At 42.3% G+C, this 60,948-nt stretch overlaps 1 protein-coding gene and 1 non-coding gene across 2 annotated transcripts; both read left to right on the top strand.

Annotated features, from left to right (window-relative positions):
- Positions 1 to 253: 253 nt before the first annotated feature.
- LOC121540448 (tyrosine-protein kinase JAK1) lies at positions 254 to 58,090 on the top strand. The gene is made up of 24 exons (XM_041849322.2): positions 254 to 473; positions 11,985 to 12,190; positions 20,484 to 20,607; positions 26,897 to 27,050; positions 27,286 to 27,449; positions 28,368 to 28,713; positions 28,882 to 29,064; positions 29,967 to 30,124; positions 30,334 to 30,448; positions 33,197 to 33,395; positions 45,337 to 45,446; positions 47,160 to 47,312; positions 47,509 to 47,596; positions 48,517 to 48,644; positions 49,124 to 49,259; positions 49,779 to 49,930; positions 50,242 to 50,392; positions 51,207 to 51,295; positions 51,496 to 51,688; positions 51,805 to 51,929; positions 53,137 to 53,309; positions 54,073 to 54,190; positions 55,897 to 56,007; positions 56,540 to 58,090. The coding sequence occupies exons 2-24, from the start codon at positions 11,992 to 11,994 to the stop codon at positions 56,645 to 56,647; spliced, it is 3,477 nt and encodes a 1,158-aa protein (XP_041705256.1). The 5' UTR covers positions 254 to 473; positions 11,985 to 11,991; the 3' UTR covers positions 56,648 to 58,090.
- On the top strand, positions 30,460 to 30,627 carry LOC121540963. The gene has a single exon (XR_005995611.1). It is a non-coding gene; the product is annotated as a U1 spliceosomal RNA (small nuclear RNA).
- Positions 58,091 to 60,948: the final 2,858 nt, after the last annotated feature.

Here is a 60,948-nt window from a genome sequence, read left to right as displayed (position 1 = left end):
CTTTCCTTGTCGGGACATTTGGGGATTTCAGGTCCCACGAGGATAGAATAACAAGACCACGCACACACACAGCTGCTGCTACATTACAGTGGATGTGATGCCCTTCAGTTTACTGTAATGCTCCCTCCAGTCTAGGGTTAACAACATAAAATAGTCAGTGGGCTACACAGTATCACTTGACTGAAGGAGCAATGCACCAATCAGAATGCGTGAAGCTGAGCTTGCAGTCGCATTATTTTCGGGAAGAGGGACGTTACTTGACAGGAAGTGTTAGAAAGATTATGAATGTGCTCTCGACCAGAAGGGAAATAAACTCGTCGGGCAAAACATTTTTCTTTTGGAATATTGACATACCTACAGATCTTGTCAAGATCAAGTCAGTCTTTACAGTTTCACAACGGGGAATTATATTCTGGATCTATGAACAAAACGATAGGGAAGTAAAGTTGCCAGCTATCTGGATAGCTCGCTAGGTGAGTAACGTTAAACATATCAAATATGTGATTATTGATATTGAGTAAAATGCCAGATATCCAGGCTAGCTATCGGATATCCTATTAGCTAGAATCATTATTAGTCCGGGTCGTTAGCGAAAAAAACGTTACGAAGCAGATACAAGCATAACATTTGGTACAAACAAGATGATATGAAAACATCCCAGAAGGGGTGCCCATTTCAAACTTAACCAGGAAGCGAGTTATCGCGAAAATTCAAAATGGCTGCCATAATAGCTGGTATTTGACCATAAAAACGGTTTTGCAATAAATAAAAGCATGACATTTGGTACAAACATTCCTCAGATGATATGAAAACATCGTAGAAGGGGTGCTCATTTCAAAATTAACCAGAGAGCAGAATTCAAAATGGCCACCAATGGTAATGAATCCATAATCATATTTAAAACAGCTTATTAAGTGAACATTTCAATAGAAAAAAAAAACATGAAATCAAGTAATAATAGATCAAATGTATTCCTTAAAATTTCATGTAACATTTTGGGTGACCCGACCAAATTCACATACATGTTAGTTATAGATATTTCATTCTTTTTTAAAGCAAGTCTAAGAAGCGGTAGATCTGTTCTATGTGGGCTATTTCTATGCTTCCAGTTTTTAAGTTTTGTTTTTGCGTCTTTTGGTTTTGTACACCAGCTTTAAACAGCGGAAAATAAAATATTTTTTGTTATGGAAAATATATTTCACGGCGGTTTAGATGGTACAATGATTGTCTACACCAGCGTTTCCCAAACTCGGTCCTCGGGACCCCAAGGGGTGCACATTTTGTTTTTTGCCCTAACACTACACAGCTGATTCAAATGATCAAAGCTTGATGATTAGTTGATTATTTGAATCAGCTGTGTAGTGCTAGGGTAAAAACCAAAAACGTGCACCCCTTGTGGTCCCGAGTATAGAGTTTGGGAAACCCTGATCTACACTATACTTTCTTGTTTTGTCACACAAACTGAAATCAGGCGAACTATTAGAATTTTTTTCAACCAGGAGATGGTGGAGCGATTTCTGCATAGTGAACCTTTTTAAGTTCTGATTAGTGAAGAAAATAAAAGACTTAGGGCTAGGGATGTTAACCGTTAGCCGGCATAAAAAAATATAATTTGACTGGTCATGCTTATCAGTCTGTAGGTTAATTTGCATAATTTTGTGGAAATAATTTTGTGTCACAATTTCACAAATCTCATCAGTCATAAAACAGGAACAGTGTCTTGGTCGACCGGAATTATTATTTTGCAGAAAATAGTAATGCACAGTGAGTTTATAGAGTTAGAAATTAGCTTTCTTAACTCAACTAATGGCTGTCTCTAGTTAGTGAGCCGCGAGCAAGCCAAAGCGGAGACTTGTTGCTAGACAACTCACAGATGCAGGCAGTGTGTAGAGAGAGGAGTAGCACGAATCAGCTAACAACAACAGCTAAGATAGTTTCACAGTATTTCTCTCCTGTTCTACAGGTTTTCATATGAACTTTCTTTCATTGTCTAGAAGTCAAAGGCACAATCCAAGTCATATTAACAACCCATCCTAGTTGTTGCATATCTACGTTTTCCCTCTTTTTAAGTTTCTAATGGAGATGTTAATCTCTGTCACATTAAACGGTTCGCATCATTTACATTTTAGTAATTTAGCAGACGCTCTTATCCAGAGTGCATACATTATTATTATTATATATATATTTTTATACTGTCCCCCCGTGGGAATCGAACCCACAACCCTGGCGTTGCAAACGCCATGCTCTACCAACTGCGCTACATTCCCTCCCCTACCCTGGACCAATTGTGCGCCTCCCCATGGGTCTCCCGGTCACGGCCGGCTACGACAGAGCCTGGATTCGAACCAGGATCTCTAGTGGCAAAGCTAGCACTGCAATGCAGTGCCTTAGACCACTGCGCCACTCGGGAGGCATCAGGTGTCTTTTTAGAACAGTGTTTTCCCACAAATCACAATTTGGCAAATGTTTGAAAATTATGTATTAAATTCTCTGCTTCATTACAGTAGTTGCATGTGTTAAGTTGCGTCAATTCAAATCTGGTATTAGGAACAAAAGAGGTCAACACGACTTCTAAGATATACTAGTATTTTAATTAATGCAAACCACTTCAATGGTAAATATGATGTTCGTATATACGGGTCCACTGCAATACCACACAGGGCACTCAGAGAACTGATCCATTGTTCTAAGTTATTCTTCAAATACTCTGACAGAGATAGTTCCCGCTCCCTGCTGGCCAATCAGAGTAGAGACTGAGCGTGGTTAAGACTTACTCAGCCAATCGTTGGCGCACAGGCTGGTCCCAACCCCTTGGCGCTTTACCATTGCACACTGTTGCCAGGCATAAGTTGTTATCATCACACCCTGTCTCGAGTCAGCACCCATAGACACTGTTCCCCTGTACTCCTTGTACCTACATCCTTGGACGGTTCACAGATCACAAAGAGGCAGTGTTCGTGTATGTGAGACATACGTTCTTATCTCCCCCTACTCCCTAAAACAGCTCCTCACATTAATCACAGCTTGTTAGGTTAAACAATTTATATCAGTACAGTACAAACCTTTTATGTTTAATCATTAATGCATTCTTTCTAAGCTAGGCATCACATCCAGTTACAAGAAAAAAGATCCCCACACATGTTCAATAATTTGAGAGAATAGGCTTGCTATTGTCGCATGTTTTTTAAGCTCTTAATGGGAAAATGTCAGTTCCTTCCATGCATAGTATTTTCTGTTGGTCATTGTCATTTTACTGTTTGGAACTAATTTAAATGTTTGTTAACTGGTTAATGGGGGTTGGTTAGTTGGCATCCCTACTTAGGGCCCTGGTTCACATGTGCCAGCACAATGGCATAATGCAGTACATGATAATCCAGCATCCTGGCATCAACACTTCCAAGAACAGAGGGGCTCACTTTGGCAGCCACACCTCAGGAGTCCTCTGCAAGCTTTGTCAGCCTCTGATAAGTGTCCAGAAAGGTGTCCAGAAATCAACTGGTTTAGCCCATCCAAATCTTTCTGGTGAAGGTGCTGATTGGATGTTTTTCAGACTTGTTGACCAAATGCTTGTTTGGTACACTGTTCAGTTTGAATGTTGCATCAGTGCAGCCTGTGTTAGGGGGATGTTCTCCATTGAGAATTACCCCTTGGAGAAGAGATCCTTCCTCAGATCATTGACAAAATCGCAGCTGGTTGTCTTGTCATAGAGAACACTGGTGTATCTCTCAGGAAATGTGAATGTGAAAAAATCCAGATCATGGGGTTGAAATGGTTCAGCTGCAATCGAAATGAAGGCATCAGTCAACTCTGAAAATGGCTTTCATGCACTCCAAGCTGTCTACTTTTAGGTTTGCATGCGTGAAAGCATGACAAAGCCAAACTCTTATGCATTCCAGCTTCTCAAGAGATGGTGTTGGTGCAAATCTCCTGGTAGTTTTCACCCATACCAAAAGCAACCCACAGCTTTATGGTTGGATAATCCTTGGTAAGATGGAAGAACAGCCCAGCAACGCGGACAGTGATGTCTGTATTAGGCTTGGGCAGTATACTGTATATACCGTATAGCGAGGTATGTGGAAATAGCCAAGGGATGGTTTTTCAATAACATCAAAACCGTTAACTCTTTCTTTTGAAGTTTTTTAAATACATTTGAATATTTGTAGCTAGTTTTTAAGTAAATACCTGTAGTCAACTTGTGCAATATGTTAGGAGATAAAGAAGATAGCATTCTTGATTTCACCTGTCACATAATTTGTCATTATTAAGCTTACCGGTAGTACCCAGTCACATGGTGTTTGTTTACAAACACCCAACGACGAGAGACCGGAGCCTTGTGAGTCACTCACTGTTGTGCAGCACGCACCAGGTAATCTAGCTGTTTGCCAGCTAGATATTGTAAAACTATTAAGTTAACTGTTTAAAATGTGCTAAATGCCCTACAGTTGTGCATTTGGTTTGCTAATTTCGTAGCTAGTTAGCTTTCTAGCTAACTGATTAGCTTCTTCCAAAATCAAGCATTCGCTTGGTAACAGCAGAGAGTTCCCTCCTGGATCTAGAGCCTTGCTGGCTAATATTTGTTTTGTGCGTGCAGCAAACTGTGAGTAGTATTTTTGAGTTACTTATATACTTGTATAGTTTAGGTCAGACACTGTATAATATGTGCTCATTAGAATTTAGTTAGCATTCTCTATGGGATTTTACATGTAATTGTTAGCTTTGCTAACCTTCTGATCAGTGGGGTTTGCAAACAGCGCCCCCTTTGTTCAGTGCTGGTATTACCGAATATCTGGGTGCGGCACAAGGTCGGTATGACAATCTGGATACCTCCCAAGCCTAATCAAGAGCCTTGTTAATATTTGTTTTGTGCGTGTAGCAAACTGTGAGTAGCATTTTTGAGTTAGTTGTATAACTTTATGAGCTGGGATGTCTGTCCTGAAAATAGTTTAGGTCAGAGACTGCATAAAATGTTAGCATTTTGGTAGCATTCTCTATGGGATTTTACATATACTTGTTAGCATTGCTAACCTACATACATTTGCTACATAATGTAACTCCTAGAGTTTGTTGGCAATTTTTAAGCTTATGTTTTGTAAGGTGATTGATGTAGTAGTTTAACAACATTTTGAAATATTATGGAAAATTGTTGATGACAGGACCACTACTCACAAATACAGAACATGTTTTATTATATATGGAAACAAGAATTCAACAGTAATATCACCTTTACAAAATCTGCTACAGTATTGGTGGCCATGCACCACTTTTTAGGAACCCCTTCTAATATCAATGAATACGTCCCAAAGAGCATCTCTACCAAATTTGATGCTTTATCCGCTGCGTAACGGTTTCATATCAAGGTGATATTACATAAATTGTAGCATAATGTAAAAACTTATGTTAGAACGACCATCTCCAGTTTAAGGTCATATTCAGAGTAAATTACCCATGTTCTCAATAAATGAGCTACATAATGTAACTCCTAGGGTGTGTTGGCAATTTTTAAACTTGATAACATGGTTTTAACCTTTTTTAAAGACATTTGTTGAGGTGATTCATGTAGTAGTTCAACACAATTCAAGTGGTTTACAGGTTGATGGTGTTTCCAGTCCATTTCTGCCACTTTAGGCTTATAAAATATAATGGCATATTTTCGAAGACTGGTCCACTACTCACCAATACACAAGATTTTTGATTTGACTGTATATGGCAAAAACCTTTCTACAGTGATATTACCTTTCCAAAATCTGATTCCGTATTGACGGTAGGGATGTGACAAATTGACATTTTTTCTTACCGTTTAAATGGACTTTTCTGGGGAGGTTTTCCGTTAAAATGATCAAAATTCATTCAAATCCACGTGAATTCACAATGCAGCTGTGCTGCCGCCAGAAACGGTTTGGGTCTCATGGAGTGTCCCTTTCAGATGGTTGAGCATTGCGCCTGTACTACCGTTAAAGTACCTCAATTCCACCCTGCAAAGTTAGCATTTCCTTCTCATTTAACGTATTAAGTATTGCCATACAGGAATTCGCTGCTGTCGCTTGGCTTTCTCTGCCATTTTTTCAACTGTTAACACAAACACTTGCAGCTTTCATAGCGAGCTAGCGAGGGACTAAGAGAGGGGGTAGGGGCACAGTATAGGCATGTCTGCCACTAGGCAGACGGTCAGAACCGTGCACTAGGCCTATCTATCAGCAAACAAAGCTGTATCTCGCAATGGAATGCTGCATCTCGCAACTTCTTGGCTTATAATTTCTCACAACTTCAGGAAAGCAAGGCATATCATCAATGAATAGGCTAGGACATTGAGATGAGCGAGATGCAACACTTCGCTCTCACACAGTCACACACGGTATCTGCGAATGCGCTCGGGCTCGCTTCCCCTGTAGCCAGGGCTCCAAAACAATGGAGAAGTTGAGCCTTGCGGTTCAACGCTCTTAGTTGTTGCAGGAATTGACCCACGATGCTCTTTACTTTCTGTATCTACCTTTAAATTCCACCATTTTCTCCAGGCCTTTATAGCCTATTGTCTAGTTAGGCTATAACACAGAAAATAATATTTTGTGATAACTGCACTGTGAATTAATTTTGTGAGGGATTTTTCTTAACATTAAGGATTCCAATTTAGTTTTAACGTTTAAATGTTGGCCATATTGGATTATATTAAAAATAATAGGGGTGCCATGCTGCAATTCTTGGGCACTCCTAATATCAATTCATACTTGTAATCGTATCCGTTTTTATCACACTTGATGCCGGATTTACTCGTGATCGGAAAACCCGGAAGTGCGCTTTAAATGCAGGTAAAGCCTATATCTCAAGTGCGCATTACTGCACTATCACTCAGAGCACATTGTTATGTTCCTTCACTCATTCACACACATCGTTCAAAGGTAAACGACCCCGACAGATGACAATGCATATGATTTGCTTACTTAGTCCTGTTCAATTATCAACAAAATTGGCTAATTAATAGCATAATGCATGACTGGCAACTACTGCCTGTATTTATTCCAGACACAGATTTAGATAAAGGTAGTCTAATTCGCTTGCCCCATATATTGTTACACTTTCGAGAGGAGCAAAAAGTTTCTGTCCTGGCATTTATGCCACAACAGTTGTACAATCAAAATAATTATCTACATTTGTCATTTCATTTTCTAATGATCTGTTGCTCGGTAAACATGCCTGGTCGAGAATAAATAATAAGAGCAAGCAAGCATGGTCTTGGATCATGACCTAACGACTGACGCAATGGAATAATTATATGGACAGACAAAGCAGCAGTTAGCCCAAAGGCCTGCAGATGGCGATATTTAGTTGTTTCATCTTACTGTCCCAAAGGGAATGTATGCAGTCGGCTGTACACTCGTATCCCCCGTGGGACGGTTCATATATAAAACATCCTCCATTCAGGCTTCAAAGGTGTCAATTTCCTCCTTAACTCAATTTAATGGCAGAAGGTGGAGAAAAAAAACAGGGAAAATATGTGTGCTTTCTTTATGAAACACAATTTTCCACCACTACGCTACAGTGGCTAATACTAGTCCCGGATGTTGCGTATCGCGTTCAGCCAATCAGACCTGGAGTGAATAAACAGACAGCTGAAACCTGATTGGCTGAATGCCAATTAAATAATGATCAATTTGCCTAAATGGATAATGGAAACACTTTAACCACTTCATTTTTCTTCAACACGGTATGTTTTAGCGCAAAGTTTTTTTATATTTTTTATAGATGTGACGACATTACGTCCAGCTGTTTTTATCGACAAGCAGAGGAAGAGGCAAAGTGAGAGGGTTTACTTCACCCAAAATCTGTCCATGAAAATAAGACCACAGAGTGAGGCATTTTTGTATGGTCAATGAGAGCGTGTTAAATTTGGTAAACAAAAAATGTAATTGCTAATTTGCTACGTGAGGCTTATTTGATCTAATAGAAGTTTCGTAATGGTTAAGTTGTTACGAATGCACTCACATACTGTAAGTGGACGCACGTGGCATTTCAGCAACTTTGAAAAAAACAACTTTATATCGGAGTTGTGTCTGTTGTTCACACGGTATCTGTCCTCTCATTGGCACATATATTTCCATTGTTAGAGCAGTCACTTGACTATCTCTAATAGATCATCTTTGACACAAGACAGTTAATTGGAAATGCACCGTAGCAGGCGATTGTGGCATCCTATTTTCTATGAAAACTTTCTAAATGTCGACAAAAAATCACTGGACAAGTCAATGGAAACATAGCTAGGGACTCTCTCCACTTGATTGAGTGGCAACATTTCGGACAAGGATTATGCAAATTGTCTGGGAAACTATTTTTCGAAAACTCTTCATTGTGCTTGAAGAATTACTCAATTGTAGCTACTGCCTACTTAACCTAACATAGCAGGTGTAGAATAGGCGCCTGAGCGGGATCTCGCATTTCCCAACATCTTTGCAAGAACAAGGCATTTCTAAGTGCCGCGGGCGCAGCCACATGTAGAAGACTTCAGACACAAGATTTAGCTCTACCACTGATGTTCGAGTTTACACGGCTAACCTTTACCATGATTGCAGAAATGTTTAATCGTGCATATCACAGCATACACCATAAATACCAGAGTACAGTACACATTAGACCTACGTTTGGATAGCAGATGTGTGGATTGATTTGCTTAACTTTTTGGACATTGGGTAAGGCGCAAGCTTATAGGGCATAGCCTACCTGTCCAGGCATTTGTAATGTTATGCAGCTGTTCAAATAAAATTGTATTTGTCACATGCTTCATAAACAACAGGTGTAGACTAATGGTGAAATGCTTACCTCCCAACAATGGAGAGAGAAAAATATAAAAAATATTAGGCGGCAGGTAGCTTAGTGGTTAAGAGCGTTGTGCTAGTAACCGAAAGGTCGCTGGTTCTAATCCCCGAGCCAACTAGGTGAAAAATCTGTCGATGTGCCCTTGAGCAAGGCACTTAACCCTAATTGCTCCTGTAAGTCGCTCTGGATAAGAGCGTCTGCTAAATGACTAAAATATAAAAATATATAAAATAAAATAAAAAATATAAATATAATATATAAAATATTAACACGAGGAATAAATGCACAATGAGTAACAATAACTTTGCTATATACACAGGGTACCAGTACCAAGTCAATGAGCAGGGGTATGAGGTTATTTAGGTAGATATGTACATAGACAGTGCCTTCAGAAAGTATTCATACCCCTTGACTTACCGAATTTTAAATGGAATAAATAAAAAATGTCTCCCCCATCTACACACAATACCCCATAATGACAAAGTGAAAACATGTTTTTAGGTGTTTTTGCACATTTATTGTCAATAAAATACAGATATCTAATTTACATAAGTATTCACACCCCTGAGTCAATACTTTGTAAAAGCACCTTTGGCGGCGATTACAGCTTTGACTCATCTTGGGTATGTCTGTATAAGCGTTGCACATCTGGATTTGGGGATTTCCTTGCAGATTTTCTCAAGCTCTGTTAAGTTAGATGAGGAGCGGCGGTGAACAGCAATCTGGGCTTTGGCTGGGCCAAGTCTGGCTGGGCCACTCAAGGACTTTCACATTCTTGTTCTGGAGCAATACCAGCGTTGGTTTGGCTGTATGCTTGGGGTCATTGTCCTGCTCTGTCTTTCACATGCCTTTTTTGCAAACTCCAGGCGTGCTGCCATGTGCCTTTTTTTTCAGGAGTGGCTTCAATCTGGTCACTCTCCCATAAAGCCCAGATTGTTGCTGTAGAGACTGTTGTCCTTCTGGCAGGTTCTCCCATCACAGCCATGGAACCCTGTAGTTCTGTCAGAGTGGTCATTGGGTTCTTGGTCACCTCTTTGACCAAAGTCCTTCTTGCACGGTTGCTCAGTTTGGTCGGACTGCCATCTCTAAGCAGTCTGGGTAGTTTCATATTTTTTTCCATTTCCCAATGATGGAGACCACTGTGCTCTTGGAAACTTTCAACACTCTAGAAATTGTTTTATACCCTTCCCCAGATACAGTATATGCCTCATCACAATTATATTTAAGAGATCTATGGACAGTTCCTTGGACATCATGGTTATAGTTTCTGCTCTGACATGCACTGTCAACTGTGGGACCTTTATATAGACCGGTGTGATTCTTTCTAGATCATGTAGAAATAATTTGAATTAGCCGCAGGTGGACTCCAATCAAGGATGATCAAAGGAAATTGGATGCACCTGAGCTCAATTTGGAGTATCATAGCAATGGGGTGTGAATACCTATGTTAATGAGATATTTCTGTATTTCATTTTCAAAATCAAAATTTGCTAAAATGTCTAAAAACATGTTTTCACCTCGTCATTATGGGGTATTCTGTGTAGATGGGGGAGAAAAAAAATATTAATTTAATCCATTTTTAATTCCGGCTGTAACACAGCAAAATGTGGAATAATTTGAGGGGTATGAATACTTTATGAAGTCACTACGTACGGTCACTGTGGGGACGACGTCGTCATTGCGCTTGACTTTTTCAACATTTTGTTGTGTTGTAGCATGAGATTTTGTGTCACTGGCCTACACACAATACCCCATAATGTCAAAGTGGAATTATATTTTTAGAAATGTTTACAGATGAATTACAAATTAAAAGCTGAAATGTCTTGAGTCAAAATGTATTCAACCCCTTTGTTATGGCAAGCTTAAATAAGTCCAGGAGTAAAATTCTGCTTAACAAGTCACATAATAAATTGTATGGACTCATAAGCCATGGCAAAATATATCTCAGCCTCATGGCAAAATGTGTAGAATTGCAGGAAGGTAGCATTAAAACAGCAAACTGCTGTCTCTGTGGCCAAGAGGAGGGCCTCTAAAAGCTTTGGCGCCGTTGGCCACGCCCGCTAACTTTGCCACCACTGCTGAAAAGAATGCTAGGGAAAACAGTGTCATATGACTCATCCAAACTTTCATCATGTGTTGAAGGATAGTACTGTAATAGAATGTAGCCTTACTCTGTCTTTTTTGGCAGTACAGTAGTTCAGTTATAGCTGATGCGGAATGTCAGCCTAGGTCTACATTGTTTGGATGTGAAGGATGAACTCATGACAAGCATTTGAAGGATATAGGCCTTTAAAATACGGTACAGAATGTGTATTGTCTAACGTAGCATTTGGCATTATCACTTTGCCCAGCAACTACTGTGCCATCTACAGCTATCCTTCAGTGTGTCTTGGTGAACTGCAGTCCATATTTTCTGCTGCTGCTCCACTGTTAACCATTTCTCAGCACTGTAGACTAATGAATAGAGTGTGTGTGTGTGTGTGTGGAGGGGGGTTCTTACAGGCTGATTAGACTTCAGCAGGAACTGAGGACACTTTGGCCCTGACAGTGTGTGTGTGTGTGTGTGTGTGTGTATGATTCATGTAGGCCTATTTGTGTGTGTGAGACCCAGCTGATCCCAGCAGCAGTCAGTAGATCAGAGCTCCGTCGCTATGGGCGATAGGCTGATTAGGGGTGTAATGAAACAAACTGTGTCCTAGCCGTTGGGGGTGCCACCTGCGCCGCTGTAGAGGACGGGGAAACGCTGCTGGGAGAACTAATGGGATGATCTTCATGCAGAGGAGAACTACCTCTCCTCCCTCTCTTCCACAGTAGGTGTGTGTTCGCTGTGTTCGCTTTGGTGAGATCATCTCAGTAGGTGTGCGTGTTGTGAATGACATTGCTTGAGTAGGTGTGTGTGTGTGTGTTGTGGGTATTCTATGTTAGGCCATGAGTCATCAGGGCTCCCTCCACAGACTTTCTATGGGATTAAGATCTGGAGACTGGAGACTGGCTAGGCCACTCCAGGACCTTAATGTGCTTCTTCTTGAGCCACTCCTTTGTTGCCTTGGCCGTGTGTTTTTTTTACAGTGAGCTCACTTCTGGATCAATACATTACCCACCCCCGAAACACATACGCACTCCCTCCGTTTTGCCTTTGATGTATTGACATATCCATCCCTCTCTCTCTCTACCTTCAGAGTCTGGATGCCAAGTCTGGGGGTGATGGAGCTGGGTAGGCAACTGTGTGGGAAGATGAGGAGGTCGAGGAGGGCCGAGGGCCCTGTCACTGTGCCCATGAGGGGTCTGGAGATCCATTTTTACCTGCCAGATACTCACCAGCTGGAGTTCCTCAAAGACAGCTTCACTGCCGAGGAACTGTGTGTCGAGGCCGCCAAAAGATGCTGTAAGTACTTTCTCACCTCCTGCCAAGTGTGTGTGTATTGTATGGCATGACTGCAAGTGGGTGTGTGTTGCATGCCTAACTGCGTCCATCCGTGTATGTGTGGGTGTGTGTGCCTGCGTCCTTCCGTGTGTGCATGCATGCCAGGGCATTAAGTAGTGTGTGTTTGTACGATTGGATTGGGGGAAGTTTTCAGGAACATTCGGAAGTTATACATCTTCAATGTGGTCATTTAGAATTAATTGGGGATAAATGTGGTGACCTATCCTGATAGAGCCGGTCTGCCAACAGAGAGGTCTACTGTGCCACTGTGAATAGGCCCTGTCACATATGATTACTGTTAGCTAGGAGACCAGAAGGAGAGATAATAAGTAACTAAGGAAGAAATTGATTTTTAATAGATGTTTCATTTCATTGTGTGTGCTGCTCATTTACGTCATACAGTAGGGCCTGGCCTATACGACATGGGATTTGAAAATATTACTTATGAAGCTTTGTTATATTTCCTACATGTGTTTGTTAGTGGATTTTCTTTTTCTCAATGCTTAAGATGTACTGTACATACAGTATATATTAGATAAGAAACGCTAAATCCTAATATGAGGAACTCTAGAGTCGTTCAATGTCATTTAAGCAAGCCATGACAACCACCATCTCAGATTATTCTGAAATTGTTTCTGTAGTTAGAAGTAGATAAGATTAATGCAAGCAACTTCAATGGCTAATTTCTCTGAACAGGGGAAACAAATCACAAGATTCACAGGGAATACATTACATAGGATGAAGAAGCAATACTCCAAGCCGCAGCTCCATAATAGCCTACTTCTCCGACATAGAAAAGTGATACTCTATACTGGTTTTTGGGGTGGGATTGGCATGGGGGGTCCGTGGGTGGCATTTGATCATTTTATTGGATTCCTCATGTCTTACTCATTGTTAGGAAGAATTATGGTCTAAATTGGATGTTAGGTACTATATAGGGTTGGACGATGTCAACCTTTGTCCTATCGTGATTATGTACAGTGAGGGAAAAAAGTATTTGATCCCTTGCTGATTTTGTTCGTTTGCCCACTGACAAAGACATTATCAGTCTATAATTTGAAGGGTAGGTTTATTTGAACAGTGAGAGACAGAATAACAACAAAAAAATCCAGAAAAACACATGTCAAAAATGTTATAAATTGATTTGCATTTTAATGAGGGAAATAAGTATTTGACCCCTCTGCAAAACATGACTTAGTACTTGGTGGCAAAACCCTTGTTGGCAATCACAGAGGTCAGACGTTTCTTGTAGTTGGCCACCAGGTTTGCACACATCTCAGGAGGGATTTTGTCCCACTCCTCTTTGCAGATCTTCTCTAAGTCATTAAGGTTTCGAGGCTGACGTTTGGCAACTCGAACCTTCAGCTCCCTCCACAGACTTTCTATGGGATTAAGGTCTGGAGACTGGCTAGGCCACTCCAAGACCTTAATGTGCTTCTTCTTGAGCCACTCCTTTGTTGCCTTGGCCGTGTGTTTTGGGTCATTGTCATGCTGGAATACCCATCCACGACCCATTTTCAATGCCCTGGCTGAGGGAAGGAGGTTCTCACCCAATATTTGATGGTACATGGCCCCGTCCATCGTCCCTTTGATGCGGTGAAGTTGTCCTGTCCCCTTTGCAGAAAAACACCCCCAAAGCATAATGTTTCCACCTCCATGTTTGATGGTGGGGATGGTGTTCTTGGGGTCATAGGCAGCATTCCTCCTCCTCCAAACACGGCGAGTTGAGTTGATGCCAAAGAGCTCAATTTTGGTCTCATCTGACCACAACACTTTCACCCAGTTCTCCTCTGAATCATTCAGATGTTCATTGGCAAACTTCAGACGGGCCTGTATATGTGCTTTCTTGAGCAGGGGGACCTTGCGGGCACTGCAGGATTTCAGTCCTTCACGGCGTAGTGTGTTACCAATTGTTTTCTTGGTGACTATGGTCCCAGCTGCCTTGAGATCATTGACAAGATCCTCCCGTGTAGTTCTGGGTGGATTCCTCACCGTTTTCATGATCATTGCAACTCCACGAGGTGAGATCTTGCATGGAGCCCCAGGCCGAGGGAGATTGACAGTTATTTTGTGTTTCTTCCATTTGCGAATAATCGCATCAACTGTTGTCACCTTCTCACCAAGCTGCTTGGCGATGGTCTTGTAGCCTATTCCAGCCTTGTGTAGGTCTACAATCTTGTCCCTGACATCCTAGGAGAGCTCTTTGGTCTTGGCCATGGTGGAGTGTTTGGAATCTGATTGATTGCTTCTGTGGACAGGTGTCTTTAATACAAGCAACAAGCTGAGATTAGGAGCACTCCCTTTAAGAGTGTGCTCCTAATCTCAGCTCGTTACCTGTATAAAAGACACCTGGGAGCAAGAAATCTTTCTGATTGAGAGGGGGTCAAATAAACCTACCATTAAAATTATAGACTGATCATTTCTTTGTCAGTGGGCAAATGTACAAAATCAGCAGGGGATCAAATTCTTTTTTTCCCTCACTGTACCCATAAAATATTGTGAAATACGATGCTATCACCCCAATTGGCCACTCCGCCAAAACATTTCTTTCTTAATAAGCTTAAACGTGATTAAACTTATCATTCAATTTTTCTATAGGATATTGATATTATTTGTTCTCTCTCATTATTAGTCCTCTGGCTACCTTACATTTTTAGGCTATTCAAATACGTTTTTGAGATGGCGAAAACATGTATAAAACGATGACGCGTAGCTTTCAGTCATATTCATAGTCTATCGAATGGAGCTAGAAGGGTATATAGGCTACTTTTTTAAACAGCTAGACACAAGATAGTTAAGGAGTGTTGTTATAAAAAATGTTTAGGCTATAGCCTAATGCCCATGCGTCCGACAGAGAGAGAGACTGGACATTTTGGACTGCTTTGGTGGAATTCTCCGCTTTGTCTGGCCTATATTCCTCTTGTTTTATGTAGGCTATATAACATATTTATTGAAATGGGCTATAGCAAATAGGAATAGGCTATTTACTCGGAATGCCACTTGTGTCACCTTGCTGCTGCTCTGCTGTTTTACTGTGTGGCGCCAGTCAAGTTCAAAGAGGCTAAACCATCATCTGTCACATCGCGATGTCGTCACCATCGACGATGGCTGTCAATCATTGTCGATAGACGATGTTATCGCAATATCGCCCACCCTAGTACTATATTTATTGAAAATTGGGCTATATGAATCCTATTAATGTAAGTGGCCAATGTGGGTGCAATCAATTCGCATAAATTATCAGAGATGAAATTATATTTCAACAAAATAATGTTTCAGGAATGCTCATTTTATTTGTTTCTAATTACAGAAACAATTTCATGATTTTGTGTGGTAATCCTCGTTTTTTGGAGTGGGTGGAACAACACTCTACTGATGCCAAATGGCTTTGTTTTGACCGTATTAACAGACTACTACAGTAACTGAATTTATGCTTCCCCCACTGACTTCCACATGTACTCTACCTGATTTGATAAACATTACATAATACTTACAGTAAATACTGTATACTCCTCCCATGCCAGATAGCAGGCACACAATACAGACAAAGCAGATGTAGCCTAGCTACTAGGCTATCCCGCATGAGAAAAGCCACTAACATCCAGCATCTGTTTTCTTACAGCTGCTAAAAATGCTGGTTTGGTAGTCTTCATCTTTGGCAGACATTGTAGGCCTGTATTTATACTTTTGATCTGATACTGGCTCTAAAAGTCCACAACATCTATCAGTGTGACCGGGGAAAGAAAGGGAAAGTAAAAGAGGGTCAGTCAGTCTGGCTGTTCCTTTCAGCCACACACTGACTCCAATACAAGATGGTGGCTGGTTAGAGTCGGTTCAGGGCGGGATGGATGGAATTTCGTCCTTGTGTGAAGCCAAAACGTTTATTCCCAGTACTGCAGATCGAGCAGAGAAACTATTCTCCAGGCGGTACCGGTGCATCAAGGCTTAGACAACAAACTCCTAAACAGCTTCTATTCCCTGGCCATAAGACTGTTAAATGGCTAACAACTACTGCTCTCCCTCCCCCACAGACTATCCACACTGACTCTATGACAATCCACAGGTCTCTACCCACTCTTACTCACACACACAATACTCACATACACCCTCACTCGCATTACTGACGCCGCACACTTACACCCACCCACACACCCCCTCACACATACGCTGCTGCTGTAATGATTATTGATTGGATGTATTACTTCACTCTTAGAAAAAAGGGTTCTTCGGCTGTCCCCATAGGAAAACCCTTTTTGGTTCCAGGTAGAACCCTTTTTGGTTCCATGTAGAACCCTCTATAGAAAGGGTTCTACATGGAACCCAAAAGGGTTCTACTTGGATCCAAAGGTGTTTTACCTGCAACCAAAAAGGGTTCTTCAAAGGGTTTTCCCATGAGGAGAGCCGAACAACCCTTTAAAGTTCTAGATAGCACCTTTTTTTCTAAAAGTGTACCATGACACTGCAGTTAATTGATTATTGATTCCCATTCGTATTTATCTATTTATCCAGCTACTGGTCACTATTACTGCTCTTTATACAGTTGAAGTCAGAAGTTTACATACACTTAGGTTGGAGTCATTAAAACTCGTTTTTCAACCACTCCACATATTTCTTGTTAACGAACTATAGATTTGGCAAGTCGGTTAGGACTTACTTTGTGCATGACACAAGTCATTTTTTCAACAATTGTTTACAGACAGATTATTTCACATATAATTCACTGTATCACAATTCCAGTGGGTCAGAAGTTTACATACACTAAGTTGACTGTGCCTTTAAACAGCTTGGAAAATTCCAGAACATGATGTCATGGCTTTAGAAGCTTCTGATAGGCTAATTGACATCATTTGAGTCAATTGGAGGTGTACCTGTGGATGTATTTCAAGGCCTACCATCAAACTCAGTGCCTCTTTGCTTGACATCATGGGAAAATCAAAAGAAATCAGCCAAGACCTCAGAAAAAACACTGTAGACCTCCACAAGTCTGGTTCATCCTTGGGAGCAATTTCCAAACGCCTGAAGGTACCACGTTCATCTGTACAAACAATAGTATAAACACCATGGGACCACGCAGCCGTCATACTGCTCAGGAAGGAGACGTGTTCTGTCTCCTAGAAATTAACGTACTTTGGTGTGAAAAGTGCAAATCAATCCCAGAACAACAGCAAAGGACCTTGTAAAGATGCTGGAGGAAACATGTACAAAAGTATCTATTTCCACAGTAAAAGTCCTATATCGACATAACCTGAAAGGCCGCTCAGCAAGGAAGAAGCCACTGCTCCAAAACCACCATAAAAAAGCCAAACTACGGTTCGTAACTGCACATGGTGACAAAGATTGTACTTTTTGGAGAAATGTCCTCTGCTCTGATAAAACAAAAATAGAACTGTTTGGCGATAATGACCATTGTTATGTTTGGAGGAAAAAGGGGGTTGTCGCAAGCTGAAGAACACCATCCCAACCGTGAAGAACGGGGGTGGCAGCATCATGCTGTGGGGGAGGACTGCTTTGCTGCAGGAGGGACTGGTGCACTTCACAAAATAGATGGCATCATGAGGAAGGAAAATGATGTGGATATATTGAAGCAACATCTCAAGACATCAGTCAGGAAGTTAAAGCTTGGTCGCAAAGGGGTATTCCAAATGGACAATGAACCCAAGCATACTTCCAAAGTTGTGAAAAGCGTGTGCGAGCAAGGAGGCCTACAAACCTGACTCAGTTACACCAGCTCTGTCAGGAGGAATGGGCCAAAATTCACCCAACTTATTGTGGGAAGCTTGTGGAAGGCTATCCGAAACGTTTGACCCAAGTTAAACCATTTAAAGGCAATGGTACCAAATACTAATTGAGTGTATGTAAACTTCTGACCCACTGGGAAAGTGATGAAAGAAATTAAAGCTGAAATAAATCATTATCTCTTCTACTGTTCTGACATCTCACTTTCTTAAAATAAAGTGGTGATCCTAACTGACCTTAGACAGGGAATCTTTACTAGGATTAAATGTCAGGAATTGTGAAACTGAGTTTAAATGTATTTGGCTAAGGTGTATGTACATTTCCGACTTCAACTGTATGTATACAGTACCAGTCAAAAGTTTGAACACTTACTCATTCCAGGGTTTTTCTTTATTTGTACTATTTTCTACATTGTAGAATAATAGTGAAGACATCAAAACTATGAACTAGCACATGTAGTATCCAAAAAAGTTCAACAAATCAAAATATATTTGAGATTCTTCAAAGTAGCCACCCTTTGCCTTGATGACAGCTATGCACACTCTGTTTGCAAATGTATTGGACATTTAAATACAGGAATATCTCAAGTATTCACACCCCTTTTCTATGACACTCCAAATTGAGCTCAGGTGCATCCAATTTCCTTTGAAATTTGATTGGAGTCCACCTGTGGCTAATTCAATTGTTTGGACATGATTTAGAAAGAAACACACCTATCTAAATAAGGTCCTACAGTTGTCAGAGCAGAAACTATACCATGAAGTCCAAGGAACTGTCCGTAGGTTTCCAATATAGAATTGTGATGAGGCATATATCTGGGGAAGGGTATAAAAACATTTCTAGCGTGTTGAAAGTTTCCAAGAGCACAGTGGTCTCCATCATTGGGAAATGGAAAATGTATGGAACTACCCTGACTCTGCTTAGAGCTGGCCTTCCGACTAAACTGAGCAACCGTGCAAGAAGGACCTTGGTCAGAGAGGTGACCAAGAACCCAATGACCACTCTGACAGAACTACAGGGTTCCATGGCTGAGATGGGAGAACCCGCCAGAAGGACAACAGTCTCTATAGCTCTTCACCAATCTGGGTTTTTTGGGAGAGTGGCCCGACGGAAGCCACTTCTGACAAAAAGGCACATGACCGCACGCCTGGAGTTTGCAAAAAGGCACATGTAAGACTCTGAGAGCAATAGCCAAAATATTTTGTGGTCTGATGAGAAAAACATTGAACTCTTTGGCCTGAATGCAAAGCGCTATGTCTGGAGAAAACCAGGCACAGCTCATCACCCGTCTAACACCATCCCTACCGTGAAGCATGGTGGAGGCAGCATCATGCTATGGGGATGCTTTTTAGTGGCAGGGAGACTGGTAAGGATAGAAGGAACAATAAATGGAGCCAAATACAGGCAAATCTTTGACGAGAACCTGCAGAGTGCAAATTACCTTAGACTGGGGCAAAGATTTTAAGTTCCAAATGAATAATGACCCCAAGCATACAGCCAAAGCAATGCTGGAAGAACAAGAATGTGAAAATCCTTGAGAGGCCCAGCCAAAACCCAGACTTGAATCCCAATGAAAATCTGTGGAAAGACTTGAAGATTGCTGTTCACCGCCGCTCCCCATCTAATTTAACAGAGTTTGAGAAAATCTGCAAGGAGGAATGAGAGAGAATCCACAAATCCAGATATGCAAAGCTGATATACCCAAGACGACTCAAAGCTATAATCGCCGCCAAAGGTGCTTCTACAAAGTATTGAGTCAGGGGTGTGAATACTTATGTAAATGAGAGATTTCTGTATTTCATCATCAATAAATTAGCAAACATTTCTAAAAACATGTTTTTGCTTTGTCATTATGGGATATTGTGTGGAGATGGGTGAGGGAAAAAAAATCTAATCCATTTTGAATTCATGTCTAACACAACAAAATGTATAGTAAGTTAAGAAGGCACTGTATATCCTACCAGTCACTTTTTATGTAGAAACCTACCTCAACCACTCCAGAACCCCTGCACATTGAATAAGGTACTGGCATTGACCTGTATATACTCGCATTGTCATGTTTCTTCAACCTATATCATACTTCTTGTGTGTATTTATTTGTGTATTTTATTTTTTTATTCCATTTTCTATTGTTGTTGTTATTGTTATTATTATTATTATTATTATTATTATTATTATTATTATTATTATTATTATTATTATTATTATTATTACTACTGTCACTGCAATGTTGGGATAGAGCTTTCAATGTAAGAATTTCACTGTACTGTTTTACACCTGTTGTATCCTGTGCACATGGCAAATAAACCTTGAAACGTGTACTCTGTACTTTCTGTTATACAATGTCACATGTATGAACTCTGCTACTGATCATTCAGTGTCTGTTATGCTTCTTTACTAGCCTGATTGTTCAAACCTTTACCTACATGTAAGTTGCTCTCTGGGTAAAAGTGAATGACTGGATGAATAATGTTGTAATGTAATATATCCCCCCTTTCTTCCTTCCTCTCTCTCCCAGATATCTCCCCCCTGTGCCATAATCTGTTTGGTCTGTATGATGAGAGCAGGACTCTGTGGTACGCTCCCAACCACATCTTCAAGATCACGGACGAGACCTGCATCAAGCTGCATTACCGCATGAGGTACATAGACAGGCCTACTGCTGTGTGTGTGTGAGTTTGAGAGTGTGTGTGTGTGTGTACGTTTGCTTGCGTCCGTGTGTGTAACTGTGAGTGTGTGTGTGTGTGTTATCAGATTATCATAATCATTTTAATAGATAAGGAATATCTCATTGACGTCATTCATTAGATTCTCAATACACCTCCCATTTGCGTGTTAGTAACTCATTTACTCCACCACTCTGTTACCAACCTGCTGTTGTTGCCACTCTGCACTCTCAGCATCACCTGTGACAGCAGTATAAACTGTTCAACAGTACTGTTATTCAACCATCATTCACTAACCATGATTCAGTGTAACAAGAAGGTTGTCATGAAGGTAGGTTGTATGGCACATTGAAACCATGCTGTGCAGTTTAGTACAGAGTAGAATGGCACTTGCTGAGCTGGTAAAGTAGTCCACATCAGATAAAATTAGAATACAGAGTAGTATGTAATTAAGTAAGATTTACTTGTGAACTTCTTTTACAATTCACATGAAACATTGATTCAAGGCAGGACCAAATCCAATACTTCAAGTATCAAGTAAATGTGTTTGTTTACTGCACTTGAGCATAATGTAATGGGAGATATTCAGTTGCCATGGCAGTTCATTTGGATATGATCCAAGGTAAACGTTTAACTCCGAGAGGAAGGAGAGCAAACGTGGTGTCACGCACACTTCCTCTTTCTGCTCTCTCTTTCACTAGACAACAGAGCAGGGGTGTCAAACTCATTTTGCCCCGGGGGCCGCATTGTCTTCAACGAGGTCCAGGGGCCGCACTGAAAATGTGTCAAAATTGGTCAGAATTTGCTAAAAGTAGTGCTCCATCCATCGTTTTTGAAATGTTCGATGCTCCCTGACTGTCTAGTGATTTATTAGGGAGCTGGACTGTCAAGACCCCCGGGGCGTATGTTTGACACCCCTGCAATAGAGCGAGAGGAGGAGGGTGAATGTGGTGAGAGCCTAATAGAGTTGGCCCAGTGTTGAGTTGAATTTGCATCATACAGCCAGGGTACACATTGTCGACGAACAGATAACCAAACGCACGTCAGCCCATTTTAAATGAAAAAGGGAGAATCAGGTGCTCGACTGAGGGACTGGAAAATAGCAAAAACATTCCTTACCCCAGGATACTTCAACTGGTGACTATCCGGGAGAATAAAGAAAAAGGAGCATTCTGTTTCTGCATAAATCTGAGAGATTTATTGACGGGACAAACAAACAATAGTCTTACGTTTCGGCACGAATCGCCTTCATCAGAGCCTTGAGTAGGAAAAATGTGTGAGGCACCTATATACCCTCGAAGGGGAGTGTCCCGCTCATCATGTTAATCAAACATGTCAATAATGTAAACTAGACAGGTTATTCAAAGAGTATGATCATCATTCAAGATTCCTACACATACATTGCATTTGAATAACAAAAGATAGAGAAATAAACAAAGAAAAACATATTTTCAAAAAAGATGAGAAAAAGAGCTGTTCATTCAGACCCTTTGGCTCGACACGATCTAAGCAGTCGATCCGAAGTGCCTTTCTCTAACAATTTCCTCGTAATATTGCCCCCTCTGGAGGAAAGAGAAACGTTCTCAATTCCGCAGGATTTCTAGGTTGAGGCTGAGCCATGATTGGCATTCATGTAGTGCTGCGCGATTGCATATTCCATATTTTTGGTGAGGATAGCTGTTTTGTGTTCCGCTATTCTTAATTTGAGCGCCTGTTTCGTCTGACTGACGTCAACAAGCTCACATGGGCATTTGAGCATTATACAACATTTGTTGTACTACAATTTATGAAGTATTTGATCCTGTATTCTTTACCAGAGCGTGGGTGCTAGAGTACTTTTGTGTCACTTGAATTGGAATAATGAGTACAATGACTGCAGCGGTAGAAACCATTGGGGGGACCTGGGAGCCAGGTAGAGGGTGCAGGATTCGGGAGCACACTGTGCACGACGGTTGGAAATCCCGTTCATCACTCATGGAGCGGTGCTTGCGCACCATGTCCTTTCCTACCGCTCCCCTAAAAACCGCTCCATGCTTACAGGGGGGGAAAAAAAACTCCCGCTCCAAATTCGCTCCGTTCATTAGAAGCACAATTGAACCAACACCCATCTATTTCTGTGACTACCTGGACCTACCAATTTGGTTTTTAATTATTGAAACCGAACCATATGGATTTTAATGAAAATTATTTGAATAAACATGAACAGGCGAATGTCAGAAGCGAACATCAATTCAAATAGGCTACATGTCATATTAAACAGTATATAAACATTCTAAATAGGTCAGGAGCCAGACAGGGAGCCTAAGAAGGAACGAAAATGAATGATTTAGGCTATATTATTTCAACTATTTCAAGGCTATAGCCTACAAAGAAATACATTGTGAAGCATTTGCGAGTGTGACACAATAGTCTGGTAGGGACATAAAGAGTTCAGTATTTTAAACAACATTAAATAGTTATAGTCTATAAATTGCGCATACAGGCTATGACTGACTTAGAATTAAATACATGGTATATATAACTTAAAAACAACAACTTCAGATTGTTTTCTTTGTTTTAATACGATCAACATACAACATAAAGCTGGAGCCTGAGGACAGTGTGTCCAAAATAGTACAAGCACAACATCCCTATTAATCATAAAACATGTCAAGTTTATTTGAAAATTCTAAAGAAAAAGAACACACAAACACACAATGCCTCAGTGATTAACATAACTGTTTCACAGATCACAGAACTATATCAGGGTGTCATTTCTCAGGCAGAAATGTAGATAAAAAAAATTAAATCCTGTTCCCCAAACACGTGCAAGAACCACAGAGTCAAGAATAGGTTAAATATACAAATAAAATAAAAACAATTAAAAACAATAGCACATCAACGTAAAAACATATAAACATAAAGCTGGAGCCTGAGGACAGTGTCCAAAAGCACAACATCACTATTAATCACAAAACACCTCAAGTTATTTGAAAGTTCTGAGGACAAAGAACACACAAACACACAATGCCTCAGTGATTCACAGAAGTATATCACATATCACAGAACTATATCAGGGTGTCATTTCTCAGGCAGAAATGTAGATAAAAAAAATGAAATCCTGTTCCCCAAACACGTGCAAGAACCACAGAGTCAAGAATAGGTTAAATATACAAATAAAATCAATTAAAAACAATAGCACATCAACGTAAAAACATATAAACATAAAGCTGGAGCCTGAGGACAGTGTCCAAAAGCACAACATCACTATTAATCATAAAAGACCTCAAGTTATTTGAAAGTTCTGAGGACAAAGAACACACAAACACACAATGCCTCAGTGATTCACAGAAGTATATCACATATCACAGAACTATATCAGGGTGTCATTTCTCAGGCAGAAATGTAGATAAAAATAATGAAATCCTGTTCCCCAAACAAGTGCAAGAACCACAGAGTCAAGAATAGGTTAAATATACAAATAAAATAAAAACAATTAAAAACAATAGCACATCAACATAAAAACATATAAACATAAATCTGAAAGCGTTGCTCAAACTCCCGTAACAGTCCCGTTATTTTATCTTTGAACCGCTTCATGTCTGCCACATGTTGGGTCGCCACATTTTTCAGACAGGGAAGTGAGCTGCATCACCACCGGCAAGTTGCGTCTCCCACAATGACAGCTTCAACTTGAAAGAACGTATGCTGTCATAATACTGCGTGACAACTTTGTTGCGCCCTTGCAGCTGTTTGTTCAAGTTATTCAGGTGCTCTGTAACATCCACCATAAATGCAAGGTCCTGCATCCATTCTGCGGAATGAAATTCTAACACTGGTTTGCCCTTTTCTTCCATGAACTGTTCAATTTCTTCTCGTAAATCAAAGAAACGCCTCAGCACAGTACCTCGGCTTAACCATCTTACCTCAGTGTGGTATGGCAGGCCATAGATGTGGTCTTTCTCTCTGAGAAGGCTGTCAAACTGACGGTGATTCAGGCTTCTGGATCGGATGAAATTAACAGTTTGGATGACCACCTTCATGACGTTATCCATCTTTAATGACTTGCAACACAAAGCCTCCTGGTGCAAAATACAGTGAAAAGTCAAAAAATCACGTCCTCCATTTGCAGATTGCACTTTCTCTCTGAACTTTGTCACAACGCCTGCTTTTTTTCCCGATCTTTGAGGGCGCACCATCTGTAGCCAGGCTGACAGCGCGGGACCAGTCCACTCCGACCCTGTCCAGCGCGCCGACGAGTGCGGTAAAAATATCAGCTGCTGTCGTTGTATCTGTCATCGGCACCAACTCCACGAACTCCTCGGTGACGGTCAATGTGTCATCAACTCCGCGGATGAAAATGGCCAGTTGTGCAACATCTGTAATGTCCGTGCTTTCATCAATTGCAACCGAAAACGCAATAAATGACTTTACTTTTTGCTTCAACTGGCTGTCCAAATCCACGGAAAGATCGGAAATCCTGTCTGCAACTGTGTTTCTTGTCAGGCTGATATTTGCAAAAGCATGCCGCTTTTCAGGGCACACAATCTCCGCTGCCTTCATCATGCATGTTTTTACAAATTCACCCTCACTAAATGGTTTTGAAGCCACTGCGATTTCATTAGCAATGAGGTAGCTAGCTTTCACTGCAGCGTCACTGATGTCTCGGCTGTGAGTAAACACAGACTGCTGTTTCTTCAGACCCGCCAACAGTTCATTCACCTTCTCTCATCTCCGCTGTCCTTGAAAGTTGTCATATTTGTCGGCATGAAGACTCACATAGTGGCGACGAAGGTTATATTCTTTCAGCACTGCAACATGCTCTGAACTCACCAAACATACAGCTTTCCCATTCAATTCCGTGAAGAAATAGGATGACCATTTTTCTTGGAACACTCTGCACTCTGCGTCCACTTTTCTCTTTTTTTGACAGAGACATATTGGGGCAATGAGGGTGCCAAAGCACATAATGTTAAAAGTAGAAGCCGTAATAAATATCGCGGGCAAAACAAAGTAGCTCATTGGCTGCACGTGCTTTACCTACTTGCTCTGCCCCGGTATAAACAGTTTGCTTGCTTAACACAATTGCTATTGTGCCATCCAGTGGACGCAATTGGAACAGCAGTTTATTTTATTGAAAAATTGCAGCGCATTTTTATACTTTACAAAATTATTATTATTATTATTATTATTATTATTATTATTATATATTTTTTTATCATCTCGCGGGCCGGATTAAACCCGTTTGCGGGCCTGAACCGGCCCGCGGGCCGGACGTTTGACACCCCTGGTATAGATAATAGAACGAAAATGAACGAAACGTTTAAGAGATCAGATTTTTAGTTTATAAATACTTTGCTACAGTGACACACACTTAGTTGTCTACCCACCTCGTTCCTTTCTTTTAGCATGTGCACGTAGTAAGTACACCATCATACTTTTGGGATACGTGTCTTTTCAGATTCCACAATGATTCTTTAGTTGTGGACACTGCATCACCTCTCTTGCTCTTGGTCCTCCTCATCTTTGTAAGTCACCTTGATTTAGCACCTGTGTGTTTTATGAGTTTCTTTATGAAAATATTTAGCAAACTCCATGACAGTAGCTAAAGGAAGGGGCTATTAGCAGCACACAAGTTGACTACAAATGCAAGCTGGGGCGGGCATGCCCTGAGCTCGTGAAGTGAGCGCTACTTGGAGCAGTACTGGAGAGAAATTGGAGCGAGCGAGAAGGCAGACGCTCCAGCCTTTGGAAATCACGCTCCAGTCAAATTGATCACGCTCAGCTCCTTGCTCCGCTCCAGGTCCGCACCGCTCACATACTCTGCTCCTAAAGCATATCAGGGGAGGCTTTAGACGCCAAGTCTTTGAGCGAGGGGTCACTCTGGAGAATGTTTGCTTTTTATCTGCCCTGCAGACAGGTTGTATTCAGTGAAAAAACAAAGGGGGGCTCTATCAGTCTGTTGCACTCGCTTATGAGACCTGTTGAGGAGACTGTAGCTGTGTTCGAGGAACCACCTTTTCATTATTTTAGCTTTAGTCTCAATCTTTTGATTTGCTGCAGTTTCGCCTTAGTTAGTAATATTGCATTTTAGAGGGTTAAGATTACCATCGCACTTTAGGGCCGTGTTCCTAGATTATGGCCAACCTTTGTACACAAATACAAACAATCCGCACACTTACGGTAAATGCGTGAATGCACGCACTCAGACACACATGCACCTCACCAACCTACCGACCATGTGTTGGTATTAACAGTCTCCTGGCTCTCCTCTCTCATCCACCAGGTTTTACTTCACTAACTGGCATGGGACCAGTGAGAGTGAGTCTCCAGTGTGGAGACATTGTATCAGTAAACTTAGGGGAGGACTCAGCCCACAGAAGGTCCCAGAGGGTACACCCCTGCTGGACTCTGCCTCCCTCGACTACCTGTTCTCCCAGGTATGTACCTGTGTGTGTGTGTGTGTGTGTGTGTGTGTGTGTGTGTGTGTGTGTGTGTGTGTGTGTGTGTGTGTGTGTGTGTGTGTGTGTGTGTGTGTGTGTGTGTGTGTGTGCGCACTACATGTATGATTCACTACTCTTCCAAATTTCGTTGGAACATTATTAACATTATTTGTGTACACATGTCCCTTCCTGTATGGTTCTTTATGTGTATATTGTGTGTGTGTGTTTCCAGGGCCAGAATGATTTCCAGAAGGGTCTGGCTGTGGTCCGTAGCCCCCAGAGTGAGGAGGAGCAACATGAGATAGAGAATGAGTGTCTGGGAATGGCTGTACTGGCCATCACTCACTACGCTATGACCAGAGAAATACCCCTCTCTACTGCTTCCAATGAGATCAGGTATAGATGACACACACACACACACACACACACACACACACACACACACACACACACAGACACACACACACACACACAGACACACACACACAGAGACCATGTTCCCTCAAAAAAATGTAGGCAGTGAGCAAATCTGAGGTCTGCCGTGTGCAAAACGGAACATTGTGTAAATTCTGTACAACTTCCAGGGTGTGGTTATTGTGAAGACTGAGGCCGTACCCGCTTTAAGTTGCAGTTTCAGACAGTGGTCAAGTAGGCTGCTGTGGCTATTTGGCCTACCATCAAAAACAATGGAGAAAATGCATCCCATAACATTTTAACATGGAAATAGCTGTTCTATCATTCAGCCTACAGTAGCAGCCAATGTGTGGTGTTCAATGTAGGCCTACATTCCATGAGACTTTTGAAAAAAACATGCAGGACTTGACATTAACCTGTTTATCAACTTGTCCTTCAGACAAGGAGGTATCAATTCAATAGATGCGTTCTGCCTGCTCCAATGCGTTCTGCCTACAACAAAATCTCTCGCATAGTTAGTTTTGCATACTAATTCTTGCATAGTTTGTTTTGTTTCGGTATGTTGCATTGAAAGTAGTTAATATTGCATTGATTCGATCACAATTCCCACAGTAAAGGGAAATGTTGATAGTGTTAATTAACGAAGGGGGAAAACTCTAGAAAGTTGAAATCAATCTCGTGCTTCTCTGCGCGGGCTGATATTTATTCTGCGTGGCAGTCCCAGGGGGACCTGCGCAGCTCAGAGGGAACATTGCACGCAGATATACTGTATAATCAGTCCACACATACCCGTTCACAAATGGAAAGGAAGGACGATGTCTCTAATTCCTCCACTGACTCATCTATCCTCCTCCATTTACCAATCCCTTTCTCCTCCATCTCTCCTCCCTCTCTCTCCAGCTACAAGCGTTTTATCCCAGAGACCCTGAACAGGAGCATTAAACAGCGCAACATCCTCACCCGGCTCCGCATCAACAACGTCTTCAGGAACTTCCTGAATGAGTTCAACAGTCGCACGATGCAGGACAGCAACATCACGCTGTACGACCTGAAGATCAAGTACCTGTCCACCCTGGAAGGCCTCACCCGGGGCCTGGGGAGGGAGGTGTTGGAGCCCAGGTCCCTGCTACTTACCCAGGAGGGAGAGACAAACGGGGGGCTGAGCAATGGACCTGAGCCCTCCCTTGCCATAGAGGTCCAGGTTACGGGGACCACAGGGATCTCCTACAGGAGGAAGCCCCCTAATGTGAGTGGGGAGGTGGGGAGGTTGAAGGAGTTGGTGTGAGATTTCTGGGTGAGATATATCTGGATAGGGAGTGATTTTGGAAGGTATTGATTGAAGTATCTGAATGTATTTTGAAACGAATCTATGAGAAATCTTATGACAATGTATTTTTGCTTTTATTGGCAATAGAATACCCTGATCCTGAAAGAGAAGACACCGTCCAAGAAGAACAAGCTTGAGGGCAAACAGAAGAAGAACAAGAAGAAAGACGCCAGCGACGGCTGGGTGACCTTCTGTGACTTTCACGAGATCACACACATCGTTATCAAAGAGTCCTTTGTCACCATCTTCAGACAGGATAACAAGAAGATGGTAAGATAAGCGCATTTACGCACACACGAACACACACACACTCCCAATACTGCTTGAGCTGAAATTATGCCGATTTAAGCAGTGACAGTAGCATATGTAGTGTTTTAATTCATTAATTGGTCTCAGGTTGTCTCTTCTGTAGTGTCTCCGCTCCAGCCAGCTAGTTCAGATGTCACCGGGCCTAACAGCCAGCTAACCTAGCCCAGGAACAAATAATCTGAGTAGTAGTCTGTGTTAACCATTAGACAGTCCTCTGTCCAGAATGGAGCTATGTACAGGAAGAGACTTGTACAGTACCTGAGTGGGTACAGTACTTACAGTGTGTTGCCCTAATTCTGTGGGACTGAAATGATCACTGTGACTGCATGCCACGGTTTGTAAGTGTGCCACTGGGTGCATCAAACCAAGCTACCTGAACCTCTAAGAACAAGAACCTTGAAGATGTGCAGACTATAACACTAAGGAAAGGAGATGAGGAAAGGAATCTACAAGAAAGGAAAGGAAGCTAGTGGAGTGTTTTGGAACACAGACTAAGGCGCCAGCTAATTGGGAGCAGGTTGGCAATTATTGGGATGAATCAGCTCTGCAGGGTGGTCACTAGCTGGCGCCTTAAAGCTAACCTGAACACTAACCGTAACTACACTGCTAACCTTATGCCTAACACTAACCTTAAATGAAGACAAAAAAGCTCTTTTTTATTAGCATTCATTTCTTTTACGATACAGCCAATTCTGACTTTGCTGCTGGCCCATCTAGCGAAAACCGCTGAGCTCTGCCTCCAGGACAAGATTCATCCCAATAAATGTCAACCTGCTAATGGGGATCCAAATAAAGAATAATGAATGAAGTATTGATTTATAAAGTATTTAGTACTATTGTTTAACTCTCCTATTGTCCTCCAGGAGGTGCAGCTGGAGTTTAGAGGCGAGGCGTTGGCGTTCGCTGCCCTGGTGGACGGGTACTTCCGTCTGACGGTCGACGCCCACCACTACCTGTGTACAGAGGTGGCTCCTTCTTCTGTGGTGCAGAACCTACAGAACTGCTGCCATGGACCTATCAGGTCAGTACTCAGACACACACGCACTCTTGTCTCTCTCTCTGTCCATCTGTCTGGCTTTTGTTCTCTTTCCCTCCTTCCATCTTTATCTTCCCCCCCCAATCTCTCTAGTCTCCTAACCTCTCTTCTCATCCTTCTACCTTTCCCTATCGGTTTCATTTGTCTAAATCTACCATTTGAGTGTTGGTGTTTTTGACTGTTGGCGCCTACAGTACTGAGTATGCCATCCAGAAGCTTCGTCAAGAGGGCAACGAGGAGGGAACCTACGTCCTGCGCTGGTCCTGTACTGACTACGATAACATCATCATGACCGTGGTCTGCAGCGAGGTAACACACACATACTTACCTGGCATGGGAGACACCTTGATTACGAAAGAGGTTCACCCAGGGCGAGGCGAAGCGAGGCCATTGCACACAGGCCATGCTGACCCCGGTGAATTCCCCAAATGTGGGAATCTCGACTTCATAATTTGTGGTAGTGGGAAACTGCGTCCAACCTCTACCCTGAAATTAGCGTTGGGCCAGTAACCAAAAGGTTGCTAGTTCGAATCCCTGAGCTGACATGGTGACAAATCTGTCAATGTGCCCTTGCGCAAGGTACTTAACTCTAATTGCTCCAAGGTCGCATTGGCACGGCCAGGGTCAAAATGGCAGACCCTGGCCGTGACCCCACTCTCCGAGGGTGTCTCAGGGAGAGTTGAGATATGCAAAAAAAAGTAACATTTCCAATTCACACATGCGTATTAATACACACTTGTACAATAGGACAAATATAAGCACCCACCAAATTATTATAATTTATCACACACACACACCCTCTTGAGAACAAAGTATTTTTGCAGGCAGACAGAAATAACTGAGGGGGAACCAATAGAGAAGTCTGACAAAAGGCCAAAACAACAAAGTTAAGAGATAATCACACAAGTGACTAGGAGCTGTCTGATAAACCGTTACAACACAGATGATACCAAAACATGATACACAGGAAGTCCTTTTCAAACGATGTGTGGTTACTGTCATAACAACAGCCTGGTCTGGTGTGTACAGTGGGGAAAAAAAGTATTTAGTCAGCCACCAATTGTGCAAGTTCTCCCACTTAAAAAGATGAGAGAGGCCTGTAATTTTCATCATAGGTACACGTCAAATATGAGAGACAAATTGTGGAAAAAAATTCCAGAAAATCACATTGTAGGATTTTTAAGGAATTTATTTGCAAATTATGGTGGAAAATAAGTATTTGGTCACCTACAAACAAGCAAGATTTCTGGCTCTCACAGACCTGTAACTTCTTCTTTAAGAGGCTCCTATGTCCTCCACTCGTTAACTGTATTAATGGCACCTGTTTGAACTTGTTATCAGTATAAAATACACCTGTCCACAACCTCAAACAGTCACACTCCAAACTCCACTATGGCCAAGACCAAAGAGCTGTCAAAGGACACCAGAAACAAAATTGTAGACCTGCACCAGGCTGGGAAGACTGAATCTGCAATAGGTAAGCAGCTTGGTTTGAAGAAATCAACTGTGGGAGCAATTATTAGGAAATGGAAGGCATACAAGACCACTGATAATCTCCCTCGATCTGGGGCTCCACGCAAGATCTCACCCCGTGGGGTCAAAATGATCACAAGACCGGTGAGCAAAAATCCCAGAACCACGGGGTACCTAGTGAATGACCTGCAGAGAGCTGGGACCAAAGTAACAAAGCCTACCATCAGTAACACACTACGCCGCCAGGGACATAAATCCTGCAGTGCCCTGCTTAAGCCAGTACATGTCCAGGCCCGTGCTAGAGTGCATTTGGATGATCCAGAAGAGGATTGGGAGAATGTCATATGGTCAGATGAAACCAAAATAGAACTTTTTGGTCAAAACTCAACTCGTCGTGTTTCGAGGACAAAGAATGCTGAGTTGCATCCAAAGAACACCATACCTACTGTGAAGCATGGGGGTGGAAACATCATGCTTTGGGGCTGTTTTTCTGCAAAGGGACCAGGGACTGACTGATCCGTGTAAAGGAAAGAATGAATGGGGCCATGTATCATGAGATTTTGAGTGAAAACCTCCTTCCATCAGCAAGGGCATTGAAGATGAAACGTGGCTGGGTCTTTCAGTATGACAATGATCCCAAACACACCGCCCGGGCAACGAAGGAGTGGCTTCGTAAGAAGCATTTCAAGGTCCTGGAATGGCCTAGCCAGTCTCCAGATCTCAACCCCCATAGAAAATCTTTGGAGGGAGTTGAAAGTCCGTGTTGCCCAGCGACAGCCCCAAAACATCACGCTCTAGAGGAGATCTGCATGGAGAAAGGGCCAAAATACCGTGTGTGAAAACCTTGTGAAGACTTACAGAAAACGTTTGACCTGTGTCATTGCCAACAAAGGGTATATAACAAAGTATTGAGAAACTTTTGTTATTGACCAAATACTTATTTTCCACCATAATTTGCAAATAAATTCATAAAAAATCCTACAATGTGATTTTCTGGATTTTTTTTCCTCATTTTGTCTGTCATAGTTGACGTGTACCTATGATGAAAATTACAGGCCTCTCTCATCTTTTTAAGTGGGAGAACTTTCACAATTGGTGGCTGACTAAATACTTTTTTTCCCCACTGTATATCACATTACCATGGTTAGGTAAGCTGAACTCCCATCAGTAAACACTGTGTGTGTGTGTGGGTGGTTTGGTTTTACTATCCTTGTGGGGACCAGAAGTCCTCACAAGGATAGTAAAACAAAGAAAAGTATGACAAGTGGGCACCAGCTAAATGTCCCCACAAGGAAAAAAGCATTTTGAATGGGAATAAATGTTTTGGTCCCCACAAGGTAAGTAAAACAAATGTGTGCGGGGGGGGGAGTTTGAGTGTGTTCTTGTTTGGTGCATCCATATGCAATTAAATTAAGTTACAGTCAATAGCATGTGACTTACTGTACAGGCTGACTGGGATGTGTTCTAGGTAGTATAGTTTGTTTTATCCTGCCTAACTCTCTCCCCCATTCCCTCGCTGATTTCCTCTTTCCTTCTCTCCTTCCCTTCATCTACCCTTTCCTCCCCCCTCTCTCCCCTCTCCAGTTGGATCTGTGTGAGACGAGGCAGGTGCATCTGCATAAGAACTTCCAGATCGAGGTGGGTTCGGAGGGATTCCGTCTGTATGGGACAGAGACCTACAGATCTTCTCTCAGAGAGCTTCTAGACCACCTGGCTAGACAGAACCTCCGTACGGACAACCTCCACTTCCAGCTCAGACGCTGCTGCCCCCCACAGCCCAGAGGTATGGGGAGAGACACAAATATACAGTACATACAGACCCACACACTCACTTCAACTTTTAGTACTTTTATTTCAGCCCCTCAGAATGTCATGTTGCCCTTGGTATACATGTCCTGCACACACATATTGAACTGAGCCCTCAGCGTGACTTGGTTCTGGTCAGCTGAAAGGATGTCCCTTTTTTAGTACCTGTTTACACCAGGAGCTCTAGTTTCCCTTTGCGACACTGCCTCACCATGATTACCACTCGCTTAACCCTCTCAGTACCTCAGCTCTGGGGGTAACTGGGTGCATCCGTGTGTGAGTGTGGCAATGTGTTTTTGCAAGCATAGGGTGTGTGAGCACCCTTTCTTGTTTACATCCTCTGTGTTTGTGTGTGTGTGTGTGCCTGTACTGTGTGTGTGTGAGCACTCTTGTGTTTTTGACATACTGTGTGTGTTTGTGGTGTGCGCGTGCATGTGTGTCAGTGAGCGGCAGGGACAGGAACACGAAGTAGTATTGTGGTTTCCGGAGCACATCTCTCCTCCTCTGTTTACTGCAGGCAGGCGGAGGCGTGTGTGGGTTGTTGTGATAAAATATTTTGCCTGCTGTGAGGAGCCTGTCAGAAGGGTGGAGTGTTTTGATTTTGTTGTGCGCACATGCATGCGTGTGTGTGCTGAAAACCAGAGTTATCTTTGTCACAACATCTCTTCCTCCTCTCCACCCAGCCACACACTGATAATTATTCTAATATACAGTACCAGTCAAAAGTTTGGACACACCTACTCATTCTACTAGAGGAATCGCTATCTATCCAAGATATTTGCTCAGCAGTGAGTTGGGCCTCGCCTTATACATTTGCAAAGCTCGATATCACTGGCGCATACTGTTTTAGGTGTAGGATCTTCTTCCCATTTGTGTGGTGAGTCGCACAGGGCAGTCGGTCGTCAGGATAAGCTTGTCTGCAGTATGGGAGAGTATATACCATAAGTGAAATACCAAAACGAATACTTGAAAGAGAACTTTAGGTTTCCGCCCGTAACCCCTGTTTTCTGAGAGTATGAGTGAGGTATTTCACCAGACCACCCTCCTTGCATAAGCGAGGAAGAGGTGTTGCTGATTTTGAATGACTCAGCGACGCTGCGTTGGACCTTTTTATAAGGTAGGAGGGACGCCCCTCCCCGACGCAAATGTCTAGACATCGAGCCAATCATGGCTGGTGTAGTGTAATAAAGGCTTCTGACGAAAACGCTGAAGGCGTATCCCATTAGGATACTATCATACTACACTATACAGTGGGGGGAAAAAAGTATTTAGTCAGCCACCAATTGTGCAAGTTCTCCCACTTAAAAAGATGAGAGAGGCCTGTAATTTTCATCATAGGTACACGTCAACTATGACAGACAAAATGAGGAAAAAAAATCCAGAAAATCACATTGTAGGATTTTTTATGCATTTATTTGCAAATTATGGTGGAAAATAAGTATTTGGTCAATAACAAAAGTTTCTCAATACTTTGTTATATACCCTTTGTTGGCAATGACACAGGTCAAACGTTTTCTGTAAGTCTTCACAAGGTTTTCACACACTGTTGCTGGTATTTTGGCCCATTCCTCCATGCAGATCTCCTCTAGAGCAGTGATGTTTTGGGGCTGTCGCTGGGCAACACGGACTTTCAACTCCCTCCAAAGATTTTCTATGGGGTTGAGATCTGGAGACTGGCTAGGCCACTCCAGGACCTTGAAATGCTTCTTACGAAGCCACTCCTTCATTGCCCGGGCGGTGTGTTTGGGATCATTGTCATGCTGAAAGACCCAGCCATGTTTCATCTTCAATGCCCTTGCTGATGGAAGGAGGTTTTCACTCAAAATCTCACGATACATGGCCCCATTCATTCTTTCCTTTACACGGATCAGTCGTCCTGGTCCCTTTGCAGAAAAACAGCCCCAAAGCATGATGTTTCCACACCTTGCTTCACAGTAGGTATGGTGTTCTTTGGATGCAACTCAGCATTCTTTGTCCTCCAAACACGACAAGTTGAGTTTTTACCAAAAAGTTATATTTTGGTTTCATCTGACCATATGACATTCTCCCAATCCTCTTCTGGATCATCCAAATGCACTCTAGCAAACTTCAGACGGGCCTGGACATGTACTGGCTTAAGCAGGGGGACACGTCTGGCACTGCAGGATTTGAGTCCCTGGCAGCGTAGTGTTATACTGATGGTAGGCTTTGTTACTTTGGTCCCAGCTCTCTGCAGGTCATTCACTAGGTCCCCCCGTGTGGTTCTGGGATTTTTGCTCACCGTTCTTGTGATCATTTTGACCCCAAGGGGTGAGATCTTGCGTGGAGCCCCAGATCGAGGGAGATTATCAGTGGTCTTGTATGTCTTCCATTTCCTAATAATTGCTCCCACAGTTGATTTCTTCAAACCAAGCTGCTTACCTATTGCAGATTCAGTCTTCCCAGCCTGGTGCAGGTCTACAATTTTGTTTCTGGTGTCCTTTAACAGCTCTTTGGTCTTGGCCATAGTGGAGTTTGGAGTGTGACTGTTTGAGGTTGTGGACAGGTGTCTTTTATACTGATAACAAGTTCAAACAGGTGCCATTAATACAGGTAACGAGTGGAGGACAGAGGAGCCTCTTAAGTCTTATGTTATAGGTCTGTGAGAGCCAGAAATCTTGCTTGTTTGTAGGTGACCAAATACTTATTTTCCACCATAATTAGCAAATAAATTCATTAAAAATCCTACAATGTGATTTTCTGGATTTTCTTTTCTCAATTTGTCTGTCATAGTTGACGTGTACCTATGATGAAAATTACAGGCCTCTCTCATCTTTTTAAATGGGAGAACTTGCACAATTGGTGGCTGACTAAATACTTTTTTTCCCCATTGTATATACAAAAGTATGTGGATACCCCTTCAAACGAGTGGATTCGGCTATTTCAGCCACACCTGTTGCTGACAGGTGTATAGAATCGAGCACACAGCCATGCAATCACCATAGACAAACATTGGCAGTAGAATGTCCTTACTGAAGAGCTCAGTGACTTTCAACATGGCACCGTCATAAGATGCCCTGCTAGAGCTGCCCCGGCCAACTGTAAGTGCTGTTATTGTGAAGGGGAAACATCTAGGAGCAGCCACACACTAGCCTAAGATCACCATGTGCAATGCCAAGCGTCGGTTGGAGTGGTGTAAAACTCGCCGCCATTGGACTCTGGAGCAGTGGAAACGTGTTCTCTGGAGTTATTTAATCATGCTTCACCATCTGGCAGTCTGTTTCAGCATGACAAAGCCCCCGTGCACAAAGCGAGGTCCATACAGAAATGGTTTGTCGAGATCGGTGTGGAAGAAGTTGACTGGCCTGCACAGAGCCCTGAACTCAACCCCATCGAACACCTTTGGGATGAATTGGAATGCCGACTGCGAGCCAGGCCTAATCGCCCAACATCAGTGCCCGAACTCACTAATGCTCTTGTGGCTGAATGGAAGCAAGTCCCCGCAGCAATGTTCCAACATCTAGTGGAAAGCCTTCCCAGAACAGTAGAGGCTGTTATAGCAGCAAAGGGGAAACCAACTCTATATTAATGCCCATGATTTTGGAATGAGATGTTCGACGAGCAGGTGTTCACATACTTTTAGTCACGCAGTGCATCAGAGAACTGGGTTTACGGTCGTAAACTAAAGATTCTTATTCATATACTGGATTCTTCACATAGCTCATTCTAATACAGCGGTCTCCAACAGGTACATCTACCAGTAAGTTAGGTCACAGCCCACCTATGAGTAGCTCGCCAAACAATTCTGAAAATGCTTGTATTTTTTCGTGTTTCATCGCAAACTGTCATGAACAAATCTCACAAGTATCATACACATCAAGCTCCCGGCTACTGTTCAGTCCACAATGACTTTTTCCCACCTCTAGTTAGCCACAATTGGCTTAAAAAGCCAAACTTAACTCAATATCTGCCAATTAATTTCCAGAAATATTGTCTGTGTGGTGTGTGTGTGTGTGTGTGTGTGTGTGTGTGTGTGTGTGTGTGTGTGTGTGTGTGTTTGTCTATCAATCACTTTGTGTAGCCAGTTAGCGATAATGATAACTGTCTTCTGGTTAGACAGACAGAAATTCTTTCCCCAAAACCTTCTCAATTAAATGTTAAGTGCAAAGTAGGCTTACCTGGCAGAATTATATTATGATTATCAGTCGGGTGTGCTTTTGTTTTGCAAACTCTGTCATGACATATGCAGCAGCAAAAACATCGCTAGACCAGCATATTCCTCTCTCGCAAAATGCGCAATTAAAGAGGTATTACACAAAAATATCTAAATGTTGCCCTCAAAAATGATCTTATAATGTGATTGAAGCATTGACATGGACTCAGAACATCCAATTGTATTGTTTCTCTATGAATAATAGTAATTTTGAGAGTGAAAAACTGAAAAAAATCTCAAACCAGGACAAATAAAACGGAGAATATGGAATTCAGGAAAATACAAAGAGTGCCTATTTGGAAAGCTAGGAAAAAATGTAGGAGTAGCTCGCAACATGTTTCATCATTTAAAAGTAGCTCTCATGCTAGAAAAGGTTAGAGATCACTGTTCTAATACAGCTACTGTATTATTATTATTATTATTATACTGTACATTGCATTTTTGCTACACTGTTTATACACAGCGTGTATTTATATTCTGGATTCTCGACATAGCTCACTGTAATATATCATTCTTAGTATATCTTTTTGGTGTGTATATACACTACCGGTCAAAAGTTTTAGAACACATACTCATTCAAGGGTTTTTCTTTATTTTTACTATTTTCTACATTGTAGAATAATAGTGAAAACATCAAAACTATGAAATAACACATATGGAATCATTTAGTAACCAAAATTTTTTTAAACAAATCAAAATATATTTTCTTTGAGATTCTTCAAATAGCCACCCATTTGCCTTGATGACAGCTTTCTACCGGTCTAATGTCCATTGCTCGTGTTTCTTCGGCCAAACAGGTCTCTTCTTCTTATTGGTGTCCTTTAGTAGTGGTTTTTTTGTAGCAATTCAACCGTGAAGGCCTGATTCACGCAGTCTACTCTAAACAGTTGATGTGTCTGAACTGATGATCTGAAATGCTCTGTGAAGCATTTATTTGGGCTGCAATTTCTGAGGCTGGTAACTCTAATGAACTTATCCTCTGCAGCAGAGGTAACTCTGGGTCTTCCATTCCTGTGGCGGTCCTCATGAGAGCCAGTTTCATCATAGCGCTTGATGGTTTTTGCGACTGCACTTGAAGACACTTTCAAAGTTCTTGACATTTTCCGTATTGACTGACCTGCATGTCTTAAAGTAATGATGGACTGTCGTTTCTCTTTGCTTATTTGAGCTGTTCTTGCCATAATATGGACTTGGTCTTTTACCAAATAGGGCTATCTTCTGTATACCCCCCTACCTTGTCACAACACAATTGGTGGCTCAAACGCATTAAGAAGGAAAAAAAATCCTCAAATTGAAATGCATTCCAGGTGAAGCTGGTTGAGATTGTGCAAAGCTGTCATCAAGGCAAAGGGTGGCTATTTGAAGAATTTCAAGTCTAAAATATATTTTGATTTGTTTAACACTTTTTTTTTTGGTTACTACATGGTTATTTGGTTATTTCATGTCTTCACTATTATTCTACAATGTAAAAATAAAGCATACTCTTGAATGAGTAGGTGTGTCAACTTTTGACTGGTAGTATACATGCATAGGTTGCATTTGGTTTACTGATAACTTATTTGTTTTTTTTAACTGAATTTGTCCTTCCATCCGGGATTTATTCTTTTTTTGTCATTCTTTGTGTTCTTGTTTGACATTTTTTATGCACTGTTAGGAGCTGGTAACACAAGCATTTCAATGCACCAGCTATAACATCTGCTAAACTGTGTACTCGACCAATACACTTTGAAAGCCCCCGCAGTCAAATCAAATAAAACTACACACACACATTTTACATTTTAGTCATTTAGCAGACGCTCTTATCCAGAGCGACTTACATACACATTTATGATTGCGCAAGCAGTTGTTTTCAAACACGTTAATATCCCCACACGCAGCCAACACACCCACCAATTAACAAAGATGTCCGACTAAACCGCATGTCACAATCAACAGCCTGAGTAACTTGACCTACATTTAGCTTGTTTACATGCATAGTGACTGAGGCTGCGTTTACACAGGCAGCCCAATTCTGATCTTTTTCCCAATTATTGGTCTTTTGACCAATCAGATCAGATCTTTTGCCAATAATTGGGCTGAATATCAGAATTGATTGATGTGTAAACAATGCTGCTCCAACTCCTACATGGTATAAGCCATTCATAAACGTTGTTCGTTCTTTACTAACTGATAAGGAGACTGGTGTCAGTTTTGCAGAAGCCATTTTATAACTTTTTTTAAATTATTTAATTTATACTTTTTTTTAAACACACAAAAAAAGACAGATACAGACATTGACATTCATTGTACTGTTCAATGTGATGGCAGATTTTAGAGGACAAAACTTAACTCACACATACAAATATTTAAAAAAAAATCCTATTAGGCGGTACATATTATAAGAAGACAGCATATTACAAGCAGTGTCGTTAAACCAGTTATCCAGTATCGGCTGCCATATTTTGTAAAACATTGGACTTCTATTGGAGGTATCGAATCTTTTCCATATGCATTACATTCCCTAAATCCCTTAACTACATTTCAAAGGTAAGAACAGTCTCCAATTTCCAAAATTGCAATATGAGCCTTTTGACTAATAGAGTACAAAGAGAGACAGCCTTCCCTTCCTGGTTATTCCCATCAACTGTACCAAACAGAGCGATCAATGGGTCTGGGGCTATAACTATATCAAAGGCTTTAGATAAGTCATCAAAAATGAGAGCCCAGTAAACATGTAATTTAGGACAAATAAGTGGGTCAAAGTCTCCCCTTCCTGCTTGCGCCTCTCACACAGTGGTGAGGTGTCTGGGAATATTTTATGCAGTTTCACTTTTGAGTAATGTAACCTGTGTATCACCTTAAACTGAACAAGGTTGTGTCTGGCATTCAGTGAACTGTGGTTTATATTCCTGAGAGCTTCTACCCAGTCCTCATCTGAGATTTCTGAACCAAGTTCCTTCTCCCAAGCCCTTTTAATAGTGTCTGTGGATACCTCTATGTGGGCCCGTAGCACATCCTAAAGTCTAGAGACCGACCCTTTTGAATGGGCTTTGACAAGGTTAAGGCTATCTAATGTAGGATTTTTTGGCTTAATGCCATACTGTGGGATATGTGTCCTTAAGAAATTCCTCATTTGGAGGGATCTGGAAAACAATGTGTTGCTGGCATGTTAATCTTACCCTGTAATTGTTGAAATGAAGCTAAATGACCATCAATGTATACGTTACCGATTGTTGTGAGCCCCTTCTCCCTTTACCAGATCTAATGTGTTACAGTTGAAGTCGGAAGTTTACATACACTTAGGTTGGAGTCATTAAAACTCGTTTTTCAACCACTACACACATTTCTTGTTAACAAACTATCGTTTTGGCAAATCAGTAAGGACATCTACTTTGTGCATGACACAAGTAATTTTTCCAACAATTCTTTACAGACAGATTATTTCACTTATAATTCACTATCACAATTCCAGTGGGTCAGAAGTTTACATACACTAAGTTGACTGTGCCCTTAAACAGCTTGGAAAATTCCAGAAAATGATGTCATGGCTTTAGAAGCTTCTGATAGGCTAATTGACATCATTTGAGTCAATTGGAGGTGTACCTGTGGATGTATTTCCAGGCCTACCTTCAAACTCAGTGCCTCTTTGCTTGACATCATGGGAAAATCAAAAGAAATCAGCCAAGACCTCAGAAAAAAACACTGTAGACCTCCACAAGTCTGTTCCATCCTTGGGAGCAATTTCCAAACGCCTGAAGGTACCACGTTCATCTGTACAAACAATAGTACGCAAGTATAAACACCATGGGACCACGCAGCCGTCATTCCGCTCAGGAAGGAGACGCGTTCTGTCTCCAAGAGATGAACGTACTTTGGTGCGAAAAGTGCAAATCAATCCCAGAACAACAGCAAAGGACCTTGTGAAGATGCTGGAGGAAACAGTACAAACATATCTATATCCACAGTAAAACAAGTCCTATGTCGCTCAGCAAGCAAGAAGCCACTGCACCAAAACCGCCATAAAAAAGCCAGACTACAGTTTGCAACTGCACATGAGGACAAAGATCAAACTTTTTGGAGAAATGTCCTCTGGTCTGATTAAACAAAAATAGAACTGTTTGGCCATAATGACCATCGTTATGTTTGGAGGAAAAAGGGTGTACCTTGCAAGCTGAAGAACACCATCCCAACTGTGAAGCATGGGGGTGGCAGCATCATGCTGTGGGGGTGCTTTGCTGCAGGAGGGACTGGTGCACTTCACAAAATAGATGGCATCATGAGGAAGGAAAATTATGTGGATATATTGAAGCAACATCTCAAGATATTAGTCAGGAAGTTAAAGCTTGGTCGCAAATGGGTCTTCCAAATGGACAATGACCCCAAGCATACTTCCAAAGTTGTGGCAAAATGGCTTAAGGACAACAAAGTCAAGGTATTGGAGTGGCCATCACAAAGCCCTAACCGCAATCCTATAGAAAATGTGTGGGCAGAACTGAAAAAGCGTGTGCGAGCAAGGAGGCCTACAAACCTGACTCAGTTACACCAGCTCTGTCAGGAGGAATGGGCCAAAATTCTCCCAACTTATTGTGGGAAGCTTGTGGAAGGCTACTTGAAATGTTTGACGCAAGTTAAACAATTTAAAGGCAATGCTACCAAATACTAATTGAGTGTATGTGAACTTCTGACCCACTGGGAATGTGATGAAATAAATAAAAGCTGAAATAAATCATTCTCTCTACTATCATTCTGACATTTCACATTCTTAAAATAAAGTGGTGATCCTAACTTACCTAAGACAGGGAATTTTTACTAGGATTAAATGTCAGGAATTGTGAAAAACAGACTTTAAATGTATTTGGCTAAGGTGTATGTAAACTTCCGACTTCAACTGTATATTCTCCTACATTAACTTCACATTCCCACAAACTGGTGTTTCCTTTCAAATAATATCAAGAATATGCATATCCTTGCTTCAGGTCCTGAGCTACAGGCAGTTAGATTTGGGTATGTCATTTTAGGCGAATATATCTCTAGATGCCTGTTAATGCCTTAGCTGTCTTGCTAATAATTTATGTGGTTTGTCACCCAGTTCAAAATAACTTTGTTGCGTTCTAGAAAGTAAAGAGGCCACCCGTTTCGAAAGCATGGTATTGTATTCATATTTCAACTTTGTGATATTCTCAAGGACTGCATTCGAGGAATTTGTTCTAAAAACGTTCTCCTGTTCCCCCTAACTCTTTTAAATTTCTTTCAGCCTAGTATTGGCACGTTTCTTCCTCTCCGATGTATATGAAATAATGTAACCTCTAATCACAGCCTTGAGAGATTCCTAAAGGGTAGTCGTCAACATCCCCCGTGTTGTTAGCTCAGAGGAAAAAAGCAATCTGCTCCTTCAAATACTGACAAAAAGTCTAATCTTTCAACAAGTATGCGTCTTACGTGCCACAGTCGCTGACCTGCAGACATGTCGATTTTCAACACCATGGACAGCGGAGAGTGGTCTGTAATTAGAATCGGGTGATAGGTAACCAACTCAGCTGCTGAAATTAGTTTGAAGTCCAACAAAAAATGGTCAATTCTGGAATATGACTTATGAACTGACGAAAATAAAGAATACTCCCTATCTGTAAGGTGCGTCAGTCTCCAAATATCGGCAATGTTAAGGTTTGTCATCAATGTATTTAGACAGACACTGGCATTTGATTGTTGAAGTGACCTTGATAGCTGTTTATCTAAAAGAGGATCTAACGTACAGTTAGTCGCCTCCAACAATAACACTTGTATACGAGAAATTTGGTATGGTCTTAAATGCCCTTTGAAAAAAGAATGGATAATCGCATGCGTCCATATAAATTGACGAAGGTTATTGGTATCAGATTCAGTGTACCAGCCACAATAATATACCAATTAGGATCTGAAATCGACAATGAGTAAATAAAAGGAATGTTTTTCCTTATCAGGATCGCTACCCCTCTCGCTTTTGCATCAAAATTAGACTGGTATATCTGACCGATCCAGCCGTCTCGTAGTTTGGCCTGAGCCGAGCGTTTTAATGAGTTTCTTGAAGAAGCACTATGTCAGTGCTCAGTGATTTTCAGATGAGAAAAAAACCTTAGCTCTTTTCACGACATGACCTAAGACATTGCAGTTCCAACTGACTATCATTATTCCACCAGGTCTACTCTGTGCCTGGTCACTATGTGGCATTTCTTATTTTAGAGCAAATGATTGCTGTCATACAATACCCAAAAGAAAAACATCCCGCTGTGCGGGAACTTGTCATGCCACCTGTACTAAAAGTGAACATAAAACACAGACCCCATCCCCCCTCCTGTCCCATTACTGAGTGACTTCCCCAAACGAAGCACTCCTTGACTAACACACAAACCTTAGGGTGCCTAGACATAAAGCCTGAACTAACTCGGCATCTATAAATGCTCCGCATATAAACAAATATGAAATAAGACTTAACTCTCACGTTAGGAGGTGAGTGGGACTAAAACATGATTGGCTAAACAATGCTATATAACCAATAACATCTCACCCATCATTATGAGTCCCAATTTCTGATCTTCTAATCGAAAAGACATCAGCAGGACATTCAAACACATTCCTGGCCTGTATTTGGCCACTTAGCCGGTTGACACAGCAGTTCTGTATCCTCAGCCAGGGAGCTTGCTTGACAAGAACAGGTCGGCCTCTTTTGGGTTGTCAAACGTACTTGTTGAACCCTCGACTGTCACCTTAAACCGGGCTGGGAAGAGGAATCCATATTGGATGTTGGCCGCCCTGCATTTCTTGCGCAACTCATCATACTCTTTCCATTGGTTTCTCACATACAAAGTAAGATCTGGGTAGAAAGACACCCTGGCTCCGTTGTAGTTAAGGGGGAACTTTTGACTAGCCAGCTTGAGGATGACATCCCTGGTCTGGGGATAGTGCAGCCGTGCAATGAATGGCCTTGGTGGTGCTTCGTTGCCTGTGATCTGTGTGCGTGGTCGATCAGGATGGGCGTTTTGAAGTGTTCACTCCCCAGAAATGCCGGTATCAGCTCCGAAACAAATTCAGTGGGTTTCCCTTTCCAGTGTCCTCCTGGATCCCAAATATTCAGATGTTCGGGCGTCTTGAATGCGACTCGAGCATTTCCAGTCGGGCTTTCAGGGTGTTGTTGTCATTTTTGAACATTGTGCACTGTTTCTCTATGTCCTATAGCCTGGCCTCGTGATCAACTGTCATCTGCTCGACCTCATGCACCCTGCCCTTGGTTGCCTTCACAGTTTCAGTCAAAGTCCCAATACTCTTTGAGATATCAGCCAACCTTGTGTCCACGTTCTTGCTTAGTGAGTTTATAGCGGCCAGTAGGTCACTTGGAGTAGGTTCTGTGGGGAGCTCTTGGGAGCTGGCATCTTCAGCTAAGTCCTCGTGGGTCGGCGATGTTGACATCGTTTCGTTGTCTTTCTCTCATCCAAATGATCTCGTTTAGCGCCCCTCTTTTTTGGTGCCTTTTCACTTTGTCATATTGCCAGACAATGTTTGAAATTATAGGTGGTGAGAATGAAGATAAATATTAATTTGTTTCAAAATTGAGCGGAGCTCTAACAAAACACGTCTATTCCGTAGCACGCTCTCTAGCGCCTCCCCCCAACATGTTTTGTTGTTGTTGCGTGCCCTAATGAACACAACCCTGGTGTGTGTTCTGTGTTGCACTTGCTAGTGTGTGTGTGTTGCACTGGCTAATATGGGATATGTATATTTGTGTGTGTTTCAGAGGTGTCCAACCTGCTGGTAGTAACTAAGGACAGAGTGCTGATCCCCCAGACACCCCTGGAGGAGAGCCAACTCAGCTTCCACAGGATCCTCAAGGAGGAGATCTTACAGGTACAGTACCACACACACTCTACCAGGCACGTGCCCAGGTCTACCTGTGCCAAAGCACCTGCCCGTTTCCCTCAATCTCACCAAGTGCCTTTTTGGGTGATGGTATATGCAGTGCATTCTGAAAGTATTCAGACCCATTGACTTTTTGCACATTTTGTTACGTTACAGCCTTATTCTAAAATTGATTAAATTGTTGTTTTCTTCTTATCAATCTACACAAAATACCCCATAATGACAAAGCTAAAACAGGTTTTTAGACATTTTTGCAAAAATAAAAACTAGCGGAGGGAGAGAGAGAGCAGCAGAGGGTCTGCCTCTCACAGTCCCTGCTCTCTCCTTTCCTCCGGTGAGACTGACCAGAAAGAGGGGACACCGTCTTCCACCTGATGGCGAAACTCGAGTCGCTCCGCATCTGCCTCATGCACAAATTCATGTTGTTCCTATGACCAGAGAATGTGAAATATTCCTCGATATTAAAATAGAGATGACAAGCTGCTAATAATAACACAGGCCTATCGATACACTCGGTTACTTATTCATTGCAGCTGCAGCGCAAGTGGAATTAGGGAGACAGGTGCTGAATAAAAACTTAAACTTGAACTCACTCATAAAAACAGGTGCTCTTTGCTGTATTCTTTGAAAGTTTCTCTCTGGTCATAGTTTTTGGTTTTAAAAGTTATGAAATCTCACGTAGGCTAGTATCAAACTTTGCTGTGGGGTCGTGGAAGCTGTAGGTACAGTGATTTGAGCAATCCGATTGGCCAGCGTAGTAGGTGCACTTGATTTAGCCACAGTTCTCCTGGTCCACCGGGTAGGCGGTGTTTGTCCCTTCAGACAAATGAAATGGTTAAAAATGGGAACACTTTGCCTATCCGGCGTGCAGGGCTTCTGAATCAAGTGCACCTACCGCCAACAGCGCAAGTCTTTAACGTTGGCTTTTCTACAGAAATGTTTGGTGATCGACTAGGAATGCCTTGAAGATCGGCCAGTTGGTGACCAGTTGGTGGCCACTGGCCTAGACTCTAGCTAACCATATACAACAAATATCCACATGCCACTAGCCAGCCAGCCATATATCATGACTTAGAAGATTATGAATATAATATTATGAAGTTATTATTTAAGAGCATTGAAGATAAATCACTATCAGTAAAGAAAAAATGATTGAGCTAGCTAACTAGCAGATTTACATCAATCATCAATATCAATGATCAGCTGATTGCCCACCCTCTAGATCTTTTCCAGATGTAAATCATGTCTTTAGGAAGCACTGTGACTAGCTTGTTTACAATTTGTGATGATGAGTATGAAGCATTCGTTCTTCACCGAGCTCCGGAGGGCCGCACTTAAAATTGATTTTATTTCCTCGCTGTCAACATTTGTTAAATAATAGTCCTCTATCCATCGCTTTTGGAATGTTCTGTCGAGCTTTCTTTTTGATGACTTAGCAAGCTGGACAGAGTGAAAAGACTATAAATGTAAGTTATATTATCATTTCTAAACAGTTTCTATTTGGGTTCTAGTCTAGCATATACCCTATCAGTCACATCCATCCATCGGCTGAAAGAGCCTTTGTCAATCTCTTTACTTTTCCAGACACTTTAATCCGTCAGTGTTTTCTTACTGGTGTTGGTCACCAGTGTGTATTTACGATGTGCGTATCTCGTGTGTGTATTGACTAACTGGCTTTCCTCTCCCTCCTGCCTCTCTCAGGGAGAGCACCTGGGGCTGGGTACTCGGACCAACATCTATGCTGGAGTACTGAAGGTGAAGAGTGCGGAGGATGATGATTTTGGATACTATTCCTCTCAGGAGCTCAAAGTAGTGCTGAAGGTGCTGGGCTCCGGACACAGAGACATCTCCCTGGTAAGACACACACACGTTTTACATCCTGTGAGATCTTGAGGGACTACCACAAGAAGAGTAACTTCTGAGAATCTGTGAATGATGTTCTGTGGCAATATTCTGCCACATTAGCTAACTCTGACTCTCTCTCGCCATCTCTCTCCCCCTCGCTCTCACCTCCATCTCTCCCTCTCTCCTCTCCTCCCTCTCTCCCCAGGCCTTCTTTGAGACAGCCAGTATGATGCGGCAGGTCTCCCATAAGCACATCGCCCTGCTCTATGGAGTCTGTGTACGTCACCTGGAGAGTGAGTACACACACACACCCTACACTGCCACAGTAACCTACATGACACATCTAAACCTTAAACTCACTACTTAATCTATCCCTCTGTTACTGTAAGAAGTGTTAATACAGGACCTACGCTGTGAGTAGATGTGATAGGACTTGCCATTATGTACACAAATAGCGAATTCCCCATGAGCTGTTGACTCAGTATTGAATAGTACATTGACATACTATACAGTACTGTCTTAACACCTGTCCAAACAGGTTAGTGGAATATGTTTGATATGAATAGGTTAATGTAGTAATGTACAGGTAACTGCCAAAATAATTGAAACACCATCATAAAGTGTCTTAATAGGACATTGGGCTACCACGAGCCGCCAGAACGGCTTCAAGGCGCCTTGGCATAGATTCTACAAATGTCTGGAACTCTATTGGAGGAATACGGCACCATTCTTCCACGAGAAAATCCATAATTGAGTGTTTTGTTGATGGTGGTGGAAACCGCTGTCTCAGGCACCGCTCCATAATCTCCCATAAGTGTTACATTTGGGTTGAGATCTGGTGACTGAGACAATCACACACACACACACTTTAACCCCCCTATGCTCCTTTGAGACCTCTCTTTCAGAGTCACTGAGATCTCTTCTCTTAGCCATAATAATGGGCAACTGGGCATTTTTATACACAATCCTAAGCATGATGGGATGTTAGTTGCTTAATTAACTCAGGAACCACACCTGTGTTGCAGCACCTGCTTTCAATGTACTTTGTATCCCTCATTTACTCAAGTGTTCCCTTTATTTTGTTACTTTTAGGTGTTACTGTACTGGTTCCCAAAACACAAGACAAACCAGTCTTTCTGTTGTGGTAGCCAGCAGGCAGAATATGCCCTGAGTGTGGGTGTATTGACTGTCTCTCTCTCTCTCGCTCCCCCAGATATCATGGTGGAGGAGTTTGTCCAGTTAGGTCCGTTGGATCTGTTCATGCGAAGACAACACAGTCCTCTCAGTACACCATGGAAGTTCCAGGTGGCCAAACAACTGGCCAGTGCTCTCAGCTACCTGGTAAGAGACACTAAAGAGAAATAGATTGGACTATCTGCAGTGACCTTATCTTGCACTGACTCTATGTACACTCACAAGACTATACCCACACACACACACAATGACGCCACACACACACACATAATGACGCCACACACACACTTTCACACTCATCATATGCTGCTGCTACTCTGTTCTTTATTGTACTCCTATGATTATCTATCCTGATGCCTAGTCGCTTTCTCCCTGCCGATATGTGCATATCTACCTCAAATACCTCGTACTCCTGCACATTGATCTGGTACTGGTACTCCCTGTATATAGCTTCATTCCTATGTATTTTATTCCTCTTGGGTTATTATTATTTAACTCTGCATCGTTGGGAAAGGCTCGTAAATAAGCATTTCACGGTAAAGTCTACTACACCTGTTGTATTCAGCGCTTGTGACAAATACAATGAGATTTGATCTGGCGCTCTCTCTCTCTCTGTGTGTTTGTAGGAGGATAAGAAGCTGGTGCATGGCTTTGTGTGTACCAAGAACATCCTGCTGGCCAGAGACGGAGTGGACAGTGAGGGAGGACCCTTCATCAAGCTCAGCGACCCTGGCATACCCATCACTGTGTTGACCAGAGAGGGTAGGACTTCATTGAATCATTTTGTGTGGCAAATTATGCACAATGAGTGCAAGACAATCATCATATTACATTTGAGTTCTTATCCAGAGCACCTTATCTTATTTTGCAGAGGTTTAGGGATCCACTTTGAGCTTTGACAGGACAAGGGCCCAATTTGAGATCATAGAAATATGAAGCCTACATTGTAGAATGTAATGTACAGTATATTGAGTTCTGAAGTGTTTGTGACCCAGGAGAATGTCTTCACAGTAATTTAATATATGCCATTTTAGCAGACGCTTTTACCCAAAGCAAACTACAAGTCATACAGTATGTGCATACATTTTACGTATGGTTGGTCCCGGGAATTGAACCCACTATGACGTGGATGTTGATTTAAGGCAGGCCCCCTCACCTCTCTGATTCAGAGTGGTTGGGTTAAATGCGGAAGACACATTTCAGTTGAATGCATTCCCCTCTCCCCGTATAGTGTATACAAACACATATTGTGTGCCTAAGGCTGTGTTTGTGCCACTGCAGAGTGTGTGGACCGGATTCCATGGATCTCTCCAGAGTGTGTGAAGGACTCTGCCAACCTGAGTGTAGCAGCTGATAAGTGGGGCTTTGGCACAACACTGTGGGAGATCTGCTATGATGGAGAAGTGCCCCTCAAAGACAAGAAACTCACAGAGGTACACGCACGCACACGCCTTGATCCACTTGAAGAATACTACGAATACACATCTGTAACAAAAGTATTGCAGTCCAACCCCACAGAGTAATACACAGTGCTTGACTTGGACTGAAATAAGTGCCGGTTCTCATTTTGGTTACCGGTACTGTTTATATTTAGGTGCAGGAGCTCAAGCAGTAGAACATTTGAGGTGTCGGTACTCAGCTCCTGTGAGCTCCTGCCCAAGTCAAGCACTGGTAATACATACCCTCAAGCTTGCTCTGCCTTGATAACTGATGAGGTTTCTCTCTCCCTCTCCCCCCTGAGTAGAAGGAGAGGTTCTATGCAGCGGAGTGCCAGTTAGCTATCCCAGACTGCAGAGAGCTGGCTGAACTCATGACCCACTGCATGACCTATGACCCTCGCAAACGCCCCTTCTTCAGGGCCATCGTCAGAGACATAGACACGCTGGAGGAACAGAGTACGTGTTTCTGTGTGTGTGTTAGTGTTGTCACGATACCAGTATTGCGATACTAGGAAGTAAGAAAGAAAGGAAAGGAAACCGAACATGAAGCAGACTTCATCTCTTGAGGAAAACAGTCCTAATGTTGATAAAAACCTGCCCTATTTTGTCATCCAGAGTCATATGTGTTTATTTTACAAGCTATAGCACATAATATCTGACACATAAAGTAGGTGTTTAAAGGACTGTAGAGTTTAGTCTACTTTGTGTTTTATTTTTTGCCAAGGAAATCGCAATACTGGTGTGTACGTGCGTGTGTCTGTGCACAAGACATCGTTGTATGACACGTGGGAGGAGCTGTGTGTGTTTGTGTGTGCATACGTATCTGTACGAAGGCTCTGAGTGTATGCAGGAAGTAATGTGTTGTCATTCCCCTAGCTACTCCCTAGCTCCCTAATCCCTACTCCCTAGCTACACTTCCTGGACCCCAGGAAGAGTAGCGGCTGCTTTCGCAACCGCTAATGGGGACCCTAATATAAAATACCAAATACCTCTAAGGTACCTAGCTAGAGAGAGAGCTTGCAAGAGTGTGAATGAATGTTGTAGAGTTTACTGGGTTCACTCTCACACATCTCCCTCTAAACTCGACCCCTTGGATATGCATATTGCCCTTAATACTCCCACACTGTGGCCAGAATGAGGTACTGCAGTCATGTCGCAGTTGGTATGCTGCGACATGACTGTTGGCATCCATCACACTGGTGTGTTGTAGCTTAGCGGGATAAACCCACTGTATAAGTTGTCAGTGTAACAGTGTATGTCCTTCCAACAGACCCCTCTATCAAGCCTGCGCCCACTCTGGAGGTCGACCCCACTCTGTTCCAGAAGAGGTTCCTCAAGAAGATCAGAGATTTGGGGGAGGTAACACACGTTTCTGTGTTTTGAATGCGTCAGAGAACGAGTGTGTATATACAGTTATCGCTGCGTGTATGATGTGGTCTGAGTGTTTTCCATTGTATATTTAATTGACAGTGCATATATATACGTGGGGTAATAGACTGTGTGTTATGATATGGGTCTGAGTCTTTTAGGCTGATGTGACTGACTGTCTGTGTGTGTAGGGTCACTTTGGCAAGGTGGAGCTGTGTCGGTATGACCCCAGAGGGGACCGGACAGGGGAGCTGGTAGCAGTGAAGAGTCTAAAACCAGAGAACAGGGAGGAGCAGAGCAGCAACCTTTGGAGTGAGATAGGAATCCTTAAAGAACTCTACCACGAGAACATCGTCAAGTACAAGGGCATCTGCCAGGAGGAGGGTGAGCGAGAGAACGCATAGCCCTGCCACACGCACACAGACATAGACACACACGCAGGCACGTACACAAACACACCTGTGTGGAGTCTACTCAAACCTCTATCTGTGTATGTGTAGGAGGCAGAGCCATCAAGTTAATCATGGAGTACTTGCCTGCTGGCAGTCTGAAGGAGTACCTCCCCCGCAACAGAGGACAGACCAGCCTGAAGACCCTGCTTAACTACGCTGTCCAGATCTGTCAGGTACAACAACTGTCTAAACTCTAACCCTAGCTTTGTGTCCACATCCAGGTTCAACTCTAACCCTAGCTTTGTGTCCACATCCAGGTTCAACTCTAACACTAGCTTTGTGTCCACATCCAGGTTCAACTCTAACCCTAGCTTTGTGTTCACATCCCGGTTCAACCCTAACCCTGACCCTTAGCCCTGGTTATGGGAACATTATTTTGATGTTATGGATAGTTATATGATAGTTTTATACATTTAAAGTCGGAAATTGACATACACTTAGGTTGGAGTCATTAAAATTTGTTTTTCAACCACTACACAAATTTCTTGTCGGTTAGGACATCTACTTTGTGCATGACACAAGTAATTTTCCCAACAATTGTTTACATATAGATTATTTCACTTATAATTCACTGTATCACAATTCCAGTGGGTCAGAAGTTTACATACACTAAGTTGACTGTGCCTTTAAACAGCTTGGAAAATTCCAGAAAATTATGTCATGGCTTTAGAAGCTTCTGATAGGCTAATTGACATAATGTGAGTCAATTGGAGGTGTACCTGTGGATGTATTTCAAGGCCTACCTTCAAACTCAGTACCTCTTTGCTTGATATCATGGGAAAATCTAAATAAATGAGCCAAGACCTCCACACGTCTGGTTCATCCTTGGGAGCAATTTCCATATGCCTGAAGGTACCACGTTCATCTGTACAAACAATAGTATGCAAGTATAAACACCATGGGACCACGCAGCCGTCATACTGCTCAGGAAGGAGACTCATTCTGTCTCCTAGAGATGAACGTACTTTGGTGTGAAAAGTGCAAATCAATAAAAACAAACCTGACTCAGTTACACCAGCTCTGTCAGGAGGAATGGGCCAAAATTCTCCCAACTTATTGTGGGAAGCTTGTGGAAGGCTACCTGAAACGTTTGACCCAAGTTAAACAATTTAAAGGCAATGCTACCAAATACTAATTGAGTGTATGTGAACTTCTGACCCACTGGGAATGTGATGAAAGAAATAAAAGCTGAAATAAATAATTCTCTCTACTTGTATTCTGACATCTCACATTCTTAAAATAAAGTGGTGATCCTAACTGACATAAAACAGGACATTTTACTAGGATTAAATGTCAGGAATTGTGAAAAACTGAGTTTACATACACCTTAGCCAAATACATTTAAACTTCCTACCCTTCTGCTGCCTCCCCTCTCTCCAGGGAATGGACTATCTGGGATCTCGGAATTACATCCACCGGGATCTGGCAGCCCGAAACGTTCTGGTGGAGAACGAGAGCACAGTGAAGATCGGAGACTTCGGCCTGACCAAGAGCATCAAGGACAACGAGGGATATTACACAGTCAAAGATGACCAGGACAGCCCTGTGTTCTGGTGAGAGGACTGTACTACTGCTTACTACAGTTGTGCAAACACTTCTGGCCCTATGTCTGTGTTTTACCCACCCCTAGAGTCGATTGACCCACCTGTACCTCAATCAAAGTATCATAATAAAAAAATCCCCATCAAAATCTGTCAGTTTAAGCTAGAGAAATGTTTTTTTTGCATTGGATGCTGCACTTCCGCATCTGCTGTGAATGTTGGCAGAGCTAGAGCGGTGTTTGTCAGACCATGAGACATCCCGAACATCTGTGTTCTCAAGAAACGTCTGTAGCATCTGAACGGTTTGACCTATAAAATATAATGGAAAGGGGAGAGTCTCACGAACACGATGGTGTTCTCCATTTTGCTCTACGACCCCCACAAGGGTCATGGGACTCGTCTGAAGATAACCGGTACAGGATTTAAAAGTGGAAGTATGAAGGTAGTTTTGTGCCCAAAAAAGGGGTTGAATATGTGTAAATAAAAATAAATCTCCTAGATATAGGACAAACACTTCAATGTGTTTCTCTGGGCTATAGTAGTAAAGACCAAATTCAATATTCTATCAAATCATTTTTTTAAATATTTTTGTTTATACCTAAAGGGGTCCTGAAATTCAAAATCAAATAGCTAAATGATCCATAATATGACCATCTTAAAACAATTCCATATGTCAGCTTATAACCCCCCACGAGAGTTTAAGTGTCTTTGTGTAGATGCTTTACAGACAGTGTGATGTATGTTGACGTGTTCTCTCTGTCTTCCCATGTACCAGGTATGCCCCTGAGTGTTTGGTCCACTGTAAGTTCTACCTGGCCTCTGATGTCTGGTCCTTCGGTGTCACCATGTACGAGCTGCTCACCTACTGTGAGACCGCCATCAGCCCCATGTCGGTCAGTACACACACACACACACACACACACACACACACTCATGCAAGCACGTGCACGCACACACACACCTAGGCCTGGCAGCACAGCCTTCCATTCCCTGATTGAGGCAGGTGGCGCCAGTCTATTCCCAGTGTGGCTAATGACTCGCCAAGGGGCTCTGCCCACTCCTGCCAGCCTGTGCCATCACACCCCCCCCCCCCTTCCAACTCCCTGATTGCTCAGACAAACTATCCCAATATATCCTCCCTAATCCACACCATGTAGCCATGATTATTACATATCCATTAAGGCTTATTCATACACTTTACCACATTGTTCAATTCACAGAAACTGGTAAACTCTCATCTGAATTGATAGCTAATAAATCGCTATTATCATCTTATATGTTGTAGTTGCCAACATTAAGAGACTGCTTTTAAATAGGTTCTAGAATTGTAAATGGAATGCAGTGTTTTAGTTTTACTATTTTCTTCGGATTATTGGTGACCTTGGCTTGGTCACCATAACAATACATCAACAATACAACTCTATAGGGCTCCGTCGGGCCGCAAACATGGGGTGAACCATTCATTCAAAAGATTAGAAATCACTTTTAAAAAACAGTGATGTGTGAAAGAAAAGCCAAGGGTACAAGACTGTGTACATACTGTACCAGAGTTAGGGGAGAAACAAACTACTCATCCCATGCAGCATTGCGGTCTGTATCGTCCAATCACAGAGCAGATACAAGCCACTGGAATCGTTCCCAAAGATGGTGGATAAATAAGGTTTACTCAGGCTGTTTACCTTTTTTAAAAAATTGGGAAGGTTCCTGTCTGTGTAAGTGGCCGTTTCCTCTCTCGCGTGAGCATGCTTTTCCTGCGTGCGCTCACGTTTCCTCAATAATATCTGGCGCGAGAGGGAACAGCTACTTATTGTCCCCTCCCGCTTGCCCTACCCGCCAGAAAAAAGGAGCCAGTGGGGGCACCCCCTCCGTGGGGTGGGGGCATCAGAAAAAATTAGGGAGTGGGGTGTCTTGCTTTCTCGACAGTCTCTGGTGTTCCTTGTAATTTTTTAAAAACATGGTAGTTGTTGGTTGGGCGACGTGTTGTTTCCAATTTATGTTAGCTAGCTAAGTTACTATACACCCCAAAAAAATTATAACAAAAATATATAATAATTACCATACACAGCACTAAAATAAACCATGAGTTCTGTTAGCGAACACATGATGGCACTCGATAGCACTGTTCTTTGCATTATAATCTCCCATAGGCAGGTCACAGTTGTCCATATTCCGTGAGATTTTACCTCTTGTTTAGAGTCGCGTTAGAACAGACCCAGGGTCTGTTTCTGTGGCAGTAGAAACACTAAGGCTCATGGTTAGTGTAGTTTTTGGTGCTCTTTAAAACCAGGAAATGGCTGTAAAAGCATGACATCTCAACACAGAGGTTGAAACATTCATAACCGATGGGCACTACATCAACATAGGAATTGTTTTGCGATCTCGGATGAAAACAGAACGTCTGTGTTGCACAGTAATATCGCTATCACTAATATTTAATATCACGATGAGTTACGAGGATTGAAAAATCCACTTCCCGAACCTCTCGTCAGAGCCCTCTGTCAGTCCTGTCTTCACTGGCTAGATGGGAGGGGTCATTTTGTTTTATCATGTTTCCATGGCATCTCATCTCTGCTCCCCCTCCCCCCTCTTTGTCCCACAGGTGTTTCTGAAGATTATTGGTCCTACTCAAGGCCAGATGACTGTGACGCGATTGGTCAATGTGCTGGAGGAGGGGAACAGGCTGCCCCGCCCTGATAGTTGTCCTGGAACGGTAAGATCTACCAGAGATATTAGAGAAAGGGGGAGATATGAATCCCATTGGGAAACAAATGGAGGAACGTATAACAACCCACCCAGCAGACTGTCGATCCAATCGCGTTCACGTTGTCATGCTGCATCACGCGGTTGCTAAGCTAATCGTCACGCAATCCCTTCTCAAAGTCAGGGAATGAGTCGAGAAAAGTGCCTATTTTCCTCGAAAGTACGTAACGTCACAATTCCAAAACTATACAATATTACATATAGCAAGTGAATTATCTTACATCTGTGGCCTCCCGAGTGGCGGAGCGGTCTAAGGCACTGCATCGCAATTTAAAGGTAATTTCCTATTGAGCTGACATAGGTAGCGTTTACCATGAATGCAGTCTCAGCTAACACGGGAACATTGCCTTTAAATCTCAATCACGCTGTAACGCTGAACTTCCGCGATATGGATTGATAGAGCCCTAAAAGAATTTGGCAATACTAGAAATTGCATGACAAGAAATCTTTGTGTGTAATCTGACTGTGTGTGTGTGTTGCAGGTGTATGAGCTGATGAGGAAGTGCTGGGAGAGCACCCCCGAGAGGAGGATCACTTTCAAGAGCCTCATCGATGAGTTCACCCGCATGCTCGCCAACAACAGCCTGTAAAACATGGCAACCACCGCCACACCACGCCTTACCTACCACAGAGACAATCCCAGGAGTAAAGAGTGAAAGGTCAAGGGTGACCTGGAATAAAAACTACATGTATTGGAATCAGTGCTACAAGACACTTTATTTCACGCCGTCGCTGACTTCCTCTATGTTTTAACTTTTTTTTTAAAGAGATACTATAGATACCATAATATATGGATGAATAAACTATATGGATGCATAGCATATAGAATGAAACACATCCCAACTCGTAGCTTTGACCCCTCACGGTATGTGACACTGACCCCAATCACGGTGACGGATGAATGAGCCCACTAGCCAACCACTGAGCTGTCCATCGGCTGATATGTCACCTCTGTCACCTGGGAGCTACCACAGTGTGACCTTTCACCTTTTATTAGAGCGCATCAGCTCCGCCTTTTTCATGTTGCCACATACAGTATGTACTGTGTGTATGGACTTTTATCATTATACCCAGAGAGGGAAAGAGGTCCTCAGTTGGACCTGTATACGATGGACCTTTCTCCGTGAAGGATCATGGTATATGTGAGCTCCTTTGTGAAGGATTGCTGCGGCCACAGAGAAGATGACACTGTGAAAAAGACATGTATTTAAGTGACCAGGATTCTGACATCCACACCCCACTCCATCTGACCAGGGACTGCATGGATCCAAGCCACCTCCCTGTGAATGGTGAAAGATGTGTGGGATACAGGATACTGTAGCAGTGGGTTGGATTGCATTAGGGAGAATAGAGGGGTGATGACAGTATCAGTCAAGCCCAGCCAGCTGCACCTCCCCTTTTAAGACCGACCCTGATGCACCTCCCCTTTAAGACCGAACCTGATGCACCTCCCCTTTAAGACCGAACCTGATGCACCTCCCCTTTAAGACCGAACCTGATGCACCTCCCCTTTAAGACCGAACCTGATGCACCTCCCCTTTAAGACCGAACCTGATGCACCTCCCCTTTAACACAGAACCTGATGCACCTCCCCTTTAACACAGAACCTCTGCCTCAGCAGAACCCTGGATGGGAAAACTGTAGAACCACCTCGGAACTCTGGTGTTTCTTCCATCGTGATGTTCCACGTTCTGTTGTTGTTGGATGAAATGATTGAATAACATGTATGTGTAAATGTATTTTGCAACGCTCGCGCACGTAACACGAGCGGTGTGGTCAGCATGAAAGAAGAGCCTATAAAAGGTCTGATTTGAGACCAGTTAGCAGGTAAAACCACAGAAATATAATTAGCGGAACATGTTATATACCTGTGAGGGACACTTGAGGGCAGTATAGCTTTACCATATATATTTTATCCTAAACTTTACTGTACTCTGCTCATATTTCTAAACCGCTTCTTAATTACAGCCATAATGTGTATGTCAGATATTTCATTTGTCTTTTAATTGAATATATATATATATATTTTTTAATCCTACAGAATGACATTGTATAGATGGACAGAAGAAAGAAGACAAGAGAAACATGCTGACCACACGCGCGTATGTTGATTTTGTCCACACCAGACGCGATCAGGACACGCAGGTTGAAATATCAAAACGAACCAACTATATTAATTTGGGGACAGGTCAAAACACATGAAACATTCGTGGACATTTAGCTAGATAGCTTGCTGGGATATAAACATTGGGCTGTTATTTTACCTGAAATGCACAAGGTCCTTTTTTTCCTGGATCTTTGTAGAATTTGGACCCATTTGGACCCGCACGTAACACGAGCGATGTGGTCAGCATGAAAGAAGAGCCTATAAATGGTCTGATTTGAGACCAGTTAGCAGGTAAAACCACAGAAATAGAATTAGCGGAACTTATGATAGATTTCATTAAATGAATGTCACCCATCATACATGGCGGCCAGTAAGGCCAACAGCACTTACAGGTATCTTTACAGTATGCAAACACAAACAGTAGCACTCGTTAAAATGGGAAAAGGTGGAAAATGTGATATTGATAGGAACATTCAGATTCAGTTTTGCTATCAGGAAGAGGCATCCGATGTATTGAAAATGTGTGTAAAGCAGTGGCTTTACTTTGCAACAATCAACATGTTATTGAACTAGTGAATTCTATCCTTTATATTTCTATGGTTTTAAACTCGGGACAGAGAATGTGTGCTCTCAGACAGGGAGCCAGAGAATGAGAGTTGTTTTTTTTAGTCCATGTTTATTCCGGAATGTAAAAGACAATTCTTTTCGCTCATAAAGGAAAGAAAACAAATATATTTTTCAGAGGAATAAGACAATAAATAAATGCACAATATAAATGAATAAAATTACCCCCCCAAAAATGTATTGTGTTCGGTGTGTCAAATTCCAAAAGTGTCAGATGCAATATTAACTAGATTTAGTTTTTCTAGATTACAGCAGTACATATGCATGCTAAAATTCAATTGCTTCTAGAAATAGCTTATTCACAGTAAAGCAATATCAACGTAGTTGTGATATAAAATATTGCAAAATCTACAGTAGAGATTTCTGGTCAGAAAAAAATCCACATACTTTCAAAGAAAACAGTACAAAGCAAAAAGCACACCCAAACTATGTCTACAGCTTTTAAAATGTTCTGTTCAGTCTTAAAGACTTCAGTATTGCAACGCTTTGTGATTTCACACACACACACACACACAGTTCATATGGTTCAGTACCCTAGGTGCAGGTCACTCTGTGTGCTCACCGCTATGCACCTTGCCGACAGACAGGTCAACTAAAGCCGTTTCTCCTACAACACTGAGTAGTTCAGGGGTAAAGAACCTTGTTTACAATCAATATAACTATACGCCTGGTTGGCAACATGCAGATATAGGCACAACAGATATATATGGGAGACTCCCTAACCCAACCCTTCAACCTCTGGTCAGGTCACTGGTTCTAGCAAAGCTAAAAGCACTCAAGATGAGAGATGCTCAATTCTGGCCCTTGAGGCCAGTTACACTGCTGATATTCATTCTTCCCCTCAAATCAGGGATTTATTTAAAACTGGCACATCATACAGTGTATATGCAAGACTATAGGGAATACTATAGGAGACAGACAGGGAGATGTCCTGCAGAGGTAAAGAGGTAACGGTGCTGTGATTTATCAGCCCTATTATTAAATGGTAACAGACCTGTCCTGAAGCCTACTGTAGGAGCCCTCAGCTGAACGCTGGACACACAGCCAACACCCATCAGCCAGAGACCGACCAGAGAGAAAGAGAGGAATCAAAATGGAACGACAGTGCCAATAAACGCAGGCTGCGCTAGCAGCAGGAGCTGTTTTTTTCTCTGTCACTGTCCTCTCTTTCTCTCCCTCTCTGTTGTCTGTTCCCCTCATACCTGCCAAAAGCAGGTTATTAACGCACACATACACTCATTCACACGCACACAAAGCACAGACTAGACTGAATAACTATAAAAACCTATGGACCTGCTATAGGCAAAATGTGGAGGTCAAAATCACTCTCACACACAGAGCTCTGCGTAGCACTGTGGCACACGCAGTAATGGCAGAGTGGGGGGAGACTGTAGAGAAAAGCTAATACAACTGAAACACTATTAAAAACAACACAGACTGGCCTAAAGTGTCTGAATACACGGCAGACAGACATGATTTACTGCCTGGGTCTGCCTTTTACAGCCACTGACTGAGACAGAGAGACTCCTACAGTCTCACACACACACAGAAAGAAAGAAAGAAGCTACACACACTTCTAAGCTTAGCTTTTTAAAGAAGTTGTGGGAGAGAGCAATCAGCTGGCTGGAAAAAACAAGTCCTACTGGGCAGTTCACACAGACACTCGCTTGCACACACACACAGTAAAACGAAAACTGTGGCTTTAAGCCAGTGTAACAGCATTGAAAGGGGTTTAAATATGTTACAGTCACACACTAATATATTTAAGAGATGCTTCGCCCGTTGAGAGCATGACAAATGACAGCACTAAACACATCAGCGCTTCAAATCAAGTCACGTGACACAGGAGAACGCAGCCTCTTCAACTCAAGAGTGAAGGATGAAAACAGAGAGATTAGAGAGTAGGTAGCAGATAAAGCAAGAAAAGGAGAGGAAGAAAGCGACTGGCAGGTTGATTTATTGTAGCACACTACACATAGAGAGGTAATGAATGCCCTTGTATGCCCTCGTGTTGGCATTGCTATTTGTTGGTTCAGTAGTTGTTGTTATTGCCTGGGTCTCAGGCTGAATACTTGTGCCAGCACTTAACATGGTGCTAAAGCCCTCATCCATGCCCTTTCCTGGGGCCTTCATACCCCCTCTGTCAGATCACCAGGGTTG

Source organism: Coregonus clupeaformis, chromosome 26 (assembly GCF_020615455.1).
Source record: "Coregonus clupeaformis isolate EN_2021a chromosome 26, ASM2061545v1, whole genome shotgun sequence".
Taxonomy (NCBI): domain Eukaryota; kingdom Metazoa; phylum Chordata; class Actinopteri; order Salmoniformes; family Salmonidae; genus Coregonus; species Coregonus clupeaformis.
Note: the sequence above shows the minus strand (reverse complement) of the source record. Positions and strands in the feature narration are given on the sequence as shown.

Excerpts from the sequence above, each read along its gene's own strand:
- LOC121540448 (XM_041849322.2), top strand. The coding sequence starts at position 11,992 with ATGCCAAGTCTGGGGGTGATGGAGCTGGGTAGGCAACTGTGTGGGAAG. Across the intron at positions 51,296-51,495 it reads AGATCAGAGATTTGGGGGAG|GGTCACTTTGGCAAGGTGGA; the intron begins GTAACACACGTT and ends CTGTGTGTGTAG. Across the intron at positions 51,689-51,804 it reads GGGCATCTGCCAGGAGGAGG|GAGGCAGAGCCATCAAGTTA; the intron begins GTGAGCGAGAGA and ends GTGTATGTGTAG.